The sequence below is a fragment of the Loxodonta africana genome, chromosome 9, assembly GCF_030014295.1.
Source record: "Loxodonta africana isolate mLoxAfr1 chromosome 9, mLoxAfr1.hap2, whole genome shotgun sequence".
Classification (NCBI taxonomy): Eukaryota; Metazoa; Chordata; class Mammalia; order Proboscidea; family Elephantidae; genus Loxodonta; species Loxodonta africana.
The window spans coordinates 17,423,772-17,484,719 of record NC_087350.1 but is presented as its reverse complement, the minus strand read 5'-3'; the positions used below and the strand labels follow the sequence as shown (position 1 = coordinate 17,484,719).

The window sequence follows — 60,948 nt, the reverse complement described above, 5'->3', positions numbered from 1 at the left end:
GTAGCAACAAGTGCAATTCTGGAGTCATACCTTCAGGTTCTAAATACCTTAGAAAATGTTGCTGAAGACCAGACACAAAAAGGAGATACTCAAAGAGAAGCCAAAAACATCACCAACAAAATGCAAACACCAGAGTATGTATTTATGTTGGTTATATGTTGATGGACTACCAACTGAGATGTTTCAACAAAAGGATGTAGTGCTGGAAGTGCTCACTTGACTAAGCCAAGAAATCTGGAAGACAGCTACCTGGCCAAGTGACTGGAAGAGATCCATATTTGTACCCATTCCAAAGAAAGGCGATCCAAGAGAATGCAGAAATTACTGAACAATATCATTAATATCACACACAAGTAAAATTTTGCTGAAGATCATTCAAAAACAGCTGCAGCAGTACATCGACAGGGAACTGCCAGAAATTCAAGCCGGATTCAGAAGGGGAGTGGCCAGTGTTTTGTTCTGTTGTACATTGGATCACTATGAGTCAGGACTGTCTTGAAGACACCTAACAACAACATATGGAATAACATATTGCAACATTTTCATGAGATGAGTGAAGCTCTCCAAGAATCACAAGTGAATTTAAAGACATGCACAGATCTCTACCAGTCATTAACAGGGTATTTACAGAATTTAAGAGAAGATTTTGAAAACACAACAAAACAAATACTGCCAAATACTGATTATCAAGCAGTTCACCATTGCAGAAGCATTAGAAAGAAACAAGTAAATAATGAAGTGCTCCAGGAGTGTCATTGAGTGCCAGAAATCAATTTTCCATGACCACATACTACGTCAAGTGTGTACTTGAGTCTTGCATGAAAAGAAAGGGAAAGTCTATGAAGTTCTTTTGCGTAAATTTTCTTTCTTAAACAATGTGGATATACCTGGTGAAGAATGCATGCAGGCATCCAAGAAATCAGTGCAGGCTTATCCCGATGATTTAAATACAAACCTTTATGGAAAAGTGTGACAATTTCATTCTTACATGAGAACTAACTTTACAGATTCGGGAATGAGAAATTTTACTCATGTAGGCATGTATGATTTCATAATAGAAGAGAAAATACAACTCGTATTTCCCAATGTTGAAATTGCCTTACATGTATTCCTGACTTTAATCATCACAAACTGCATAACAGAACACTCATTTTCGTCCCTAAAGAGACTCAAAAACCTTCAGTGTACAATGATTCAGGAAAGACTCAATTCATTATCCTGTTTATGTATGGAAGTAGATATTGTTTGGCAGCTTAAGTTTGATGAAATCACTGAAGAATTTGTAAGAGCAAAGAATGGAAAGAAATGTTTTTAATTGTAATGTGTTAGAGATGAAAGATCTATCCAAAAATAAAATATAGTAATTTGTTGTAATATTTCTTTTCTGATCATTAAATTTTCTTTTATGACATCTTTTCATTTGTTGATTTATAATTATAGCATTTATTACAAAACAAGCATTAAAATTGAAGTATTGGCCATTTAAGGCAAAATTGGTGAAAGTCAATTTTTTGTTGTGGGAGATCAACAGAATTTTACATTGAATGTTGAAACAACTAAGTTCACTGACTCATTCTCTTTGTTGTAGCATATGTAGAATAGTCTTTTTATAGAAAATGTGGTATATAGTAAGAATCTTAGTAATCCACTTCCACTAGAACCTTTATAATCCAGTTCATCTCATTCTGCTAAAACAGCATTCACCCCTTTTGTGTTCATTCGCTAATATATAGCCACACTTAGAATCTGCATCACAGATAGCAAAGACACACACACACGTATTTATGAATATATATGTATATACGTTTATGTGTGTATATATATATACATTTTACAATTAAAAAGCAAACAAAATCAACCCATTGCCATTGAGTCGATTTCAACTCATAGCAACCCTACATATGTATTTATACAATACATATATATAATTCCAGAACACTTCATTTTGCTCATGAGGAACCTGTACAGAACAAGAGGCAGTCGTTCAAACAGACCAAGGGAATACTTAAGGATTTAAAATCAGGAAATCTGTGCGTCAGGGTTGTATCATTTCACCATACTTATTCAATCTGTATACTGAGCAAATAATCCAAGAAGCTGGACTATATGAAAGGGAATGTGGCACCAGGATTGCAGAAAGACTCATTAACAATCTGTGATATGCAGATGACACAACTGTGCTTGCTGAAAGTGAAGACTTGAAGCACTTACAGATTAAGATCAAAGAACACAGCCTTCAGTACGGAATACACCTCAAAGTAAAGAAAATGAAAATCCTCACAACTAGACCAATATGCAACATCATGGTAAACAAAGAAAAGGCTGAAGTTGTAAAGATTTCATTTTACTTGGATCCACAATCAACGCCCACAGGAGCAGCAGTCAAGAAATCAAACCATGAAAAGCTTTGGGCAAATCTGCAAAAGACCTTTTTAAAGTGTTAAAAAGCAAAGATATCACTTTAAGGACTAAGGTGCACCTGACCCAAGCCACAGTGTTTCCAATCACCTTATGTGCATGTGAAAGCTGGATAATAAATAAGGAAGACTGAAGAGGGATTGAAGCCTTTGAATTACGATGTTGGCAAAGAGTATTGAATATATGATGGATGCCAGAAGAACAAACAAATCTGTCTTGGAAGAAGTACAGCCAGAATCCTCCTTAGAAATAAGGTTGATGAGGCTACATGTCACATTCTTTGGACATGTTATCAGGAGGGATCAGTCCCTGGAGAAGGACATCATGCTTGGTAAAGTACAGGGTCAGCCAAAAAGAGGAAGACCCTCAAGGAGGTGGATTGACACAGTGGCTGCAACAATGGGCTCAAGAATAACAGAGATTGTGAGAATGGCTTAGAACAGGGTGTGTTTTGTTCTGTTGAACATAGTGTCGATATGAGTCAGAAGTGACTTTACAGCACCTAACAACAACATATATATACATGTGTATACATATATATACGTCACATATCCTGTTCAAATGCATGAATAAACAGAGGAGGGGAAGTAGATAGTGTTTAGGGCCCTCACTTGACTTAATCTGGTCCTGCTCCACTCTCATACCTGGGTACCTGGAACACAATTCTTGTAATGTGGCAGCGGTGCAGCATTTACGTGGAGGAGGAAACAATCTCCCTAGTCTTTCAACCAAATGGCTAAATTCTCACCACGACTGAGAGCTGGGAATCAAAAACAGTTGCTTCATTTTACAAAAACAAAAAAACCAAACCCATTGCTGTAGAGTTGATCCCAACTCATAATGACCCTGTAGAACAGAGTAGGGTTTCCAAGGAGTGGCTGGTGGGTTTGAATTGCCAACATTTTTGTTAGCAACCAAGCTCTTAACCACTCTGCCACAAGGGCTCCATACAAAGCAAAGTCACATCTAAAATTGCATTGAAGTGTGAACACATTTGCTACAATTAAAACATACGTAGTATAAATGTTGTCAGGCAATCCGTCGCCAGCACGGCACAGTGAAGAGGGCATTGGATGCTATGCCCCAAGTTTTGGATGATCAGGTCTTGCTGTGCAGACCTACTGAGTGGTATGGTCTTGGGCAAGTCTCTGAATGTCTCCAAGCCTCACTCATGAAGTGAGGGTGTTAACAAGGCATCCTCCCTCACTGGGCTGCTGTCAACAGTAAATGTGATAATGTGTCTGAGGACGCTGTGGAAGCGCAATCCAGATGTTCTCATTTGCAAATTCATTCCTTTTAGAGCTATGTGAATTGGGGGATGAGATGTTGAAAAATTCCTTGACACATAGAGCCCTGACTCACGTGATGCCAATTCACAGATGTCAGTCCCACCCAAGTTGGAGGCCTGCCTGACTGCCCTCTTCTCAGGCTGCTGCTCCTGGATTAGGCTTCCCCGGCCCCTCTCTTCCCTTTCTCCTCACATCTCACCTCGAGCCCATCCCCGGCCACAGTAGCACAGAACCATACTTCAGGCACAAGGTGATTAAACAGACCTTTGTAGTTGATCTAGGCTTAAACACCAAGCATATTTAAGTTTTTGTGCTAAAATGTATCGCAATTTCCAAAGAATGGACAAACAAATACACTTCTGAAGATCAGCATATGTGGACATTGAGGACTGCCTGGGCAATATTTTTCCATGTATAGACCTGGCATGAAATTTTTGTCTATTAGATAAGGAATATTCACACCTAAATGAAATGCCCTGGCTAAGGTTTAAAGCTTTTTTTTTAAGGTTTAAGGTTTTAAAGTTTTTAAGGTTTAAAGCTAGGAAGATCAAGTAGCAACATCATGAATGTGGTTCTACTTCTATTGCCAAAGCTTAATCAAGCTAGGAGCAGAAGGGAGCTTCTGCAATGTGATAAAATGTGTCCACAAAAAAACCTACACATCCCACTTTGGTGAGTGATGTCTGAGTCTTAAACGCTAGAAAGCGGCCATCTAAGATGCATCAATTGGTCTCAACCCACCTGGAGCAAAGGAGAATGAAGAACACCAAAGACACAAGTAATTATGAGCCCAAGAGACAGAAACGGCCACATGAATCAGAGACTACATCAGCCTGAGTCCAGAAGAACTAGATGGTGCCCGACTACAACCGATGTCTGACCTGACAGGGAACACAACAGAGAACCTCTGAGGGAGCAGGAGAGCAGTGGGATGCAGGTATTAAATTCTCATAAAAAGACCACGCTTAATAGTCGGACTGAGACTAGAATGATCCTGAAGGTTACGGCCCTCAGACCTTCTGTTAGCCCAGTACTGGAACCATTCCCAAAGCCAACTCTTCAGACAGGGATTGGACTGGACTATAAGATAGAAAATGATACTGGTGAAGAGTGAGCTTCTTGGATCAAGTAGACACATAAGACCATGTGGGCAGCTCCCTTCTGGAGGGGAGATGAGAAGGCAGAGGGGGCAGAAGCTGGCTGAATGGACACGGGGAATACAAGGTGGAGAGAAGGAGTGTGCTGTCTCATTAGGGGGAGAGCAACTAGGAGTACATAGCAAGGTGCATACAAATTTTTGTATGAGAGACTGACTTGATTTGTAAACTTTCAGTTGAAGCACAATTAAGAAAAAAAAAAACCCTACAGATGAATATTACTGGTGAGATACTGGGCATATCCCCCTAGGTTGAGAATAAGACAAAGATGCCCATTTGCACCACTCTGTTAACAGTGTTCTTGCTAGAAAACGCCATCATGTTTAGCAGAGGGCCAACAGAAATGCGGGAGCCCCTCCACAACCTTGACGAAGGACTCCAACGATCAACACTCACGAAGGTGGCCCAGGACAGGCGACCTTGCCTTCTGTTACACGTATGGTTGCCACGAGTCGGAGCTGATTTGACGGGCTGCTACGAGTCAGGATGGACTCGATGGCAATAGGATTAACCACAACATTCAACGTTGTGTTGGCTGTTCCAGACAGTACAAAAAAAATCAAGAAAAAGAGTTATAAAAATTAGACATTTTATAAAATTTTAATCTGACTTCCAGGGTGTCAGAGTAGAACTGTGTTCCGTAGGTTTTTCAATGGCTGATTTTTGGAAGCAGATCACCAGGCCTTTCTTCTGAGGCACCTCTGGGTGGACTTGAACCACCAATCTTTTGGTTAGCGGCTGAGCGCATTAGCCCTTTGTACCACCCAAAGACTCCAGCACTCAATGATCATACACAGAAAAGCACGACAATTTACCTCTTCGCTTAATACTCAGCACACTGAGAGAAATTTAATTCCCAACAAAATGCCATACTTTGCAGCCTGAGGGCTTCTTGGAATAATTTCAACAGTAAATTTGTTAAAAGATCTCTTCAAAATGCATTGTTGTGAATACTCTTAAGAGTAAGTAAAATGATTTCACTTTTAAGTGCTGGAAATAAGTAAGTACCTGATAATGGACTAATTAAATTCCCTTCCAAAAATCCTTAGCCTTTCTCTTACAAACCCTGGTGGTTTTTTTTAAGGGCACCAATTTTCCCTGAATAGTAAAAAACTTAAAGGTGGGAATAAATACCTGAACAGACAGAGCTGTTCTGTGTCTCTGAGGAGATTGTTATTCCCCACACAGCTGTGGTCTTGAAGACTTTTATACGTACGGTGTGTCATCACGTTAAGCCACTGTGCTGAAAACACACACCCGAAGGGAAAAATGAACAGGTACAGATGGTAAAATGTACGACTCGGTGGAAACTTTATTTAATAAAGTAATAAAACTTAAAAAAAAATTATTGAGGTAAAATAGATAACAAAAAATTTCCCCATTTAACCATTTTCAAGAACACAATTTGGTGACATGAATTACGTTCACCGTGACATGCAATCATCAGCACTATCCATTTAAAAATGTTTTTTCATCATCCCATGCAGAAACTCAGCACCCTTCAAGCAATTAACTCTTCATTTCCTCCTCTCCCAGCCCCTGGTAATCACTAATAAACTTTTGTCTCTATACTTTTGCCTATTCTAGATATTTCATACCAGTGGGATCATACAATATTTGTCTTTCGTGTCTGAATAATTTAACTCGGTACATTTTCAAGGTTCATCCGTATTCTGGCTGTATCAGGGCTTCATTTCTCTTTATGGCTCAGTAGTATTCTATTGTGTGTATGTATGTAGCACAGTTTGTTTACCCATTCATCTGTTGTTGGATACTTGTTTGGGAACTACGTTCAAGGTGACAAAGTTCAAGTTCAACCGTAAATAATGCCATTACTTTAAATGAATATGAAAACAGAAGGTTTTTATGTCAGGAATTTATGTCAGGAGACATAACTTTATAGTTAAGGATTGGAGTGGAAATCAATGCTAAAATGTCATTGTGATGATGGTGATGATGATACAAAAAATAACAAACAATTGTAAAATACTTTTTTCTCCCTGGACAGTCTGAAGCCCTTTCATGATCAGGTGAAAGGAGAGACGACTGGCAATGTGAGTGCACTGAGGTAAGATGAAGGAACCCTGGGTATATATGTATATATGGAAACCTTTGGAGCTGTGGGTATGTACTGTTGTGTAGATAGAACTTGGAGTTTTGATAGTTGACAGGAAAAGAAATGGGTTGTGGCCAAGGAGAGAGCAGGTGAGGATCATGGGGAAAGTGAAAAGGCACAGAGGTGATGAAAGGCAGATCTGTAGACTCAAAAAAAGGGAACCCTGAGATAGGGAATATGGGCCAATGGGACATTTTTGGACACTAGAACCTTTGCCCCAGTGGGACCCAGGGTGGACACAGTGGTAGTGAGTGGTGAGGGACAGGTGTTAGAGTCTTCAGTTCCTGACCCCATGATGGCCACCTCTCTCCCTTTTATCACCTCTTGGGCTGAGAGCCCCTGGGGGTCATCTGAGCACGTACTGATCCTTCGTTGGGAGCCTCACGCACTGTGTTCCTCAGTCTGATCCAGGAGATTAGTGTGTTCTTCACCATGTTCTCCATAAAGAAGGCGGGGACAGGCAGGATTTAGAGGAAACCTGGGGGACCTAGCCGACATGAGGCTATGGTTGGAGGCAGAGGGCATCCTAGCTTTTTCTTTTTTTTCCCCCCAAGGTTAAGAGAAACTTGGTAGAAAATCAGGACCAGGCTCCAGCTTCTAGACTATGTCTGCATCAGGATGCTCGCTACAGTGGAGCCAGAGCCTGAGAGGTGGCTTACAGGCCCAGGACAGGCATTAGGGTTTTGCATGTTACCTGGCAATCTTGATCACCGTGTGGTACTTCCTTTCGACTTTTGATCAGCCAAACACTTATGGAACAACCACGGAGTATGTAGTCAAGAGTGAGCAGTTCAATCGTATGTTGCTGTTGCTAGAGGCTATCCAGTCAACTCTGACTTCTGGTGGCCTTAGGTACAACACAACAAAACATTGTGCAGTCTTGTGTCATTATCAGTTTGTCTGCATGCTAGAGTCCATCAAGTAGCCCTGGTGGTGCAGTGGTTAAAGTGCTTGGCTGCTAACTGAAAAGTTGGTGGGTTGAACCCACTAACCACTCTGGGAGAAAAATGTGATATTCTGCTTCCGTAAAAATTACAGTCTTAGAAACCCCATGAGGAAGTTCTATTCTGTTCTATAGGGTTGCTATGAGTTGGACTTGACTCAATGGCAAAGAGTTTGGTTTTGGTGTCCTCATTGGCCCTCTACTTCACCAAACATGATGTCCTCCTCTAATGATTGATCCACCTGGTGATGTGTCCAAAGCAAGAGAGTCAGACAATGTTCTGTTGTGATCCACAGGGTTTTCACCGGCTGATTTTTGGAAGTAGATCACCAGGCCTTTCTTCCTAGCCCATCTTAGTCTGGAGGCTCCACTGAAACCTGTCCACCACGGGGACCCTGCTGGTATTTGAAATACTGGTATAGCTTCCAGCATCACAGCAACATGCAAGTCACCACAATACGACAAACTGATGTATTGATGGGCAGTAGTCAATCATATGAAAGGACTTTACAACAACAGACCACATTTCTTTCTGATTTCCACAGCTTCACCTAGGGTGTAAAATGACCAGAAGCTCATGACGCTTTAAGGGTGCCGTTATAATAGAAGTTGCCTCCGAAAATGCAGCGAATGTCACAGTCGAGTAAAATGTAATGGAAAGAGCAAGAGTTTTAACATCAAAACCAGGTGCCAAATCTGCTCCATCCCCAGAGGGACCTTGGGCAAGCAGCTTGACCTCTTAGTGCTTTTCTCTTGTCTATAAAATAAGGGTGATGTTTTTGTTGATACCGATGTTGATACCTCCTAGCTCATGGTGTTATGAGTAACACATAAAGTGTGAAAGGTCGAGCAAATGTCAGCTGTTCTTGCTCTTACTGAGGGTTAACATCCTTGGTCACATGAAATTCCAGCTCCAGCCTGTCTGGCCGGTAGCAGGGCATCCTGGAGTTGGGCATGACTGCGTTCTACATGAATGAGGTGGCTGCAGACAACCTCAGGCTTCAGGGAAACTCATCTTCAGATCCCAACAGTCAGCCCCAAAGGGATGGTGGAGGGCTTCTCTGCAGACATGATGGGGCAGGGGCAGTCTGAGTGTCTCAAAGGCTTATGCAAAATAAGCCCTACTTTACATTAATCCAAAAAAACCCATTGTGGTCGAGCCGATTCCAACTCATAGCAACCCTATTGGACAGAGTAAAACTGCCCCATTGGATTTCCAAGGAGAGGTTGGTGGGTTCGAACTGCTGACCTTTTTGGTTAGCAGCCAATCAAAGTGCTTCAGTAGTCTGAGTCTAGAATCAATAGTTTTGAAAACTTGATGAATAGGATCAAAGAAGAAACTACTATTTTAAAATTACCAGGTGGTTTCCTCTTTTTTGAGAGATGCCATTCGAATTAGTAGTTGTGGGAAAATTGCTCTTGTTTGAGAAAAGAGAAAACAAACAAAAAAAAACCCCAGTATTGTTTTTGGTTTTCCAAAGATAAAACCAAGATCCTACTCTGGAATGGAATTCAAAACAATGCTCAACCACATTGTATCTTATAATAGTGTGAAAAGTGGTCTCACTGTGGGTAGAATGGCATTTCTTCACTCACTGATTTACTTGTTCACTTACCTAGTGTGTACTGAGCTCCCACTATGCACCTGCCACTCTTCTAGCCCTAGGGCGCTGCCCTCATGCGGCTCACAGTCTAGTGATGGCGGCAGGCACCAACCAACCAATCACATTCCTGGGGCTATGTGCTGTGAAGTCAAGGGAGTGTGGGATGGGCAACTAGGCCTGGTCTTGGAGGGCTTCCCTGAATAAGTGTTTTTTTAGCTGAGATCTGAAAGATGAGTCAGAGTTTATAGTCAAAGGGGGGGGTGGGGCTGTGAAGGTGACATTGCAGGCAGAGGTAACGACAGGTACAAGTATCTTGAGGGAAGAGATAACCTGGACTATTCATGGACTGAAAAGAAAGCTATCAGGGCTGGTTTGCCAAGATTTGGGGTTGGTTGGGGGAGGTGTATGGCTCAGGGTGAGGCTGGAGTCCCAGGCAGTGCTAGACCACTCAGAGCCTAGATATTGGTCTTTGCCCTAAGACCAGTGGGAGATTATTGAAGGACTTTAATCAAGGGGTTGCCATAAGTCTAATCAACTTGAAGGCAATGGGTTTGTTTGTTTTTTAATCAGAGGGGAGGCCCTAGGTGGTACAAATGGTTAATGTGCTCAGCTGCTAACCAAAAGATTGGTGGTTGAAGCCCACCCAGAGGTGTCTTGGAAGAAAGGCCTGATGAGCCACTTGTGAAAAATGAACCATTGAAAATCCTGTGGAACACATTCTACTCCGAAACCCACGGGGTTGCTATGAGTCAGAGTCAACTTGATGGCAACTGGCTTTTTGGTTTAATCAGAGCATTGACATATTCGTGTTTTAAAAAATCACTTTGTTATCAGAGTGGGTGGAAGGGATGGTGGATGGGGGCTGACCAGTTAGGAAGGTGTCATATTTCCTCAGAAGAGACATGGCTGCCGCTTGGACGAGGGTGTTGGAGTTGGGATAGAAAGACATGGACAGATTTGAGAAAATTATAAGGCCGTATGGCTGAATTTGTTAATGGGTCCCTCGGGGGGTGAGGGAAAGGACACATCAAGAAACATCTCCTTGTTCCTGGGTGGATAGTAGTGCCATTAGTTTACATTACCTGCGACAGGTGGCATAGAGAGAAGAGGTTTGGAGAGTGGATCATGATTCTTGGTTTGGACATGGTGAGTCTATGGGCCTTTGTGAGGTTTGCAGCTGCCATTTTGGGGGGACTCTGAAATGGGGGGCATAGGCTCAGGGATCACTGAGGCCCACACTAATTTCTGGCTGTGTCTCTGATGATATAACCTGGCTTACCAAACCAAACAAAACCAAACCCACTGCCATGGAGTCGATTCCAACTCATAGCGACCCTATAGGACAGAGTTGAACTGCCCCATAGAGTTTCCAAGGAGTGTCTGGCAGATTCAAACTGCCAACCTCTTGGTTAGCAGCCATAGCACTTAACCACTATGCCACCACAGCACAGTGTTATTATACTCTGAAGTATGCCTATCACAGGACTTGTGTAACTCAGGACCACACCCAAAGAAAAACAGGTAGAGCAGCCAGTCTGCTTCATGCAGCTGACAGAAACAATTTCTCCTTCTCCTTCCAAATGGCTGTTCCCAAAGAAGCCAGGCTGGCTTTGTGACAGGACGCTGACAGAACAGTCTATGGTGTGGGTCATGGATAAAGCCGGGTGGAGACGCCCTCTCTCTGTGTGTCCTAATCCACCCCTTTAGACCGAGGGCGAGCAGTCCTCAGAGTGCTCCCGAAATGTCAGTATGAAAGGCAGGTATTGGGCACTGAGTGATTGACTCTAAATGTTACATCCAGTCACAGGCTTGAGTCCCTGCAACAGCTGCCTTTTCATTTAATGATGTCGGAAAATGAAAAGCATATGCATTTGGGATCTACTCAAGGCAGAAGTGCAGCTGCATTTCTGAGCTTCCCCCCTCCCTGCTCCTAGCTCCTGTGTAATCCCCAGGACCACCCCAGCCCCATTCTGAAGTAACCTCATTCTTTTTTCATGTCCCACTGATGAAATATTTGTAAAGACTTCGACTGAACAATCAAATGTCAAGAAAACAACAGTTTAAAAGGCTCTAGTTTTAGGACATGCCATCCAGGCCACAAAGCATTTAATGAATGCCTGCAATTAGTCACACAAGCCTGGAGAAGTAAAACCTGGCTGGACTGAGTGAGGACTTTTTAATTATGCCCATGGACTGAGTCCTTTCACAGTGTACAAAGGTGTACAGGCAAAATTCTGGGCAAGTTCAGAAATTTAACTTTCTGGAGGTGGCTGGTCAGAATCAATTTGAATGCGGATAGGATTATGAAATAAACGATTGGCATCAATGATTCACCCTCAGGTTTGATGATAAATATGTTACAAAAAATGTGATAATGTGCAAAAGGCAACCAGGATGACCTTGATGTGACCCCAAGGAAACACAATGTGATGTAAATTAGGCTACATATCCACAACCTCTCTGTCAGATCGTTGTACTGTGGTGGCTTGCGTGTTGCTAGGATGTTGGAAGCTCTGCCACCAGTATTTCAAATACTAGCAAGATCACCCACGGTAGACAGGTTTTAGCAGAGCTTCCAGACTAAAACAGACTAGGAAGAAAGGCCTGGCAATCTACTTCCAAAAATTAGCAAATGAAAACCTATGGAGCACAACAGAACATTATTCCACTAGCTTGCTTTAAACACATCATCAGAAGGGATCAAAAGCTAGAGGAGGAATTGCATTTAATCCCTATGCTTTTGTGTCTTGGTCACAGTCCCAGCAGGTAACACTTGAAGGCTAGATTTGTAGGTGTCTGTTCCTTTGTTCATCACTCTTCCAACCATTGCTCCACACAGGATCAGTACACATTACCTATTGACTACTAATAATTAAATAATTACTTAAAAAAATACTGTTAATTTAATTCTGGAAAAACTTTTGGAAGAGAGACATTGCTATCAGGTCACACTTGGTAAAAAAAGTTCACTCCAGTGGAGTTCTTTTCTTTCTTTCTTTCTTTTTTTAATCAAATCAAGTTCTAGCACCCAAACTCAACCACCGGCGTGGGTCTCAGAGACTGTAAGACTTGACCAGGAGAAAGATCAAACATGAGCATTAAAGTGTGACCTTCTGGGTCCCTGCAGGTCCACTCAGCATCACATTTAGAGCTGGGCAAATTCAGAAATTTAGCTTTCTGGAGGTGACTGGTCAGAATCAATTTATAAGTGGATAAGATTATGAAATAAATCATTTGCGGCAATGATTCCCTCAGGTTTGATGGTAAATATGTTACTCAGGAGAGTTTGTTGATTTTAAAATTTGTTAAAGAAGTTCAGGGTCCGGGCTCTGTGCTGCATTCAGGAGTACTTAGCTGTTCTGCACAGGGCTGATACGTCAGCTAATAGGTACGTATTAACCGTATTAACGATGCATTAATGATGTCAGATGTATCATGTTTCAGCTTTGTGTGCAAAGGTGGATAAGACACAGGAGTGTGGAAAACAGAGGGATGGAAAAGGAATACCAAAATTAAAACTCTTGGTGGGTGTACTGTAACTACTGTTTACACATGAAGAACCTCGATGGGGCACTAAAGCCAGTGCGTAGGCCTGAAGTTGGCATGACCTTGGCTCCAACTGACTCCCTGTCTTAGTTTCTTAGGGCCGTGGTAACACAAATACCACAAGTGAGTGGCTTTACAGAGCAGAAGTTAATTTTCTCACAGCTCTGGAGGCTAGAAGTCCAAATCAGGGTCTAAGCTTTCTCGATTCCTTCCTCGTCGGTAGTTCCAGGCATTCCTTGGGTGTTTGTCATTCCTTGGCTTGTAGATGATCCTTACATGGCATCTGTCTTCCCCTGTGTTGGCATATCTCTGTGTCTAATCTTCTCTTTCTGTAGTTCAGAAGTGGTTAGGTTTATTATCCACCCTTCCCTTGTGTGATTGCAAATGATTGATTGATTGGTTACATTAGATCGTATTATGGAAGGTAATCTGCTCTTAAAAAAAAAAAAAATCCTTTGTTGTCGAGTCGGTTTTGATTCATAGCGATCCTATAGGAAAGGCTAGAACTGCCCCACAGGGTTTCTAAGGAGCAGCTGGTGGATTCAAACTGCCAATCTTTTTGTTAGCAGCTGCGCTCTTAACCACTGTGCCACCAGGGCTCCAAAAAAGTGGGACACCAGCAACTTGAAAAGTGGAATTGAACCACTCTGTTGCTAGACAGTCTGCACCCCAGACCACTGAGGATCAGCTGGGCAATCTGCTGTACCTGGGGCCAACTGATTTAGTTTTATGATTAAATCATAAACAGCATACGGCCAAGACTTCAATACATGTCTTTGGAGGGTACAATTCATTCCATAACACTCCCTGATCCATTGACTAAACCACCCTGCCACTATCACCTCCTGTCGACCTGCCTCCTGCCATGGCAGCAAACACAGACCATGATTGGCTCGCTGCCAAATGGGCAACTTGAGGTGCAAAAACTAATACCAATAGAAGGCAGGGGAGCTTGCATTCTAGTCAAGAAGACAAGAGTCCTTAGTAGATAACATTTATTAAAGACTTTTAGATTTTGGGTGCAATTCAAGCACTTTGCATAGGTAATCCTCCAGCAGCCTTATAAGGTTGGCACTTTAAATATGAAGGAACTGAAGCTCAGCCTAAGTTAGGAAAGTGCTGCACAAGACTCTCCCTGCAGCCCCCGAACCCAAGCTCCTCTCCTTGCACTCAGCAGCCCAAAGGCATTTGGAAAGTGGAGGTGATTATTAGCTTGTTAATAATTCTGAGAAGTTCATCAGTAATTCTTTATATTTCTTCAGTCCAGAGTTTATCACACTTAGTTGACAATAAAACCCCCCTCCTTTCAAATGGGTGTTACAGATTAAATTGTGTCTCTACCTCCCCCATATGTGTTGAAGTCCTAACCCCTGTATCTGTAAATATGATTCTATTTGGAAACAGGTGTTTTCTTAATGAGGTCATGCCGGAGCAGGGTGGGTCCTAATCCTAATCACTTCTGAATGGTGTCATATAAAAACAGCAGAACAGACACAGACACACAGAGGGAAGACCAAGGAATGCCAAGGAACTCCTGGGGCTACCGACAAGGCAGGGCCCTTCCCTAGAGCCAGTGTCCTGATTTGGACTTCTTGCCTCCAAAACTGTGAGACAATAAATTCCTGTTCTTTAAAGCCACCCACCTGTGGTAGTTTTTGTTACAGCAGCACTAGGTAACTAGGACAATGGGATTGTTTTTTATTTCTCAGAACGCAGCGGCAGTGAACCAGGGCCTCTCTGGGCATCTCTGTGCAGGCCTGTGAGGAGCTTCCCTTCTCAGCTCTGTGAGGCATCACTGACGTGACTGTCACCAAACATGCGTGCCTCTCAGCCAGGCTCCAGGCAAGTGGCCTGCCCTGGATCAGCCTCTGTGGTCGGAACAGGAGGGAGGGGCAGGTTCACAAGGCCCTGGGGTCAGGGCCTGTATATTGGGGTGGCCAGTCCTGGAGAAAGACTCCACCTGCTCTTACTCATAAATCTTTTAAGTAAAGAGGCAGAAAGACAACTACAGTGATTTAAGAAAAAAATAAAAAGGGGGTGGTAAAAATTTCAGCTCAAGTAACTAGACAATCCAGGGGATAAAGCTGGCTCCAGGTCTGTCTGGGTCCAGTGATATTCTCTCTTTCTTTCTTTCCATCTTGGGGCTTTGTCTTCCTGTGTGTTGGCTTCATTCTCAGGCAGATTTCTCCCGCTGCTGACCAACAGCACTCCAGGCTCCATCGGCCTTCTTGTTGGTAGACCCAGAGAAAAGAGCTTCTGTTCCCTTCAGTTCCAGCCAGGTCCTGGCCCTGGCCCTGACTGAATTGGGTCATGGAACCATCTCCAAGCCAGCCTCTGGCACAAAGAGAACGTGGCACTTCGTGGCTGGCCAGGCTAAGGTCATGTGCTGAAGGGTGGGCCTGGCTCTGCGCCTTGCTGGCACTTTAGTGGCAGTCACTTCTGGATGTGTTTGGGTGAGATGGCCCACTCTTGTAAGTAATCCTCTGATTTGCCCTGTGGTGTTTGGGTGCTTCTCATATTGTCTGTATGCCTCAGACAGTAAATCTTTCCTAACCAGGATCTGTCTCCCTTCTCTCTTCCCCTCGCCTCTGTTCTGTACCTTGTACTGAAGCCTCTGAGCACCATCGTGTCTCCTTGGCTGCATCTCAGCTTCTGCGTAAGACAAACCGCCCAAGGTTATTGCACAGGCCTGCAAATCAAGAGCTCTCCTCTGTTTTACCATTCAATTGCTTTGTGAACAGGGACACTTTCTGCTTTAATTTCTTCTCTGACACTGAATTGCTTTTAGCTGTCAGGAAGCAAAAAAAAGGACCATTCTTTCTATTCATTGTTGAACATAAATAAAGCTATGGTTTAAATCCAGTAAAGCTTTTTTGAACAGCTGTGCTCGTCTCTAAGTTGGTACAATTCTGGATTTTGCCATTTTTAAGTCTATGTCTCTCAGGAGGTTATTAAAGGAAAAGTGATACCACTTTTGAAATAAAAAGCTGGAGGCTTAAAGTGCTTATCTTGAGTTTTAGCATTAAGGCACATTTGCCATATTTTGGCCTAATATTTTATAACTTTGACCACACTCTTATTTGTACTTTCATTCACCTTGAAGAGAGTGAAAGATCACGTAAGGGGTATATTTTCCAAATCAAGCCGTTGGGATCATCACAGTTTAAACAAAGACAATCCCTAACATCTGTAGAGTGCATTCTCCGCACTGCTGCCAGGGCTGTTCTACCATGTTACTAAGACAAGTGCTTATCAAGTTACTCTCCTGTTTAAAAACCTTTGATGATTTTCCATTGCCTGTGTGATAAATTTCAAACTCCTTAGCACAGTATTTTAAGGCCCTTCAGCATTTAACCCCAACCTCCCTTTCCTTTTTCCTCCCTCCACTCCCCACGACGACAGCACAGAAGCCGTTTCCTGCCTCCTTGTTTACTCGTTCTCCCTGGTGGTGCAAACAGCTTAACGCTCAGCTGCCAACCAAAAGGTTGGAGGTTTGCGTCCACCCTCAGACACCTCAGAAGAAAGGCCTGGCAATCTACTTCCAAAAATTCAGCCATTGGAAGACCTAGGGAGTGCAGTTATACTCTGACACCCATGGAGTCGCCATGAGTTGGAATTGACTGGACAGCAACTGGTTCCTTTTATACAAGTTGATTTCTCTGTCTGGGATGCTGTTTGGCCCCTCCTTCAAGGCTGGATGTCATCTTCTCTGTGAGACCTCCATGCCTTTCTGTGGCTAGAGTGCCCGCCCGTAGTACCACACATGCCCTTTTTAACAACCTTGCCACGCTGACTTGATTTTCTTCTCTGCTGGACTCTGAGTCCTCTGGGGAAGTGGTTCCCAAGAATCTGTGGGAACCAAGATATACTGATTCCTGAGCCCCACCCCATACCAAAAGACTTAGAACCTCTGGGCATGGGGCTCAGGAATCTGTATGTTTATAAAAGCTTTCCAGGTGATTTTGACTCAAAAGTGGGCTTGGGAACCACTGCCCCAGGACAATTCTGGTGTCTTCCACAAACCCCAGCCCAGCGATGGCAAGAAGGAAGCAGAGGAAGGGTTAGGGTGCACCAAAGGCTTGCTTTGTGCCAGGCATGGCACTTTCACAGGCTCACTTAGCCTCAGTCACCTTGAGGGACAGGTAATGTCGTGCCCATTACTACAGACAGGGAAATCAAAACTCAGCGAGTTAAAGCACCTTGTCCAAGGCCCACTGCTGGTAAGTAATGGAGCTGTTATCAGAACTAGCTCTGCTTTCTCTTGAAGGTCATGTTCTTTTTACTTAAAAAAAAAAAATTTAAGAACGTGTTAAATGATTGCTAGTTAAATTAAATTATCATCTATGTTTTTAGAATCTTCATGCCTTGCTCTACTAAATCAACCTGTAAGACCTATCAATGCTTAGATCTCATCACCATTCTCGGTCGTTAGACCTCTGTACAATGGGCAGTGTGGTTCAGTGGGAGAATCGTCACCTCCCATGTGGGAGACCCAGGGTTAATTCCTGGTCAACGTACCTCATGCACAGCCACGCCCATCTGTCAGTGGAGGCTTACGTGTTGACATGATGCTGAACGGAGGAGTCCCTGGGTGGTGCACACCGTTAAGCACTCAACTGGTAGCTATCCAGAGGTGCCTCGAAAGACAGGCCTGGTGACCTGCTTCCGAAAGATCACAGCCTTGAAAACCCTATGGGGTGGTTCTACTCAGCACACATGGAGTGGCCATGAGTCGGAATTGACTAGATGGCAGCTAACAATAGTGACAATGATGCCGAACAGGTTTCATACTAGAAAGAAAGGCCTGGCAATCTACTTCAGAAAATCAGCCAGTGAAAATCTATGGATCACAATGATCTGATAAGCAACCAATCATGGGGGTGGAGCAGGACTAGGCAGTGTTTTGTTCCATTTTCCTGGGGTGCCCCTTAGTTGGGGGCCTACTTGATGACAACTAACAACAACAACAACACAACTCCTAGCTGGTCTCCGGGGATCTTCCACCATCTCTCCTCTAACTCGCTTTCCTAACCGCAGCCAAGTGATTTATTCAAACACGGGAGTCTTCCAAAGAAGATTTATGGTAACTTTGGCCACATATAAACTTTTAATTTTGATAAAAATAAATATGTATTTTTTCCTTGATATCTTCAAGATTTTTGGACTTTATAATCAATGTTTAATGAGATCTTCCTTGCCCTCTGAGTAGAAATGGCACCTAACCACAACATCATCATTGCCCTCTAAATTTACAATGTGTAGAGTTTATCCACACTAGCATGAAAAGGCAAACCTTAGAAAAATGGGAAATAGGTATGAGCAAGCAATTCACAGATGAAGAAATCCAAATAATGAACAAAAAAATGTGAAGAAAGCCCCAGTCACTAGTGCTTAAAAAACAAAAGGATGTCATTCTACATAATACGAGACTAGAAAAAACTAAAAACAGTTAGGACAGTTACTGCTGGCAGCAATGTGGGGAGACGTGTACTCTCATAAACTGCTGGTACACATAGAAATTTCTCCAGCCTCCTTGGAAAGCATCCTAGTAAGATCTTAAAAACAAAACAAAACAAACGCCCAAACTGCAAACACTGTTTGTTCTAATTTCCCATTCCTGGGAACCCATTTGCTGGTACAAAACCATAAGGATAAAAGACGAGAGTATTTACTGTTGCATTGTTTGAGTGGCAAAACCCTGGGCATCACCCAACTGTCTATCTCTGACAGAATGGTGGACTTCATTACGGAATATCCACACCATGACATAGCATGACACCATTCAAAATGTGAATTGGAGCTACATTGACCTGGAAGCATTTGTATTTGGTACAGTTGAGTAAGGAAAGCAAGATGTAGAAAAGTGTAATATGATCTTATTTTGATAAATTTTAACACACACACTCATTCACACAAGGTCCTTTAGACATAGAATGCGTGTGTGTGTAAATACACGGTTAGGTGAACGTGGAGAAAAACACGGAGGGAGTCACATTAGGTTCACATGGGTTACTGGGTGCAAGCCAATGCAAGGAAGAAAAGGGAGAAGGTAAATAAAACTGTAATAAAATCCTATCAGCATGCATGGTATGATCCAGTTTCTGCATTTCCATAAAATTACATATGCATGTGTACATAGGCGTGTGGAGACCTGGTGGTGTGGCGGTTAAGAGCTCAGCTCCTAACCAAAAAGTCTGTAGTTCGAACTCAACAGCCACTCCTTGGAAATCCTACAGGGCAGTTCTACTTCTGCCCTATTGGGTTGCTACGAATTGGAATTGACTCGACGGCAATGGGTTTGGTTTGGGTTTTTTTTGTGTGTGTATGCACAAAATTTGACAAAAATTAAAAATGGAAATTGAGTCAGTTCATTCTTCTATTTAAACCTGTCAAAGGCTTTCTGTGGATAATTCCAGATTCTTTGGCCTGGACTTCAAAGCCCCTGCTCTGCTGTCCACCCTCCTATAGATTAGCTCCACTCCTCACTCTCTTTGCTGCAGACACACGTTTCCTGGTTCTTCATTGCGCTGTGCGCCCCTCCTTCCACGTATCCCTCTCCGCTCAGCCCGCCTGTTCCCTTTGGGTTCTTCACGCATGCTGTTCCCTCTGCCCAAGTGCTCCCCCTTCCTGTTTTCCTGGACAACTCTTTACTTATATTTATAGGTCTCAGCTTAAATGTCAATTCTAAAGGGCCATTCCCTGACCCTTAAACATGGTTCGGTACCCTCGATATTTATTTCCATGGTTCTCTGTCCTTGCTGAAATTCTATTTTATTTATTAACCTCCTTTGCTGCTAATCAAAAGGTTGGTGGTTCAAACCTACCCAGCAGCTCTGCAAGAGAAAGACCTGGTGATATACTCCTGTAAAAGTTAACCCAAAAAACCAAACCCAATGTTGTCAAGTCTATTCTGGCTCATAGCGACTCTGAAGGACAGAGTGGAACTGCCCCGTAGGGTTTCCAAGGCTGTAAATCTTTACAGAAGCCGACTGACAGAGCTTTCTCCCATAGAGCGGCTGGTGCGTTCAAACCACTGACCTTTCAGTTAGCAGCCAAGTGCTTTACCGTAAAGATTAAAAAAAAAAAACCAGAAACCCAAAACCAAACCCATTGCTGCCGAGTCTATTCCAACTCATAGCTACCCCATAGGACAGAGTAGAACTGCCCCATAGGGTTTCCAAGGAGCAGCTGGTGGATTCAAACTGCTGACCCTTTGGCTAGCTGAGCTCTTAACTACTGTGCCTCCAAAACCCTATGGGACAGTTCTACTCTGTAATATGGGGTTGCTATGGGCCAGAAACAATTCAGTGGCACCCAACAACAACCACCACCAAATTTTGAGGTTGTTGGTGGTTCAGTGGTAGAATATTCACCTTCCATGTGAGAGACCCGGGTTCGATTCTTGGCCAATGAGCCTCATGCACAGCCACCACCTGTCTGTCAGTGGAGGCTTGCGTGCTGCTGCGATGCTGAAAGGGTTTCAGTGGAGCTTCCAGACTAAGGTGGGCCAGGAAGAAAGGCCTGATGATCTACTTCCAAAAAGCAGCCAGTGAAAACCTCACCAATCACGAGGGTTTGACCACAGGAGGGCGCAGAACCGGGCAGCGTTTCGTTCACTTGTCTGTGGGGTCACCATGAGTTGGGGACCAGCAAGATGGCAGCTAACAACAATTAACTTTGCTCAGATTTTCCCAGCAGTAGTTGGTTGTTTATTTGTTACATCCAGATTGAATAAGATCCCATAGCAGGGGCCTGAATCTCCTGAATCCCATACCTCTAGGGACTGTGGGAACACTTCTTCGACCCTTATACCACCCCACGAAAGCTTAGCCCTGATGGGCCCTTCAGTTTTGCAGGGGAAGCAGAAGGAAGCGCTTCATGTCACCATATGGCATCTCTGTGGGCTGGGATGCCCTCCGCACCACTCTCCCACTTTCCCCCTGTGTCTGTCTGGTGACTTCTGTACCCTAGGTGTCCAGGGCTCCCCACTCTGCTCCTGTCCCCCAATGAGGTACTGCTTCTCTAGGCAGAGGGGCCCTAGGTGCTGTGGTTGATAGACGCGTGCTGCTCTGTAATCGGCCTCTGGGCCCGAGAGAAGGGTAAAGTGAGGATGGCTTGAAATCCCAGGAAGTGTCTGGGGGTTAGAAATGCCACCTGCTAAACCACCAGGGACTAACCAAGACAGGTGTGTGGTGCGGAGAGTTAGCACAGGACGCACAGCAGTGAGGGTCCACAGGAGAGCAGGCACAGCCACCAAGTTTATTAAGCATTATCTTTCTTTCACTGCATGGTTCTAATTAATGCATTCATGAAAAAAATCAACCAAACTCATATGAAAAGAAAAAGAAAATCAGCTCGGTTAAATTCCAAACGATGTTGTCAATACGCTCTCCTTTGTTATGATAAGAGCGTTATTTCTGCAAGTAGTTGCATTTCTGTGTTCACGAAAATGAGGGAAAGGAAGAAAAAATCTTACGACTGTTTTTCCAGAAGACCTGGTGAAGCCAGGTTCCCATCAAGATCATTGCTTTTGGCAAGCTTCGATAAAACATTTAGGTTTAAAAATGAGAGGAAAACGTGGAAATGAATTATGCTACATGGATCTTTGAAACAGGGGAGTGCTAATTCCAGGAGCTTTTTATATGAAATAACCGGAGCTTCATATCCCGTCTGCAGTCATCCCGTCCTCTGTGCAGAAAGGATTGAGCTGGATCACAACTCCCATTAGCACTGCGAGGAGAGGCTTCACATGTAAATCCCCTCACAAACGGGAGAGCAAATAGAGGGTGTTCTGCTTAGTATGTCAAAATAACTTGGGTGTTATCTTTTTCTCCTAGAAAAGCGCCCTTGGTGGCTTGTTATCTTTTTAGTGGATGACACGGGAAGCTCTCAGTTGACTATGTTTTCCTGTTTTTCCTTGTCATCAGGGTTGTCCAGCATCTTCAGCCTTTTCTCCAGCCTCTGCTTCCATTCTTCTCTGAGCCTGAGAAGGGGACACAATAGACACAGTTAAGTGCACTTGTTTCCACAACTACTGATCCAATGAAGTGCTATTGTTTTTTTTTCTCTAATGTTTTCTTTTTTTTTAAGGAAACAGATGGATTTTACAACTTAATAAAGAAAAAAAAAAATCAATAAACAAACGGACAAAAGCTATGAATAGGCAGTTGTCTCCAAAACTTAAACCTCAGATTGGTTTGTAGATCCAATATAATCTCCATCAAAATCCTGGCAGGACCTCTCTGTAGATATGGACAAGCGGATTCTAAATTTTATAAGAAAAGGCAAAAGAACTAGATTTTCCAAAACAATTTGAAAAAGAACAAACTTGGAGGACTCACACTATCTGGTTTCAAGACATATAAAACCAGTTGCTGGTTAGTTGATCCCAACTCATGGTGACTCCGTGTGTGTCAGAGGAGAACTGCGCTCATAAAGTTTTCTTTTTTTTCTTGCTTATTTATTTATTTTTTGGCTTGTTACTCTTTTATTGTACGTATTAGAAAACAAGTTCAAAGAGATTAAATGACTCGTGCATTTGATAACAGATAAATTTATCTAAATATTGTAATCCCCGAAATTAATACCTTTTGGCTTGAGGTTTCTTTTAAATTAATGACATTAATTTCTGATTAAATTAATTAGGTTTTTCTTCCTTGGATCCATAGCATGTTTCTTTTTAAAAAAAATTTACTGCACTTTGGGTGAGAGTTTACTGCGCAAATTAGTTTCTCATTCGAAAATTTATACACAAATTGTTTTGTGACATTGGTTGCAATCCCTGCAATGTGTCAGCACTCTCCCCCTTTCCCTTTACATCTCGGGTTCCCCGTGTCATTTGTCCAGGTTTCCTGTCCCTTCCTGCCCTCTCATCTTTGGTTTTGGGCAGGTGTTGCCCATTTGGTCTCGTATACTTGATTGACCTAAGAAGCATGTTCCCCATGCAAAAAAAAACCAAACCCACTGCCGTCGAGTCATTCTGACTCAAGGGCAGAGTAGAACTGCCCCATAGGGTTTCCAGGGAGTGCCTGGCGGATTCACACTGCTGACCCTTTGGTTAGCAGCCATAGCACTTAACCACTACGCCACCAGGGTTTCCAATGTTCCCCGCGAGTGTTACTATTTGTTTCATAGGCCTGTGGGTACTGGGTTTTATTCCTTAGCTAAAAAGTGGACTTTGGGAGCAGCATCAATTTTGAGTTAGCAGGGTGACTGGGGGCCATAGTTTCAGGGATTCTTCTTGTCTCTGTCAGACCAGTAAATGTGGTGTTTTTTTTTTTTTTTTTTAAATTTGAATTCTGTTCTACATTTTTCTCCTGCTCTGTCCAGAACTCTTTATTTTGATCTCTGTCAGAGCAGTTGGTGGTGAGAACTTGGCACCATCTAGTTCTTCTGGGCTCAGGCTGGTGGAGGCTGTGATTCACATGGTCCATTAGTCTTCTGGACTGATATTTTCCTTGTGTCTTTGGCTTTCATCATTGTCCCTTGCTGCAAATGTGATGGGACCAATAGATGTATTTTAGACGGCCGCTCACAAGTTTTTAAGACCCCAGAAGTTACTCACCAAAGTAGGATGTAGAATATTTTCTTTATGAACTATGTTATGCCAACTGACCTAGATGTCCCCTGAGACCATGATCCCCAGCCCTCATCCCAGTAACTCGGTCCCTCAAAGTGTTTGTATGTGTCTAAGAAGCTTCTATGGCTTTCCTTGGTCAAGTTGTGCTGAGGTCTCCTATATTATGTGCCGTTTTTCCTTTCACCAAAGTTAACACTTGTTCATAAGGTTTTCAATGACTGATTTTTTGGAAGTAGATCACCAGGCCTTTCTTCTGAGGTGCCTCTCAGTGGACTTGAACTGCCAAAATTTTGGTGAGCAGGTGGGCATGTTAACTGTTTCTACCACCCAGGGACTATCAAAGCTATCATGTTTAAGATGGTGTAGCATCAGGGAAGGAATAGACAAATCAATCAGTGGAACAGCATATAGAGTCTAGAAACCAACCCACACAAATATGGTCAATTGATTTTTGACAAATAGGCAAAGGCAGTTCAATGGAGGAAGGATTTTTTTTTTTTTTAAACAAATGGTGCTGCAACAACACTTGGACACTCATATTTAAAAAAAAAAAAAAAGACCTTGATCAGTTGTTGTCATTAGTTGCCATCTAGTTGATTCTGACTCATGATGACCCCATGCGTGCATAGTAGAACTGCTTCATAGGGCTTTCAAGGGTGTGGCCTTTGGGAAGGTGATTGCTCCACCTCTCTTCTGAGGCATCTCTAGGTGGGTTCAAACTGCCAACATTTCAGCTAGTAGTTGAGCCCTTAACCATTTTTGCCACCCAGGGACTCCCGTCTTGATCCAGACCCAAACCTTACACAAAATTAGCTCAAAATGGATCATAGACCAAAATGTAAGACTATAAAATATCTAGAAAAAGCACAAAAGTAATATCTTCATGACCTTGGGAAAGGAAAAGAATTCTTATATACAACACCAAAAGCACAATTCATAACAGGAAAAAATTGATAATTTAGATTTCATCAAAATTAAAAGCTTGCAACACCTATGCTCACCCAAAGACTTCACCAAAAGAGTAAAAAGATTACCTACAGACTGGGAAAAAGTTTTTAGTTATGACATTTCTGATCAGTGCCTGATCTCTAAAATCTACATGATGCTGTAAAAACTCAACTGCAAAAAGACAAATAACCCAATTAAAAAATGGGCAAAAGTTATGAATAGACACCTCACTAAAGAAGACATTCAGGTAGCTAACAGATATATGAGGAAATGTTCACGATCATTCTTAGCCCTTAGAGAAATGCAGATCAAAAGTACAATGAGATTTCATCTCACTGCAATAAGGCTGGCATTAATCCAAAAAACACAACATAATAAATGTTGGAGAGGCTGTGGAGAGATTGGAACACTTCTACACTGCTGGTGGGGATGTCAAATGGTACAACCACTTTGGAAATCTATCTGGCGCTTCCTTAAAAAAGCTAGAAATAGAACTATCATACGATCCAGCAATCCCGCTCCTTGGAATATATCCTAGAGAAATAAGAGCCTTTACGTGAACAGATATATGCACACCCATGTTTTTTACAGCACTGTTTACAATAGCAAAAACATGGAAGCAACCAACGTGCCCATCAACGGAGGAATGGATAAATAAATTACGGTATATTCACACAATGGAATACTACAGAACAATAAAGAACAGTGAAGAATCCGTGAAACATTTCATAACATGGAGGAACTTGGAAGGCGTTATGCTGAGTGAAGTTAGTCAGCTGCAAAAAGACAAATATTGCATAAGACCACTATTATAAGAACTTGAGAAATAGTTTAAACTGAGAAGAAAACATTCTTTTGTGGTTACAAGAGGGGTGAGGGAGGGAGGGTGGGAGGGGGCATTCATTAATTAGATAGTAGATAAGAACTACTTTGGGTGAAGGGAAAGACAGCACACAATACAGGGGAGGTCAGCACAATTGGACTAAACCAAAAGCAACAAAGTTTTCTGAATAAACTGAATGCTTTGAAGGCCAGTGTAGCAGGGGCAGGGGTCTGGGGACCATGGTTTCAGGGGACATCTAAGTCAATTGGCATAATAAAATCTATTAAGAAAACATTCTGCACCCCACTTTGAAGAGTAGCATCTGGGGTCTTAAATGCTAGCAAGCAGCCATCTAAGATGCATCAATTGGTCTCAATATACCTGGATCAAAGGAGAATGAAGAACACCAAGGACACAAGGCGATTACGAGCACAAGAGACAGAAAGGGCCACATGAACCAGCGACTAGATCATCCTGAGACCAGAAGAACTAGACGGCGCCCGGCTACAACCGATGACTTTCCTGACAGAGAACACAACAGAGAACCCCTGAGGGAGCAGGACAGCAGTGGGATGCAGACCCCAAATTCTCATAAGACCAGACTTAATCGTCTGACTGAGACTAGAAGGACCCCAGTGGCCATGGACCCCAGATCTTCTGTTGGTCCAGGACAGGAATCATTCCCGAAGCCAACTCTTCAGACATGGGTTGGACTGGATAATGGGTTGGAGAGGGATGCTGGTGAGGAGTGAGCTTCTTGGATCAGGTGGACACTTGAGACTATGTTGGCATCTCCTGCCTGGAGGGGAGATGAGAGGGTGGAGGGGGTTACAAGCTGGCGAAATGGACACAAAAAGAGAGAGTGGATGGAGATTGCGGGCTGTCTCATTAGGGGGAGAGTAATTGGGAGTGTGTAGCAAGGTGTATATGGGTTTTTGTGTGAGAGACTGACTTGATTTGTAAACTTTCAGTTAAAGCACAGTAAAAATTATATTAAAAAAGAATAAAGGCAAAATTACAGACATTTTTAGAAAAGCAAAAGCTGAGAAAGTTTACTAACAACTTTAAATTAAACAACTTTAAACTCATTAAATGACAATTTAAAGAATGTACATCAGAGGCGGGGCCAAGATGGCTGACTAGGTAGACGCTACCTTGGATCCCTCTTGCAACAAAGACTCGGAAAAACAAGTGAATCAATCACATACATAACAATCTAGAACCCTGAATAACAAACACAGACTTAAAGAGTTGACCTGAATGACAGAGACGGAGAACGAACAAATACGGGGAAGCAGCGACTGTTTTCCGAGCCTGGAGCCAGCGTGCCAGTCAGGTAACCTTGGCGCCGGGCTTAGGATTGGGCCCAGGGGAGCTGAACACAAAATCTTGTGACGGCGCAAACAAGGGGCGCAGCCCTACCCCCTGAACTGACCCCCAAAGGGGGCCCAGCCGGTCCGCGCGGATGGCGCAGCCACGGGGCTGCCGGGAGGAAAAGTTGCCGGGAGGCAGTGACTGGTTTTGGAGCCGGGAGTGCAGCGTCCCAGCAGGGGAACCTTGACGCTGGGCTTTGGACTGGCAGCAGAGGATCTGACCACAGCTTTAGCGGGCCAGACCATCGGGGTCAATCGCCACACAGCCAGCACACATAGGCGACACGCCCCTCGGGAATCTCAGATAAAATAGTCATCCCAAGCAAGATAAGCAACCTTGGCTATATTCCGAGGTGCTACTCTCCTGTTTTTCTGAGCCCCCCTCCCCTTCCCAGGGGGCTTCATTAACATTGGAATTTCCTGAGCCAGAGGGAGAACGGCTCTGGCTCCATGGCGGCTTTGCTTTTCCCTTTTTTTTTTTTGGTCTTTTCCTAACCCTTTCTTCCGGCCTGAGAGAAACAACCACAAAAAACCCAGAGACCAAAAATCCTTCCCTAATTGGACTAAAAACACAGAACCAGCTCCAGCCAAGCATATATGATCCAAATCTCGGGCTTTCATCCTTACAGGGAACAAGGTGGCGGTTATAATCCAAAGGCAGCTCTAATAGGGATCTGACTACATTTTTTTTTTTAGCAGATATTCTGGAAAAACAAGTTTCCCAGGTCTGATATCTCTGCTTATTCAACAGAGCCCTAACTGACCCACAACAGGGAACTGAGGGCTGAAGCTTCCCCCAGACCACCTAGCCTCTTGCCTTAGGGGTCTAAGGAGGGTGACATCTACCAATCAGTAGAGGTACTTGCATTGGGGGCCTAAGGTACAGCTGCAGTGCCCTCCCACCAAGGTGGTATAGGAATAGAGACACACCTACTTAACTGACACTTGGGGGAAGCCTGTCAGCATCCTGCCCCCTCCCCGGAGGGTGAACCCCAGCTGCTAATAGAATCTGGTGCACACAACTATCACCACTACTTCTCGAGGTGGATAGGTGTTAGGGTGCAGCACACACTTGATGACCCCAAATCAGATTCTACTAAAGAATAGTGAATAGACTCAGGCATATATATCTGGCAACAGCCCAAACCAGCTGGTAATAGGTCATAAGTAAGTCAAGGGCTACAACAAACAAGACAGCACAATCTAGTAGCCCATCCACGTATATTGAAAGAAAACACACCAAGATAAGACTCAGTGAGCAATTATAGAATAAACCACTTTTTTATATCTTTGTGATGGCTCGGAGACAGCAGTCGATATCAAACCACATAAAGAAGCAGACCATGAGAGCTTCTATAATCCCCCAAACAAAAGAATCAAAATCTTTCCCAAATGAAGATACAATCCTGGAATTATCAGATACAGAATATAAAAAACTAATTTACAGAATGCTTCAAGACATCAGGGATGACCTCAGAAATGAAATAAGGCAGTATGCAGAAAAAGCCAAGGAACACACTGATTAAACAGTTGAAGAACTCAAAAAGATTATTCAAGAACATAGTGGAAAAATTAATAAGTTGCAAGAATCCATAGAGAGACAGCATTCAGAAATCCAAAAGATTAACAATAAAATTACGGAATTAGACAACGCAATAGGAAGTCAGAAGAGCAGACTCGAGCAATTAGAATGCAGACTGGGAAATCTGGAGGACCAGGGAATTAACACCAACATAGCTGAAAAAAAATCAGATAAAAGAATTAAAAAAAAATGAAGAAACCCTAAGAATTATGTGGGACTCTATCAAGAAGGATAACTTGCGTGTGATTGGAGTCCTAGAACAGGGAGGGAGGACAGAAAACACAGAGAAAATAGTTGAAGATCTGCTGACAGAAAACTTCCCTGACGTCATGAAAGACGAAATGATATCTACCCAAGATGCTCATCGAACCCCATTTAAGATTTATCCAAAAAGAAAAACACCAAGACATATTATCATCAAACTTGCCAAAACCAAAGATAAACAGAAAATTTTAAAAGCAGCCAGGGAGAAAAGAAAGGTCTCCTTCAAGGGAGAATCAATAAGAATAAGTTCAGACTACTCAGCAGAAACCATGCAGGCGAGAAGGCAATGGGATGACATATACAGAGCACTGAAGGAGAAAAACTGCCAACCAAGGATCATATATCCAGCAAAACTCTCTCTGAAATATGAAGGCGAAATTAAAATATTTACAGATAAACACAAGCTTAGAGAATTTGCAAAAACCAAACCAAAGCTACAAGAAATACTAAAGGAAATCGGTCAGAAAACCAATAATATCAGATACCAGCACAACACAAGGTCACAGAACAGAACATCCTGATATCAACTCAAATAGGGAAATCACAAAAACAAATTAAGATTAATTTAAAAAAAATGCTCATAACAGGGAATCATTGAAGTCAATACGTAAAAGATCACAATAATCAAAAAGAGGGACTAAATACAGGTGGCATAGAACTGCCATATGGAGAGTGATACAAGGCGATATAGGAAAATACAAGTTAGGTTTTTACTTAGAAAAATAGGGGTAAATATTAAGGTAACCACAAAGAGGTATAACAACTCCATAACTCAAAATAAAAGCCAAGAAAAACGTAACGACTCAACAAACATAAAGTCAAATACTATGAAAATGAGGATCTCACAATTTACAAAGAAAAAGTCTCAGCACAAAAAAGTAAGTGGAAAAATGAAATTGTCAACAACACACATAAAAAGGCATCAAAATGACAACACTAAACACTTATTTATCTATAATTATGCTGAATGTAAGTGGACTAAATGCACCAATAAAGAGACAGAGAGTCTCGGACTGGATAAAGAAACACGATCCGTCTATATGCTGCCTACAAGAGACACACCTTAGACTTAGAGACACAAACAAACTAAAACTCAAAGGATGGAAAAAAAATATATCAAGCAAACAATCAGCAAAAAAGAAGAGGAGTAGCAATATTAATTTCTGACAAAATAGACTTTAAACTTAAATCCACCACAAAGGATAAAGAAGGACACTACATAATGATAAAAGGGACACTTGATCAGGAAGACATAACCATATTCAATATTTATGCACCCAATGACAGGGCTGCAAGATACATAAATCAAATTTTAACAGAACTGAAAAGTGAGATAGACACCTCCACAATTATAGTAGGAGACTTCAACACACCAATTTCGGAGAAGGACAGGACATCCAGTAAGAAGCTCAATAGAGACACGGAAGACCTAATTACAACAATCAACCAACCTGACCTCATTGACTTATAAAGAACACTCCACCCAACTGCTGCAAAGTATACTTTTTTTTCTAGCGCACATGGAACATTCTCTAGAATAGACCACATATTAGGTCATAAAACAAACCTTTGCAGAGTCCAAAACATCGAAATATTACAAAGCAACTTCTCAGACCACAAGGCAATAAAACTAGAAATCAATAACAGAAAAACTAGGGAAAAGAAATCAAATACTTGGAAACTGAACAATACCCTCCTGAAAAAAGACTGGGTTACAGAAGACATCAAGGAGGGAATAAAGCAATTCATAGAATGCAACGATAATGAAAAGACTTCCTATGAAAACCTCTGGGACACAGCAAAAGCAGAGGCCAATTTATACTGATAAATGCACACATACAAAAAGAAGAAAGAGCCAAAATCAGAGAACTGTCCCTACAACTTGAACAAATAGAAAGTGAGCAACAAAAGAATCCATCAGGCACCAGAAGAAAACAAATACTAAAAATTAGAGCTGAACTAAATGAATTAGAGAACAGAAAAACAATTGAAAGAATTAACAAAGCCAAAAGCTGGTTCTTTGAAAAAACTAACAAAATTGATACACCATTGGCTAGACTGACTAAAGAAATACAGGAAAGGAAACGAATAACCCAAATAAGAAATGAGAAGGGCCACATCACAAGAGACCCAACTGAAATTAAAAGAATCATATCAGATTATTACGAAAAATTGTACTCTAACAAATTTGCAAACCTAGAAGAAATGGATGAATTCCTGGAAAAACACTACCTACCTAAACTAACACATTCAGAAGTAGAACAACTAAATAGACCCATAACAAAAAAAGAGATTGAAACAGTAATCAAAAAACTCCCAACAAAAAAAAAAAAAACCCTGGCCCGGACAGCGTCACTGCAGAGTTCTACCAAACTTTCAGAGAAGAGCTAACACCACTACTACTAAAGGTATTTCAAAGCATAGAAAATGATGAAATACTACCCAACTCATTCTATGAAGCCACCATCTCCCTGATACCAAAACCAGGGAAAGACATCACAAAAAAAGAAAATTACAGACCTATATCCCTCATGAACATAGATGCAAAAATCCTCAACAAAATTCTAGCCAATGGAATTCAACAACATATCAAAAAAATAATTCACCACGACTAAGTGGGATTTATACCAGGTATGCAAGGCTGGTTTAATATTAGACAAACCAGTAATGTAATCCACCATATAAATAAAACAAAAGACAAAAACCACATGATCTTATCAATTGATGCAGAAAAGGCATTTGACAAAGTCCAACACCCATTTATGATAAAAACTCTCACCAAAATAGGAATTGAAGGAAAATTCCTCAACATAATAAAGGGCATCTATGCAAAGCCAACAGCCAACATCACTCTAAATGGAGAGAACCTGAAAGCATTTCCCTTGAGAACAGGAACCAGACAAGGATACCCTTTACCACCGCTCTTATTCAATTGTGCTAGAAGTCCTAGCCGGGGCAATTAGGCTAGACAAAGAAATAAAGGGCATCCGGATTGGCAAAGAGGAAGTAAAATTATCTCTATTTGCAGATGACATGATCTTATACACAGAAAACCCCAAGGAATCCTCCAGAAAACTACTGAAACTAATAGAAGAGTTTGGCAGAGTCCCAGGTTATAAGATAAACATACAAAAATCACTTGGATTCCTCTACGTCAACCAAAAGAACATCGATGAGGAAATCACCAAATCAATACCATTCACGGTAGCCCCCAAGAAGATAAAATCCTTAGGAATAAATCTTACCAAGGATGTAAAAGACCTATACAAAGAAAACTACAAAGCTCTACTACAAGAAATTAAAAAGGACATACTTAAGTGGAAAAACATACCTTGCTCATGGGTAGGAAGACTTAACATAGTAAAAATGTCTATTCTACCAAGAGCCATCTACACATACAATGCACTGCCGATCCAAATTCCAATGTCATTTTTTAAGATGATAGAGAAACTAATCACCAACTTCATATGGAAGGGAAAGAAGCCTCGGATAAGCAAAGCATTACTGAAAAAGAACAAGAAAGTGGGAGGCCTCACTCTACCTGATTTCAGAACCTATTATACAGCCACAGTAGTCAAAACAGCCTGGTATTGGTACAACAACAGGCACATAGACCAGTGGAACAGAATTGAGAAGCCAGATATAAATCCATCCACATACGAGCAGCTGATATTTGACAAAGGCCCAGTGTCAGTTAATTGGGGAAAAGATAGTCTTTTTAACAAATGGTGCTGGCATAACTGGATATCCATTTGCAAAAAAATGAAACAGGACCCATACCTCACACCATGCACAAAACCTAACTCCAAGTGGATCAAAGACCTAAACATAAAGACTAAAACGATAAAGATCATGGAAGAAAAAATACGGACAACCTTAGGAGCCCTAATACAAGGCATAAACAGAATACAAAACATTACCAAAAATGATGAAGAGAAACCAGATAACTGGGAGCTCCTAAAAATCAAACACCTATGCTCATCTAAAGACTTCACCAAAAGAGTAAAAAGACCACCTACAGACTGGGAAAGAATTTTCAGCTATGACATCTCCGACCAGCGCCTGATCTCTAAAATCTACATGATTCTGTCAAAACTCAACCACAAAAAGACAAACAACCCAATGAAGAAGTGGGCAAAGGATATGAACACACACTGCACTAAAGATGATATTCAGGCAGCTAACAGATACATGAGAAAATGCTCTCGATCATTAGCCATTAGAGAAATGCAAATTAAAACTACGATGAGATTCCATCTCACTCCAACAAAACTAAAAACAAGGCTGGCATTAATCCAAAAAACACAAAATAATAAATGTTGGAGGGGCTGCAGGGAGATTGGAACTCTTATACACTGCTGGTGGGAATGTAAAATGGTACAACCACTTTGGAAATCTATCTGGCGTTATCTTAAACAGTTAGAAATAGAACTACCATACAACCCAGAAATCCCACTCCTCGGAACATACACTAGAGAAATAAGAGCCTTCACACAAACAGATATATGCACACCCATGTTTATTTCAGCACTGTTTACAATAGCAAAAAGCTGGAAGCAACCAAGGTGTCCATCAACGGATGAATGGTTAAATAAATTGTGGTATATTCACACAATGGAATACTACACATCGATAAAGAACAGTGACGAATCTGTGAAACATTTCATAACATGGAGGAACCTGGAAGGCATTATGCTGAGCAAAATTAGTCAGAGGCAAAAGGACAAATATTGTATAAGACCACTATTATAAGATCTTAAGAAACCGAGAAGAACACATACTTTTGTGTTTATGAGGGGGGGTGGGAGGGAGGGTGGGAGAGGGTTATTTACTGATTAGTTAGTAGATAAGAACTACTTTAGGTGAAGGGAAGGACAATACTCAATATACGGAAGGTCAGCTCAACTGGCCTGGACCAAAAGCAAAGAAGTTTCCGGGAGAAACTGAATGCTTCAAAGGTCAGCGGAGCAAGGGCGGGGGTTTGGGGACCATGGTTTCAGGGGACTTCTAAGTCAATTGGCAAAATAATTCTATTATGAAAACATTCTGCATCCCACTTTGAAATGTGGTATCTGGGGTCTTAAATGCTAACAAGCGGCCATCTAAGATGCAGCAATTGGTCTCAACCCACCTGGAGCAAAGGAGAATGAAGAATACCAAGGTCACACGACAACTAAGAGCCCAAGAGACAGAAAGGGCCACGTGAACCAGAGACCTACATTATCCTGAGACCAGAAGAACTAGATGATGGCCGGCCACAATTGATGACTCCCCTGACAGGGAGCACAACAGAGAACCCCTGAGGGAGCAGAAGATCAGTGGGATGCAGACCCCAAATTCTCATAAAAAGACCATACTTAATGGTCTGACTGAGACTAGAGGAATCCCGGCGGTCATGGTCCACAAACCTTCTGTCGGCACAGGACAGGAACCATCCCCGAAGACAACTCATCAGACATGAAAGGGACTGGACAGTGGGTAGGTGAGAGATGCTGAAGAAGAGTGAGCTAATTATATCAGGTGGTCACTTGAGACTGTGTTGGCATCTCCTGTCTGGAGGGAGGATGGGAGGATAGAGCGAGTTGGAAGCTGGCAAAATTGTCACGAAAGGAGAGACTGGAAGGGCTGACTCATTAGGGGGAGAGCAAGTGGGAGTACGGAGTAAGGTGTATATAAACTTATATGTGACAGTGTGACTTGATTGGTAAATGTTCACCTGAAGCTCAATAAAAGTTAATAAAAAAAAAAAAAGAATGTACATCAGGTGGAATAGATAAAAGGTCCAATATGTAAGAAGAAGAAATTATAAGTGAGGATTTCAATAAATCTGTGGCTAAAACAAACAAAAAAAAAAAAAAGGAAAAATTAAAAGCTTGCTCTGTGGAAGACTCTGTTAAGAGAATAAAAGACAAGCCACATAGGAGCCCTAATACAAGATATAAACAGAATACAAAACATTACCAAAAATGATGTAGAGAAACCCGATAACTGGGAGCTCCTAAAAATCAAACACTTATGCTCATCTAAAGACTTCACCAAAAGAGTAAAAAGACCACCTACAGACTGGGAAAGAATTTTCAGCTATGACATCTCCGACCAGCTCCTGATCTCTAAAATCTACATGATTCTGTCAAAACTCAACCACAAAAAGACAAACAACCCAATCAAGAAGTGGGCAAAGGATATGAACACACACTGCACTAAAGATGATATTCAGGCAGCCAACAGATACATGAGAAAATGCTCTCGATCATTAGCCATTAGAGAAATGCAAATTAAAACTACGATGAGATTCCATCTCACACCAGCAAGGCTGGCATTAATCCAAAAAACACAAAATAATAAATGTTGGAGAGGCTGCGGAGAGATTGGAACTCTCATACACTGCTGGTGGGAATGTAAAATGGTACAACCACTTTGGAAATCTATCTGGCGTTATCTTAAACAGTTAGAAATAGAACTACCATACAACCCAGAAATCCCACTCCTAGGAATATACCCTAGAGATACAAGAGCCTTCATACAAACAGATATATGCACACCCATGTTTATTGCAGCTCTGTTTACAATAGCAAAAAGTTGGAAGCAACCAAGGTGTCCATCAACGGATGAGTGGGTAAATAAATTGTGGTATATTCACACAATGGAATACTACGCATCGATAAAGAACAGTGACGAATCTCTGAAACATTTCATAACATGGAGGAACCTGGAAGGCATTATGCTGAGCGAAATTAGTCAGAGGCAAAAGGACAAATATTGTATAAGACCACTATTATAAGATCTTGAGAAATAGTAAACCTGAGAAGAACACATACTTTTGTGGTTACGAGGGGGGGAGGGAGGGAGGGTGGGAGAGGGTTTTTTTTATTGATTAATCAGTAGATAAGAACTGCTTTAGGTGAAGGGAAAGACAACACTCAATACATGGAAGGTCAGCTCAATTGGACTGGACCAAAAGCAAAGAAGTTTCCGGGATAAAATGAATGCTTCAAAGCTCAGCGGAGCAAGCGCGGGGGTCTGGGGAACATGGTTTGCGGGGACTTCTAAGTCAATTGGCAAAATAATTCTATTATGAAATCATTCTGCATCCCACTTTGAAATGTGGCGTCTGGGGTCTTAAATGCTAACAAGCAGCCATCTAAGATGCAGCAATTGGTCTCAACCCACCTGGAGCAAAGGAAAATGAAGAACACCAAGCCCACATGACAACTAAGAGCCCAAGAGACAGAAAGGCCCACATGAACCAGAGACCTACATCATCCTGAGACCAGAAGAACTAGTTGGTGCCCGGCCACAATCGATGACTGCCCTGACAGGGAGCTCAGCAGAGGACCCCTGAGGGAGCAGGAGATCAGTGGGATGCAGACCCCAAATTCTCATAAGAAGACCAAACTTAATGGTCTGACTGAGACTGGAGGAATCCCGGCGGCCATGCTCCCCAGACCTTCAGTTGACACAGGACAGGAACCATCCCCGAAGACAACTCATCAGACATGAAAGGGACTGGTCAGTGGGTGGGAGAGAGACGCTGATGAAGAGTGAGCTAATTATATCAGGTGGACACTTGAGATTGTGTTGGCAACTCTTGTCTGGAGGGGGGATGGGAGGATAGAGAGAGAGGGAAGCCGGCAAAATTGTCAAGAAAGGAGAGACTGAAAGGGCTGACTCAAGATGGGGAGAGGAAGTGGGAGTAGGGAGTGAGATGTATGTAAACTTATATGTGACAGACTGATTGGATTTGTAAACGTTCACTTGAAGCTTAATAAAAGTTATTATAAAAAAAAAAAAAAAAAAAGACAAGCCACAAATGGGGAGAAAATACATGACCCAGTAATCTTAATCCTGGGAATTTACCCAGGAGAAATAAAAACTTCTGTTCACGCAAAAATCTGTATGAGAACATTTACAGTAGTTTTATTCATAATTACCAAAAACTGAAAATAACCTAAATGTAATTCAAATGGGGAATGGATAACCAAACTGGTACACACATGCAAAGGAATGCTACTTACCAATAAAAAGGAATGAATTATTGATACACACGATAAGAATGAATCTCAAAAGCACTTTTCTAAGTCAAAAAAGTCAGGCTCAAAAGACTACATACTATATAATTAATTCATTTACTTGGCATTCAGGAAAAGGCAAAAGTATATTAAAAAAAAAAAAAAACCCGCTGCGGTCGAGTCGATTCCGACTCATAGCGACCCTATAGGACAGAGTGGAACTGCCCCATAGAGTTTCCAAGGAGAGCCTGGTGGATTCAAACTGCTGAGTATTTGGTTAGCAGCCATAGCACCTAACCACTACGCCACCAGGGTTACCATGGGGATGGGGAAAGATCAGTAGTCGCCAGGCATTGGGAGTTGGGAAGGAGTTGAGCACAAGGGGGCAGTATGAGGGAATTTTTTCAGAGGGAAGGAACTGTTATATATCTTGATTGTGCTAATGATAACATGACTCTAAGCATTTATCAAAACTCACAGAACTGTAGACAAAAAGAAATCCATGGTGCTTATAGATCAATTAAGAAAAAGAAAATCTATAGGCAAATGGGTAAAGGCTATAAATATGCAGCTCCAGAAGAAAAATTCCACATGGTTTCCATACATATGAAAAGATATCAACCTAAATTGCAATTAGTTAAATTCAGTTTAAAACAATGAAGTTACAACCTCACTGATTAGATTTACAACGATTAAGAGCTTGACAATACCCAGTGTTAGCGTTAGTGTGGAAATAGGCATTCCCATGCTCAGGGTGGAAGTCTGACCAGTAGGGACCCTGGTGGTGAAGTGGTTAAAGAATTTGGCTGCTAACCAAAAGGTTGGCAGTTTGAATCCGCCAGCTGCTCCTTGGAAACCCTGTGGGGCAGTTCTACTCTGTCCTATAGGGTTGCTATGAGTTGGAATTGACTTCATGGCAATGGCTTTTTGTTTGTTTGTTTAGTACATAAATTTATTTTCTCCAGTTCTGGAGTCTAAAAGTCCAGACCTTTGGAACACAGGGAGGCAAAATGTACCAAAAATTTAAAAACTCTTATCTCTTTTTTTTTAATCAATTTTTGTTGTGCTTTAAGTGAAAGTTTACAAATCAAGTCAGTCTCTCATACAAAAATTTATATACACCTTGCTATACACTCCTAGTTGCTCTTCCTCTAATGAGACAGCACACTCCTTCTCTCCACCCTGTATTCCCTGTGTCCACTCAGCCAGCTTCTGACCCCCGCTGCCCTCTCATCTCCCCTCCACACAGGAGCTGCCCACATAGTCATGCACCTACTTGATCGGAGAGGCTCACTCTTCACCAGTATCATTTTCTATCCCATAGTCCAGTCTAATCCCTGTCTGAAGAGTTCACTTTGGGAATGGATCCTGTCTTGGGCTAAAAGACAGTCTGGGGACCATGACCTCTGGGATCCTTCTAGTCTCAGTCAGACCATTAAGTCTGGTCTTTTTACAAGAATTTGAGGTCTGCATCTCACTGCTCTCCTGCTCCCTCAGGGGTTCTGTGTTGCGCTCCCTGTCAGGGCAGTCATTGGTTGTAGCTGGGCACCATCTAGTTCTTCTGGTCTCAGGCTAATGTAGTCTCTGGTTTATGTGGCCCTTGCTGTCTCTTGGGCTCATAATTACCTTGTATCTTTGGTGTTCTTCATTCTCCTTTGCTTCAGGTGGGTTGAGACGAACTGATGCATCTTAGATGGCTGCTTGCTAGCATTTAAGACAACGGATGCCACTCTCCAAAGTGGGATGCAGAATGTTTTCTTAGTAGATTTTATTATGGCAATTGACCTAGAGTTCCCTGAAACCATGGTCCCCAGACCCCCACCCCTGCCTTTGAAGCATTGTTTATTCAGGAAACTTCTTTGCTTTTGGTTTAGTCCAGTTGTGCTGACCTCTCCTGTATTGTGTGTTGTCTTTCCCTTCACCTAAAGTAGTTCTTATCTACTATCTAATTAGTGAAAACCCCTCTCTTTCCCTCCCTCCCTCCCCAATCTAGTAACCATCAAAGAATATTTTCTTTTCTGTTTAAACTATTTCTCAAGTTCTTATAATAGTGGTCTCATACAATATTTGTCCTTTTGCAACTGACTAATTTCACTCAGCATACTGCCTTCCAGATTCCTCCATGTTATGAAATGTTTCACGGATTCTTCATCATTCTTTATTGTTGTGTAGTATTCCATTGTGTGAATATACCATCATTTATTTATCCATTCATCCATTGATGGGCACCTTGGTTGCTTCCATCTTTTTGCTATTGTAAACAGTGCTGCAATGAACATGGGTGTGCATATATCCATTCGTGTAAAGGCTCTTATTTCTCTGGTATATATTCCAAAGAGTGAGATTGCTGGATCATACGGTAGTTCTATTTCTAGTTTTTTTTAAGGAAGTGCCAAATTGATTTCCAAAGTGGTTGTACCATTTCACATTAAAAACTCTTATCTCTTGATCTGACAATTTAATTTCTAGGAATTTACTTATTCATGTGCAAGTATGCTTATTACAACATAGTAAAGTCAGAAAATGAAAAACAATCTAAATGTCCTTCAGATGTGATTGGTTAAATACATCTGCGCATCGTTACAATGGAATACAATAAAGAAGAACAGAACGTGCTGATACAGAAAAACCTCCAAGATCTACGAAGTACAAGGTGCAGAATAGTGAAGATAGCAGACACCCATTTTACATAAAAATGCAAGATGCATATTCATTTGCTTATCCAAACTGAAGACATTATTGATGTCAGTTATCTCTGGAAAGCAGGTCTAGGAGGCCAGATGGGAGAGAAACTCATTTCTCATTATATACCCTTTCGTGAGGTTTGAATTTTTTTTTAATTGTTAAACAAATAAAGTGAATAAATACTTACTATAGGAAGCCAGAATATATAAGCAGGAATAAAGAAAAATGGAATTATACTTTAATTTTTCACTTTTATAAATAACCCTAAAATGGGTATGATAACACTTAATACTCTCCATATCCCAGTCTGTTTTCCTCAGAGAGATTCCCAGAGGTGAAACGACAACTTAGTGAGTATAAATACTTTGAAGGTTCTTGGCACCTTTTACCAAATTGCTTCAGGAAAATTTCTTTACTTAAAACTCTGCTCACTTATGGGCCCAAGAATGAATGAATGGAAAGAATCTGGAGTGCAGGCCTGGTGTCTGGTGGTGGTTATGGTTTAAACACACTAGCAACCAAAGATGGAAAGTTGCAATATTGAGAGAGGAATGAGGGATATGGGAGAGCATTGCTGAGATATTGGTTATCATCATCATTCTACCTCAACTGTAAGTAAAGGGAATGACAGAAAAATGTACTTTCCCTATTTGAAAAAACCCATTGCCGTCGTCGCGTTGATTCCGGCTCAGTAACACCAGGGCTCCTCCTATTTGAAAGGGGAGGTAAAACACAGAACGACTGCTCTCTCCTTAGTGGTAACTGCCTCACGCCTGGACACAGCTCCTTCCACACTGCCCTGCACCAGGCATCAGAGAACACTTTACTTAACAAATGATGATTTATTGAGCTTATATAACTTTCTATTTTGATATCTGCCTATTATTAAGTTACATAATTTTATTTCTTCATTACAGTTATTATGTATTCATTCTGTGTTTTAATTTGTAATCAACCTCTCCAACCTGGAGAGTACCCAGGTTCATGAGCTCTCCTTGTTAAGCATCTCTGAAAGGCTCTGTAACTAAATCTGTCTTCAAGGACATGACTTTTGTCACTTGGGATCTTTTAAGGCTCCCTAATAAGGCTCACCGTCGCCTGAGGGTTTCATTGACCTTGATGGGCTTCGTAGCATAATGTAGATTCATTCACGTCTTAGTTTCCTAATGCTGCCGTAACACAAGTATCACAAGTGGGTCGCTTTACAGAACATAAATTCATTTTCTCAACGTTCTGGAGGCTAAAAGTCCAAATCAGGGTCATGGCTGTGTTGCTTCCTTCATTGTAGTTAGTCCTGGGAGTTCCTTGCTTGGTTCCTTGGCTTGTAGACAATCCTCGTGTGGCATCTGTCCTCTGGATGTGGGTGTCTCTGTGTCTAATCTGTTCTTTTTATAACTCAGAGGTGATTGGATTTAGAACCCACCCTAATCAGATATGATCTAACTAACATAATGAAGAAGAGCTAATTTCCAAACAGGATTACATCCACAGGTATAGGGATTAGGATTCCAATATATATTCTTTTTTGGGAGGAAGGGGGGTGGGAGGACACAATTTAATCCATAACATTCATTAACCCCGAGGACTTTAGCTTTAACTTGATGTGGTAGTCATGAAAATGTACTGCTCAGATATTTTGCATGGGGACCATAATTGATGGTTGGCTGCAGCTACTTTGTTTCTGTATCTGCTCCAAGCATTGGTACCAAGGCCAAACATCTTGAGGGCTGCTCCCAGTCAATGACTGAGCATGGCAGCAGTACTGATACAGGCCCATTCCTACAAGATACAGAACTTCTTTAACAGTGACTTTAGCTGAGGGCCTCCTCATCAGTCTGCCAAAAGCTTTGTTAGGTCTGCCATGTGGTCTACCCAGTCTTACTTCCTTCCCTTTCTTCTTCATAGAGGTCAGATCTGCCTCACAATCTGGTGACTCTGTACCTTCTCTAACTAACTGACTAACTAACTAACCCATTGCCACCGAGTCGATTCTGACTCATAGTGACCCTATAGGACAAAATATGACTGCTCCAATAGGGTTTCCAAGGAGCAGCTGGTAGACTCATACTGTCAGTCTTTTTGGTTAGCAGCCTGAGCTCTTAACCACTGTGCCACCACGGCACCGTGCCTCCTCTGGCTCCTTCCCAATGGTGTCCCAGAACTGGTTCACACCAGTTTGTGAGGGTAAATTATTCTTTTTTCATGCTGGTTATTAAATACAGACATTATTAAAAAGTAAATGAGATATAAATTTGCCATCAAATTATATTAGAAACAAAGATAATAAATATTCAAAACTCATCACTTCCTAATTATTTTACCACACTTTACAACAATCTCCTCTCTCTAGGTTATTTAGCTCTACTAGATAGATCTGCGTGGTGAAAGGACTATAGGATGGAGTGCTATGGCCAGCATCTCAGCTCCTTTCCGTTGATGTCCATTGGTAGTATTTGCATCATGGAAACTGGCAAACACTATAAGTCATGGTTTGATATTTGTCTGGATTTGATACTTGTTTGATTCATTGTCTGGAAAAAGGATTAGCAAACTATGGCCCTCAGGCCAAACCTGGCCAGTAGCCTGTTTTTGTAAGTGATGTTTTATTGTAATACAGTCCCACTCATTTGTATGCATATTGTCTATGGCTGCCATCTTAGTTTCTGAGTGCTGCTATAACAGAAGTACCACAAGTGGGCTGCTTTAATGCACAGAAAGAGGCTAGAAATCCTAATTCAGGGTGCTGGCTCTAGGGGAAGGCTTTCTGTCTCTGTTGGGTCTGGGGGAAAGTCCTTCTCTCTTTTCAGCTTCTGTTTCTGAGTTCCTGGGTAATCTCCACATGGCATCTATCTTCCCCTATTTGTGCTTGCTTGCTTCTGTGCCTAATCTGCTCTTTTTATGTCACAAAAGCAATTGGATTAAGACATATCCTACACTTATATGGTCTTATTAACATAACAAAAAATCCTATTCGCAAATGGGATTACATCTATAAGTACAGAGATTAGGATTCCAACATATTTTGGGGGGACATAATTCAATTTACAACAGCTGTTTTCACACTGCAATGATAGAGTCGAGTAGTGACACAGACCACATGACCCGTAAAACCAAAAACCAAACCCACTGCCGCCAAGTCGATTCTGACTTATAGTGATCCTGTAGGACATAGTAGAGCTGCCCCATAGGGTTTTCAAGGCTGTAAATCTTTATGGAAGCAGACTGCCACATCTTTCTCCTGCAGAACGTTGGTGGATTTGAATCGCTGACATTTTGGTTAGCAGCTGAGCAGTTTAAGCACTGTGCAACCAGGGCTCCTCATATGACCCATAAAGCCAAAAATATTTACTATTTGGTCCTTTACAGAAAATGTTTGCTGACCTCTGGTCTAGACTTGCAGGAGAAAGACGTGGCAGTCTCCGTCCATAAAGATGATAGCCTTGGAAATCCTATGGGGCAGTTCTACTCTACCCTATGGGGTTGCTGTGAGTTGGAATCAATTTGATGGCAAGGGGTTTTGGTCTAGACTTAAGAAAGTGATGAGAAGCTGTTAATTATGCAGATTAAAGTGTGTCATCTGTTATGCTTGTAGCTATTGCAATGTAAATAGGAAAAAAAGGGAATATTCTTTTATTAATACAAAATTATTATCATCAGATGTGAGTGACTTCTTTGCTGAATTGTTAGTAATCAACCCTTGATTCATTACCTGATTTAGTCAAATCATGGCTGAATTGCAACCACAGGTTGGCTATGAATGCAAGAGTAAAAACTGACAAAAGCATACTGTGAGACTCAGTTGGCCGAATGGAAATTACAATAAAGAGAATTGTGTATTTTCTTAGCAGTAAAGTGTGTGCTACCCACCCATTATATAAGTAAAATTTATAAGAAACAGATGTATCTGTACGTGCACACATTGCCCCCTCAGAGAGCCAGGTGTTAAGCTTTAATCAGCACACTTCCTTCTCATTTTTCTCTCCCAGGTGTTTCCCTCAATAAATCTCTAGCACATCTCACCTTCCCTTCTGCTTCTTGGAGGATCCGAGTAACGCACTCGGTATGATGTATTTATTCTAGGAACAGAATTTAGAAATCTGGGGCTCATGACACATCTATTCACTTAATTTTTATAGCAGCTCAGTCCTGGTGGTACAGTGGTTAAATGCTTGGCTGCTAAGTGAAAGGCCGGTGGTTCAAATCCACTGAGCAGCTCCTTGGAAGAAAACACATGGTGATCTGCTCTCCTAAAGATGAAAGTCTAGGAAATCCTATGGGGCAGTTCTACTCTGTCCTGTAGGGTCGCTGTGATCAGAATTGACTCAATGGTACACAACAACGGTACAACTATTTATTGCCAAATGGGAATGGACTCAGGTCTCCACCACCCAAATGCTCTTAAAAACCTGTTTCATGAATATTTAGACAGTTTGCTGCCCCTTTCTAGTTAATCTCTTTCATCAGTGTGTTGCTTCCATTTATCTTTGGGTTCTCAGTAAACTAGTGAATACAAATGCATGTGTGGACTTTCTTTTAGTAGGGAAGGTCAAGATGAAGAAAATTATGCATAAAAATCAGTGTATAGAATCAGATACAGCACAGGAGCAATACCATTGGCATTCAAGCTCAAAGAGAATTTTTTTTCTCTTAAGCTTAGAAATATTGGCCTCACTTTTCAAATGGAGACCAAATAGCTTTTGATATTTATTGTTGTAGATTTACCTGATCAATGGAGGAGCTGTAGTTAATACCCTGGAACGTGAAGTCTCCTTGATGAGTACGGGGTTTAACTAGAAGGCAGGGTGGTGGTTGTGAGATTCTTAAGCGAGAATCATAATGTCCTTACTGGGAACCAATGAAAATCAATTGGGCCCATAGTTATGTTTTTTCTACCTTGTGCTAGGCACTAAATATGTGTGTCAGTTTGAGTCCCCCAAGAGGCAAATTTGGGGGAAACACCTGTGAAAAATAAAGGATGAGAGAAATGAAGTAGTCAGGCACAGCCTTCAGACTTCAATGCTGGTCTGTGAAAGAAGAGAGGGCAGGTAGCATAATCAGGAAGGAAGAGCCCCATACCATAGCAGAGTTTTGAGAAAGCTTTGGCTGGGCTGATAGGGAGTCCCTGAACAAAAATTGCCCACCAGATGACCCCTGTCATGCAAGAATTGCCCAGAACTAATAACCCTGCCATTCTCAGTCACTGGCTGGGACCAGCCTAGGGCAATTGTGGCCTTGACACAAACACAATGGTGGTCCCAGAAGGGTAGGAGCTAGGGTTACCAGACAACTATGCTTCCTACAGCAAGTTCTCTTGAAGAGGATCCAATCAGGGCACTTCCGTGGCCACCAATATATGTAAAAAAGAGTAAATAAATAAATAAAAGTAACCCTGCCTTCCCATTGGTCTCAGGGGCCATTTAGCTCAATTGGCATAACATAGTTTATAAAGAAAATGTTTTACATCCTACTTTGGTAGGGTTTTTGTTTTTGGTAAGTAGCGTCTGAGGTCTTAAAGCTTGTGAGCAGCCATCTAAGATACTCCACTGGTCCCACCCCATCTGGGGAAAGGGAGAATGAAGAAAGTCAAAGACACAAGGGAAAGATTTGTCCAAAGAACTAATGGACCACAACTACCACAGCCTCCACCAGACTGAGTCCAGCACAACTAGATGGTGCTGAGCTACCACCACCGACTGGTCTGACAGGGATCACAATAGAGGGTCCCGGACAGAGCTGGAGAAAAATGTAGAAAGAGATTCTAACTCATAAAAAAAGATCAGACTTACTGTTCTGACAGAGACTGAAGAAACCCGGGAGTATGGCCCCCAGACACCCTTTTAACTCAGTACTAAAGTCACTCCCAAGGTTCACCCTTCAGCCAAAGATTAGACAGGCCCATAAAACAAAACGAGACTAAATGGGCACACCATCCCAGTAGCAAGGATGAGAAGGCAGGAAGGGACAGGAAACCTGGTAATAGGGAACCCAAGGTTGAGAAAGGGAGAGTGGTGACAAGTCGTAGGGTTGGCAAACGATGTCACAAAATAGTACGTGTATTGTTTAATGAGAAACTAATTTGCTCTGTAAACCTTCATCTAAAGTACAATTAAAAAAAAAAGAAAAAAAATCTTGTCCTCAAGGAATTTGTAGTTTACTGAAGTCTTGATCTCTCACTTAGGATCTCAGTACTTCTGTCTTAATCTCTGTGATTTTTAAATTAAAATTTTTTTTATTGTGGTAAATATATATGTAACAAAACATGTGTCATTTCAACATACTTCTGGGCTTTGGTTTTACTATGAAAAGGACAGATAATGATTTTGCCACTCCTGCTGTGATACTGTAGGGAACATGCCTTTACAGCTGTTTTTCCACAGTGGGGACAAGGTGCCTGATCCTGACTTCCTGTGACCTGCAGCTCACCAGCTAGGTCTCTGGTCATGGGGCAGAGCTCAGTCAGATGATACAGGCTGACAAGACTTAGCTCCAGCATACTGATCTGACCAGCTGAGTTTCCCAGCCACATCCCCTTAGCCTCTCCGTACGAATGAAAAATCCAACTAATGTTTTTCTTACTGGCTATTCTTTCTGGATTCAATCCCGTGTTACAGAAAGTTTAAAGTAATGATTTCATCTGGCTAGCAGATTAAGAGTTGGGTATCTTGTGACTTGTAGCCAAAAGCATCCTGACTGAGAGCTGATAAGCAGGGATCAGAGCAGAGGGAGCCGAGTCCTGGTAAGCCCCTCTCCCTACCAAGTTCATCAGATTTAATACCAACCTGGCACCCAGTTCTGTCGTATTCTGAAGAGCTATTTTGAAGACCACAATCCTTGTATGAAAACATTTTTTATTGTCTGTGTAAGCACTGCACAGTGTCTCAGTTATAGTTACAGAGCAGTCCCTTAGATGTCCATATGATTTATGGTCCAAACTGAGATACATTTGGAAATAAAAGGGTATGCACTCAATAATTACACTGGGAGGATAGGTGTACATGCAGACTGTCCCAGGCAAGCCAGGGTGTATGGTCATCCTACTTACACTGTACTTGATTTTTCTTAAATTATCACCATCGTTTATCTACAAACAGTCTCCAACTTCTCCAGGAGACCAGCCCCGTCCATGCTGTGTGGCCAGACTTTTAAGCCAGACTCAGAGAGGACTAGGGGGTTTCCAGTTCTGGAGCCACCCACTTAGCCTTGTGATCTCACCTCCAGGGCCTCTGCCAGAATTATCAGTTACCAGGATAAACGGATTCACTCCAGCTCTGGCCTCATTTGTCTCTGTCAATGAACCCACAGGTGTGGGCTAATGAGCATGTCCTGGTCAAACACCTGCTTCCCCCCCACCCAGCTTTGGCACAAGTTTTTGCAGGGTTAGCCCAGCACGGGGAGAGGGACTCAAGGCATTATTGGTTGTGTTCTTCTATCATTAAAGGGGTTGGTGGAAAGCTTGGAGGGTTTTGTCTTCTATTGTTCACCTAGAGCATTTTTTTTTATTTGCATGGTGGCTTGGATTTACCTTTTATAAATGGAAGGTAGAATAAAAACGGATGTAGGAGTTATGTGTGTGTGCGTGCACTACAGTATAGTGGAGTTTGGGGAGTCGTCACCCACGGGGACCCAGTGATTTATGATTCATTCATTGGGCTGCAATGAATGCTATAGGATCACTATTCTGTCAGGTCAGAGTTTCAAACCGTTTGATCCGATTAGCAGGGATTTAAACGAATGTTCTGATATTCTGGTTTTGATTGGGAAAATCTAGATTCTCTCCCTCTCACACTTTTTTTTTTGTGCAGCCTGGCTCATCTGGGATGTTAAGAGTGTGTGTTTAGCAAAAGCAAAAGCAGAAACACTACATTTTCATTCATCATTTACCAAATTCAGAAGGCTTACAGTCAATAAGGGCAAGAGCCCTGGTGAGTGGGGCTCAAGAATGGATGAGACATTTCACCAAAGAGGATATTCAAAATAACCAACAGTCACATGAAAAGGTGCTCACTGTCACTAGCCATTAAAAAAAAAAAAAATTAGGGAGCTGCAAATCGAAACCACAGTAAGATACCACCTCACCCCTACTAGAATGACAATGATCAAAACAAAAAAAAAAAAACCAGAAAGCAACAGGTGTTGGTGAGGTTGTGGAGAAACTGGAACCCCCAGCCACTGCTGCTGTGAATGTAAAATGGGGTAGTCACTGTGGAAAGCAGTTTGGCAGTTCCTCAAAAAGTTGACCATAGAGCTACCACATGACCCTGCAGCCCCAATCCTAGGTATACACCCAGAAGAAATGGAAGCAGAAATGCAAATAGAAACCTGTACACCCATGTTCACTGTGGCACTTGTCACAACAGCCAAAAGGTAGAAACAACTAAAATGGATCAACAAAAGGTGGTATATACACACAATGAAACACTACTCAGCCCTAAAGTGAAATGAAGCCCTACAACATGGATGAACATAGAAAACACTATGCTGAGTGAAACAAGCCAGTCACAAAAGGGCAAATATTGTTTGATATCACTTACATGAAATAATCAAATATATATTAAAAAAGAAAAGAAACCAAAAATTATTAGTGGTTACCAGGGGTGGGAGGGAGGAAAGGGAAGTTTTTTGCTTAGGGGCATACAGCTTGTGTTAATGGTGGTGGAATAATTTGGAAAAGGATGGTGATGAAGGTTGTACAACATCAGAATGTAATCAATGCCACTGAGTTGTACACGAGGAAATTGTTGAAGGTTTTGTTGTATCTATTTTTACCACAATAATAAAAATAAAAGAACAGATGAGAGGACCACAGAAAGCTGCTAACACCTTACAACCTTCCTCTGCTCTGAGCAATGCAGAGACAATACTCTGCTCCTTATAAATGCACCTGGAAAAAGATAATGATGAAATGCTTCATGACATGCATATTTTGAAGCTTTATTCTTTTGGTCATAGAAGGAAGAGAGAAGCACCCCGAACTTTAGAAGGGGAGTCACCCCTGAGGCACACACAGGAGCCTGGAGAATTATCACATTTGTTCTATGGACAATTTGTAATTGGTCGTCTTTGTTTACAACTTTTTTCCTAATTACAAAATGGCACAGTATCATTGTAGAAAGTTTGGAAACAATAGGATAGCGCGCACACACATGCAAATCTGCCATCCTACCAGCCCAAAACAGTTCCTCTTAGTATCTTAGTGTCACCACCTGTCAGTTTGTTGTAATGTGGTGGCTCGTGTGTGGCTATGATGCTGGAAGCTATGCCACTGGTATTTCAAATACCAGCAGGGTTACGCATGGTGGACAAATTTCAGTGGAACTTCTGGACTAAGACAGACTAGGAAGAAAGGCCTAACAATCTACTTTTGGAAATTACCCAGTGAAAGCCATAACAGAATATTGCCCGATATAGTGTTGGAAGATGAGCCCTAGGATAGAATGCACTCAAAATACACAGTGGCTGTGACAACGGACTTGAGCAGTCAACGATGGTAAAGATGACATGGGACTGGGCAATGTTTCATTCTGTTGTACATGGGGTCACCGTGAGCAGGAGCTGACTCATGGCAACTAACAACAACACCTTAGTGTGTTTTCTTTTAATCTTTTTCTTATACATATAGATAGACTGTGTATATACGTTAACATTTTGACAAAAATCAGGTCATTTTGCAGATTTTGCTTTTAATCCAGCACCCCAGGGCTTCTGGAAGGGAAGATACAGTAGAGTGCTCATGATGGGAGCTGGTTTCCAGTGGGCATAGAGGCCAGGACTGGGGAAGGAGGATGGCAGGCGCCACATAACTGGCTATCGCCTTAGCTCTCCTTGGCTCCACTGGGACTCTCCAGGACTGGATGCTCTCATATGTGACTCTTCTGGCAAGTAGAAAAGCCTTTATCTGCCCACCAGGCAACCAGGAAGGTAGCTGAAGTGGTGGCGGAGCTGTTCTCTGGGTATGGAGAGGCTATTTCCCCTCTGGGGCTGAAGACAGGGTTTTAGAAGTTAACGCTGAGTTCAACGCATGTGAATCGGGCATAGTTTCAGCTCTGCCTGCACTGAGCAGACACCAGATCATGAAGTCACAGTGTCTGCTGTCCTCAGTACACACCTGGCGCGCCACTTCACTCTCTGCTGCAAGTGGCCATCTCAGCAAATAGACAGCCAGGCTGGGCTGCTCCCATTTTAGGGACAGAGAACCCAAACAGGCCCTGAAGTGTTGAGCTGATCTGTCTGCACTAAGGTACTGCATGCAAGAGGACGGTTGCTGGCCCTTTCATCCAAAGCCACATGGACACTTTTGGTGACACATGTCTTCTCACACAAGTAAAATGTTTCCCTCTCAGCAGGCTCTTTTAGCTAGTGAGAGAAAGACCATATTACCCTTCCCCCAAACCAAATCCAAACCCACTGCCATCAAGTCAATTCCGACTCATAGAGACTCATAGCTACCCTGTAGGACAGAGCAGAACTGCCCAACAGGGTTTCTAAAGCTGTAATCTTTATGGAAGCAGACTACCACATCTTTCTCCTGAAGAGCAGCTGGTGGGTTCGAACCACTGAGCTTTTGGTTAGCAGCCACATGCTTTAAGCACTGTGCCACTAGGGCTCTTTACCCAGCCCTCAAGAATCCTAAAATGTATCATTCCAGACATGGAACCTTTCTTTTTTTAAATTCGTTTTTCACACAAATGTCTGTTGTCCTAACTCTGAAATTCAGTTAACTTCATGTGCTAGGGACTGTAACAGAGAAGGAGCGAGGGAGAAAATTTTCCTCATCAAGATATGAATAACACAACCTTATTTTTGTTTACGTAAAAAAAGGTTTACCCATATATATAGGTCAGTGGTTCTCAAATGGCGACAACTTTGCCCTCCAGGGGACATTCGGCAACATCTGGAAATATTTTTGGCTGTCACAATGGGGGATGGGAGTTACTGGTATCCAACAATTAGAGCCCAGGGATGCTGCTAAACATCCTATAATGCATGAGAAAGCCCCTCAACAAAGTATTATCCTTCCCCAAAATGTCAGTAGTGCTGGCATTGAGAAATCATGGTATTGAAGGTGACAAGAATGAAGGCATAGTGAAAAGAATTCAGTCCCCCTGGCTTCACATCTGGTGCAAATGGTTAACAAGCTCAGCTGCTAACTGGACGGTTGGCAGTTTGAGTCTACCTGAGGGCACCTTTGAAGAAAGGTCTGGTGATCTACTTCCAAAAATCAGCTATTAGAAACCCCGTGGAGCACAGTTCTACTCTGACACACATGGGGTCACCATGAGTCGAAGTTGACTTGACAGCAACTGGAAAAACCTACTTTAAAAAAAAAAATAGTAGAAGAACAAGCTACATACTTTCTCAGGGCACTTCTTCCCTGACGATTTTCCTCCAGCTCTCGGTAACAAGTCTGTTTGCTAATTTCTTTCTCCCAGAAGCTTTTGAGCTCATGACAAGTTTCACAGCAGAAGACCTCTCGGCGGGTGTATTGATTGTTCATCCCCTGAAAGATAAAAGGAAAAACAAATCCCAGACCCTCAGATAAGACTGCCATAATTTTGGAGTGATAGCAAAATGAGTTTGAATCCAGACACTGCCATTTATAATTTGCCTACTTCCCATACACACATCCCACTCCAGTTCTAAAGAGCAGAGCCTGCCTGGAACACAGGTGACAGTTATCCCCCACTCCTGTCTTCCAAGTCAGATTTCTTACTTATTTTCTTTTTTCCACTAAGGATTCAGCGCATAGCATTCAAGTAAATTCCTAGTCACTTGCCACTGAAAAAGAAGTCCTTAACACACGTCTATTTTATCAGGTTGTACACTTGCATTCACAGCACTAGATTATGGGATGTGTGCCCCTGTATAGCAACTAGGCTTCCTAAGGTTTAGTTCAAACTCCAACCCACTGCCGTCGAGTCAATTCCGACTCATAGCTACCCTATAGGACAGAGTAGAACTGCCCCTTGGAGTTTCCAAGGAGAGCCTGGTGGATTTGGACTGCTGGCCTTTTGGTTAGCAGCTGTAGCTCTTAATCATTATGCCACCAGGGTTTCCGTTCAAACTCCAGGTGTGCCTAAAAAAGGAGAGTTGTCATGGAGTTGATTCCGACTCACAGTGACCCCATGTGTGTCAGAGTAGAACTGTGCTTCATAGGGTTTTCAGTATTTTTTTCCTGGAAGTAGATCACCAGGCCTTTTTCTGAGGTGCTTCTGGTTGGACTCAAACCTTCAATGTTTTAGTTAGCAGCAAGAGTGTTAACTGTTTGCGTGACCCAGGGACGCCCAAAGGGTATCTAAGGGCTTTCATTTCCTGATGCGACCTTTGCCTATGCCAATGGGAAATAAGACACCTGTAATGGTACTTGCTTTGCAGCAGGAGAAAGATGTTAATATAGAACTTGCAATCATCTGCATGACTTATCCACAAATTTCTTTGTAACAAAATGCTTCTAAAAATTTTGAGTTTATATTAAGTACATGGCATTGAAAGAAAAGATAATTTGGTTCAATAAGTGTTCGATGGTTTTGTTTTGTTTTCTTTCCTCAAAAACTAGAGGAACTTTTTATCCAGAAGAGCCTCATTAAGAAGGAAAGAAGCCTGTGCAGCAACGTAGGCTGCTCGTGTCCTGATGCCAGGTCACATCCACGCCATCTGGGAAGTACGGTGCATGTTTGAATACAGAAGGAGGATTTACTCTAGTAGACGCTGCAGTTGCATAATTATGAGCTGGGTTATGAGAAGTAGCTGAAAGAAGGGTGGCTTCCACACACCCAGGGAGTAAATTAAATCAGGGTGCACGTGAAAGAAACCAAGCAGTGGATGCATGTGGGTGCCCTTCCTGTTCCCTCCGGGGCCGAAAAGCACTTCTGGGCGCTTTGTGTTTGTGGAGGAGCTTGAGTGCAGTGGAGTGGCTGTGACCTTCGGGGGACTTAGGATGGGTCATGAACTCAGATATCCCAAGGGCCAGGCAGGTGTCAAAAAGAAGCAAAGCTCCTGGACCTGCACTACAGGGAGAGATGGACACCATGGTCATCTGAAGACCACATGCTCTGCTCATACGCATTGCATTCAGAAAGATGTCAAACACCGTGCCACCGAACGAGAAGATGACTTTTTGGCTGCATGTATCCTCTTAAAGGATGCATGCCTATGTTATTCCTTCTTTTGGAGTCCCTGGCTGGCACAAACAGTTAACATGCTCAACTGCTAACAGAAAAGTTGGAGGTTTGTGTTTACCCACAGGCACCTTGGAAGAAAGGCCTAGTTATCTACTTCTGAAAATCAGCCACTATGGAGCACAGTTCTACTCTGACACATGTGAGTTTGCCATGCATCGGTGTCGACTTGACGGCAACTGATTTACTGGTTTTCTTCCATTACTTTTCTCAAAACCCCCTCCCAAGGCTCCCTGTGAAGGGCACCCTGAGCTATTTTGCTTTCTCTCTGACTTCCTCCTTCCTTCCTTCCAAGTCTCAGAGCAGCCTCCTTTCCTGCCTCTGCACTCAAGCAATCAAATACCACCCTAGCTGGCCAGATTCACTCTTGCTGTTATCAGCTAGAATCGAGTTCTTCACCATGCCTCACCTCACCGTTGTGGACACCTCACACGTGGATCATCTGTCCTGCCTGCCAAATGCAGCTTGGGTTCCGCCTCGCTCACCAGGTCCTGAGGCTGTGCAAGAGGAGCCAGGATGGCAAGGGAGCAGAGAAGGGGCTCAGCCCAAGTGCAGAGAAGACCTGCCATCACTTCAAAGATTTGTGGCTTTGGCCAAATAAGCCCTTTTCTTGCTCTGAGCCTCAGTTTCACTATTTGTGAAGTGGGGACTAAATGTGATGACAGAGAAAAATGCCTAATGCACTACTATTCGTTCACCAGATGTTTATCTACTGAAGTACTAAATGCTTGTCCTCAGAGAGCTCACAGTCTATTTTGGGGACCCGAGGTTGGCAATTCGAATCCACCAGCTTCTCCTTGGAAACTCTGTGGAGCAGCTCTACTCTGTCCTATAGGGCTGCTATGAGTTGGAATTGACTTGATGACAATGGGTTTGGTTTGGTTTTTGGTTTCAGTAATCAGGAGTCTGGGGTGGCACAAACAGTTAAGTGCTCAGCTACCAGCTCAAACTTTAGTGATTTGAATCCACCCAGAGGTGCCTTAGAAGAAAGACCTGGCAATCCACTCCCAAAAGATGACAGTCATTGAAAACCCTATGAAGCACAGTTCAACTCTGACACACATGGGGTCACTTTGAGTTGGAACTGACTCATCTGCAACTCTTTTTTTTTTTTTTAGTAACCAATCAAAACTGTCAACTGCAACTGAATCACCACCATAATACAGTCTCACTATCTTTAGTTTACACGATATTAAATGCTTTGCTTTTTATTGACTCAACCCATATTTGAGGATAATTTATCTCTGTTGCTGGGTTGTCAGAATTAGAAAGCCTTCTTTCACAGGGTTAAGATGCTTCCCATGTTGTACAACATCCCACCCTAGACCATGTACAGAGAAAGCTTTTAGCAAAAGCTCCTGGTGATGAGTTTCACCCTTATATCATTTGCTGTTGTTGTTAGGTGCCGTCAAGTCAGTTCCAACCATAGCGACACTATGTACAACAGAATGAAACACTGCCTGGTCCTGCACCATCCTCACAATTGTTGCTATGCTTGAGCCCATTGTTGCAGCCAGTGTGCCAATCCATCTCATTGATGGTCTTCTTCTTTCTCTCTGACCCTCTACTTTACTAAGCATGATGTCCTTCTCCAGGGACTGATGCCTCTCGATAACATGTCCAAAGTATGTGAGACGTAGTCTTGCCATCCTTGCTTCTAGGGACCATTCTGGTTGTACTTCTTCCAAGACAGATCTGTTCGTTCTTTTAGCAGTCCACGGCATATTCAAAATTCTTTGCCAACACCATAATTCAAAGACGTCAATTCTTCTTAAGTCTTCTTTATTCATTGTCCAGTTTTGGCATGCATACGAGGCAACTGAAAACACCATGGCTTGGGCCTTAGTCTTCAAGGTGACATCTGTGTTTTTCAACACTTTAAAGAGGTATTTCACAGCAGATTTGCCTAATGCAATGCATCTTTTGATTTCTTGACTTCTGCTTCGGTGAGTGTTGATTGCGGATCCAAGTAAAATGAAATCCTTGACAACTTCAATCTTTTCTCCATTTATCATGAAGTTGCTCATTGGTCCAGTTGTGAGGATTTTTGTTTTCTTTAAATTGAGGTGTATTTGATCTTTATCAGTAAGTGCTTCAAGTCCTTTTCACTTTCAGCAAGCAAGGTTGTGTCATCTGCATAATATAGGTTGTTAACTCATCTTCCTCCAATCTTGATGCCCTGTTCGTCTTCATAGAGACCACCCTCTTGGGTTATTTGCTCAGCATATAATGGTGAAAGCATACAACCCTGACGCACACATTTCCTGACTTACATCATTTAGGATGTTATCTTTGGGGGCAGCCCCTATAAGCGCAGTCATTGGGTGATGTCCAACACGTTTAAGAAATGATTATTGTACTAAAGTCGACAGTTGCCACTCTGCTAAAGATTGGACTCATCTCCCTGTTATTTCACAGCCTAACTGCTTGTTTTGTTAGAAACAGCTGGGAAACGTGAACTTCGGCATTTAGGACTACGACAACTTGTAAGAACTTCTATAAGAGGGAATGCATTTTGCTTTTAGATGGGCAATGTCATCCCTTTCCCCCCTTTTTACTTGTTTCGCATTTTTTGGTCCCATTTCCTGTGCTCACTGTGAGCACTGCTGTTGTAGTTGGTATCACCATCTTTGTACCCTCAAGAAACAGATTTGATAGCAATCTTAGAAAAGCATTTTCAGCAAAATACCAAAATAAGGCAGGAAACAGAAAATTAAAGGTGTCCAGTCCTCCTTGGGGTATTGATGGAAAATGTAAGCACTGATAGTGTCTCTCTCTGCACCTACACCTGATCCAAGCAGAAAATCATCAACTGTGTGCTGTATTTATACAGTGCTGCCCCCAGAGGGGCTCAAATGACAGTGAAAGGCTTTACTTTCTCAAGTTGTTATCTTAGTGGGGTCAGGAAGTAAGGAAAGCCACTGTGATCTCCTGTTGGATGGATTAGTGGTGCTTTTATAGTCACAGAAATAGGAAATATAAGGAATGTGCATATACATAAATCTATCAGGTACCTGAGCCCTCCTGAATCACTTTTAAAGACTGACATGACCAAGCTCCTACTCTTTACATGAGGAGCTTTTCAAAGTCAGGTGTTTCCTTTCTGTTGATGTTTTTATAAATCCAACTCAGATCTTCCCATTCATCCCTTCTAAGTTTCAACTTGCTACTTTCATCTCCTACCGCCTGCCTGTCAGTTTCTTGTACCATGGTGGCTTGTGTGTTGCTATAATGCTGGAAGCTACGTCACCGGTATTTTAAATGCCAGCAGGATCACCCATAGTGGATAGGTTTCAGCACGGCTTCCAGACTAAAGACAGACTAGGAAGAAAGGCCTGTCAATCTACTTGCAAACAGCAAAAAAAAAAAAAAAAAACACTGCCATTGAGCCTATTCCGACTCACAGCGACACTATAGGACAGAGTAGAACTGCCTCATAGAGTTTCCAAGGAGTGCCTGGTGGATTCAAACTGCCAACCTTTTGGTTAGCAGCCGTAGCTCTTAACCACTACGCCACCAGGGTTTCCTTCCAAACATTAGCCAATGAAAACTTTATGGATCACAACACAACACTGCCTAACTCTCTTGCTTTGGATAGGTCATCAGGAGGAATCAATTGCTAAAGGAGGACATCATTCTTGGTGAACTAGTGGGCCGGTGAGGGCGTGGGGACTCTCAGTGAGATGGATAGGCACAATAAGTGCAATGGTGGACTCAAACATGCTGGCATTTTGCTCTGTTGTACACATGGTCACCATGAGTTGGAGTCAACTCGATAGCAGCTAACCACGACAACAACTTTCATCTCTTGGTGTATACAGTTTGGGGGGTACATGGGTTTGTGCAAGAGAGGAAGCACAGTCTACACAAGATCTTCATCACTTCTGACACCAATTGCAAGTTCAAAGGGTTCTCAAAGTCACCCTCAGTTTTAATAATTCACTAGAAGGGCTCACAGAACTCACTGAAAGCTATTACACTCAGGGCTATAGTTTATTACAGGCAAAAGATACAGCTAAAAGCAGCCAAGGGGAGAAGTGCACAGGGTAGAGTCCTGGAGAAGTACCAGACGTGGAGCTTCCATTGTCCTCTCCCTGTGGAGTTACAGACATGTTACTTTTACTGGTATTGATGAGTGACAATACACACAGAGTCTTGCCAACCAGGGAAGTTCACCCAAGTGTTGGTGCTCAGTTTTTATCGGGGCTCAATCACCGACTGCCCACTTGGCTGACCTCTAGTCTCCAGGAGCTACAGAGGCAGACCTGATACCACGTTGCCCAAAGCCCCCATCCTAAATCACATTGTTACTATCTAGCTGGATGAGGTCTTCCAGGCAAAGATGCTCCTATCAAGCATGACATTTCAGGGGTCTACAGATCACCTCCCAATAGTCTCGGGCAAAGGCCTAATGTCTCTTTAATAAACAAAAAACCAAAACAAACCAGTGGCAGTTGAGACAGTTCTGACTCATGGTAGCCACATATGTGTCAGAGCAGAACTGTGCTCACAGGGTTTTCAATGGCTGATTTTTCTGAAGTGGATCACCAGGCCTTTCTCCCAAAGCACCCCTAGGTAGACTCAAACCTGCACCCATTTCGGCTGCAAGTTAACTGCACCACTCAGGGACTCCAGACCTTTCTTTAAACCACAACCAAACCCACTGCCGTCAAGTTGATTCCGACTCATAGCGACCCCATAGGACACAGTAGAACTGCCCCAGAGGGATTCTAAGGAGCAGCTGATGGATCCAAACTGGCGACCTTTTGATTGGCAGCCAAGCTCTTAACCACTGTGCCACCAGGGCTCCAGACCTCTCTTTGGATAAGATTAATTCTTGACTACCGAGTGTGTGTGCTTTTTAATGTCCTTTTAGTTCTTCTAATCCTAAGATTCTCCAAGAATTTCATTTTCTTGACAACCAGAGAGCTGTGTTGTCCCCTCCCTCCCAGTGACTCAAAAATCAGGACCAGCAAATTTAAACATCTATAATGACCACAAGGTCACATAAATGAATTGTTCTGGTGGTTTTCATAATAAACACTTAGAAATAGTTTCTGCTTCCTCCCTTTAAAATACCTGGTTCACTGCATTTATCTTTCTGTTCCCCTAATTTTGACTAAAAAAACATGGGTATGGAGAAATATTTCTCTTCTTTAAGATCAGCAAAAGGGTGAAATTCATTGGCACTGGCAACTGATATTCAGCCATTGGTAGGCAACAGGGAGTGGAAGTGAGTCTAGAGATGGAGCAGGTCTTTATTACTTAAAAAACAAAAAACAAACCTGCTTGCCATCCAATTGATTCTGACTCATGGCGACCCCATGTGCTTCAGAGTAGAACTGTGCTCTATAGGGTTGTCAATGGCTGTGAGCTTTTGGAATTAGATTTCCAGGTCTTTCTTCTGAGGTACCTCTAGGTGGATTCAAACCGCCAACCTTTAGATTAGCAGCTGAGCACTTTACAGTTTGTGCCACCCAGGGACTCTGCCCCACCAAAGGGCCAAAAAAAACTGCTGCCAGTCCTTCACCTACTGGCTGATGGGCTGCTTTTTTGTGATCTCTGGCTTATTTTATTGCTATTTATTAAGTAATTAGTAAATAACCTTTACTCTTCAAAGTGTTTTACATCTCGCACTCAATTCTCACAGCAACCCTATTCTTATCCGCATTTTTCGGAGGACGCTCAAGGAGGCAAGCCATTGCCCAAAGTAACATTGTTGATGGTGGCAGAGCTGGGATTCAAACCCTGTCCAATTCCAAAGCCTGCCGTCATCACTATTACACTATTTACGCTGCCTGCCCACCAGGAAGGAATGGCAGCTTATGGGAAGAGCTGGGTAAAGCATGCATCATGGTGAAATTTATTTTATCGAGGCACCACTAGATTAACTAGATTAAAATTTTTTTCAAGATTGTTGTTGGTGTTAGCTGCTTGTGGTAAGTATTTAACACCTGCCACAATAAGTGCTTAGTAAGATCCTGGGTTGTCAAATCCATAATGTTGGTCACACATCAGGGGCCACAAGCTCCTAAGCTTTCGGGGTCCAGGTGTGTGTAGAGGGGTCTGCGGTGACTTCCAGAGTGCACGGCTCATTTAAGGGAGTCACTGCCACTCAGCTCCAACTAACTGTTGTTGCCAGTTGGGCATGGTCCCAGTATTGCCAGATATTCTGATTTTTCAAGAGAAGCAGAAAACTCCAATTTCTAAAAATGTGTAATTGCCTTATTTTTAAATACTGATAATGAATTAAAACATTCTAACGCATTGTGCTGACCATCAAAACTTGTCTGGTCACCAGATTTGGCCTTTGGGTCACTAGCTTTTGAGCACTGACTTACATGGGAATATGGGTAAAACCTCTGGGTTCCCCATTGTCCTCAGAGCCAGGCCTTAGATTCCAGGAGAAGTGTGCTCTGGCCCACGCAGAGTTAAAGTAAAACATCAAAAAGCAAAAGCAAGTAGACTTTAGGCCCGTCACCTCCCAGTGGCACTACTAACCACTGCAGTTTTTGCCTTGGTTATGTCTAGGCTATTCAATTTGATGACTGGTCACCTAACTGGGGCTGGAAGGGAAGTGGGGGACTCTTAAGAGTCCCATCCTGCCATGCACAGAGAAGCCCTGGTTCTGCCCAGCTCCCAACTCATGAGAGCTTGTGCCTGGCTGAGTTAGGACCAGGAGCCAGGCCTCCATTTTCTGTAGCTCTGATCCTTGTCCCTCAACTAGACTCTAAACTCCTGTGGGGCAAGGGCCTGACTTAAAACGGTGCTTTTGACACACAGAATTAAACCAGCTGCTGTCAAACTGTGCTCCATACAGTTTTCTGATTTTTCCAAAGTTGACGGCCAAGCTTTTCTTCTGAGGCACTTCTGAGTGGACTCGAACCTCCAGCTTTTCAGTTAGTAGCCAAGTTCTTAACCATTTGCACCACCCAGGGACTCTTCACACAGTGAGTCGTACATAGACTCGTTTGCCTAATGGAAAAAACACCTATGGTTTCCTCATGCCTACACCATTACCTGATCAATCAAAATTCTCCTAAGAATTTGAGCTGAAAGTGATAACTTCTTTAGCAAATTTTATATTCTCTGCCTATTAAAACTTTTTAAATGAAAAAATCCCAAACCCATTGCCATCAAGTCAATTTCAACTCATAGTGACCCTATAGGACAGGGTAGAACTGCCCCTTAGAGTTTCCAAGAAGCACCTGGTGGATTCGAACTGCCAACCTTTTGGTTAGCACCCGTAGCTCTTAATCACTACGCCACCAGGGTTTAAATACAGAATTTGGAAAAAATATTGTTCTTCTCCTTATCTGCCCACGCCTCACCCTGAAGTTCCAGCCCAGTAGCTACTTGACTATCACAAATCAATGTTACTTTTCTTCTGAAGAGAAAAATGGGTGATGTGTCCCTTTTAAAAGAGTAGGTTCTAGCCAGGGCCTGATTTCCCCAAAGAGTTAGGTTTCCAGAAAGATCAAAAACTCCTTAACCATCTCTAATTGTCCTGTTGAGTGAGAATAAAATCACGTGGTGGTTGTCACACATTCCTGTCCCACTGAGTGTGTTTTCTAAACTAGCTTGATTATTCTGATCAGTGAAGCGTAATTCCTCAGAAACCCAAGAGGAGGGAAAGAGGCTGTTAAACCCATTGTTGTTAAGTCGATTCCCCAACTCATACTGACCCTATAAGACAGCGTAGAATTGCCTCACAGGGTTTCCAAGGAGCGACTGGTGGATTCAAACTGCCAACCTTGTGGTTAGCAGCCTGAGCTCTTAACACCATGCCACCATGGAAAGAGGCAGCTGTGTCTAAACATGACAAGTTCAGGAGGATTGCTACAGTGGGAGGAGGAAACAGCGGGCACTGTGGTCCAGGAGAGCAAACACACTTAGCACACTTGGACTGGTGTTGAAGGAAGTAAGACACTTTAGAGCAAAAAAGTATAGAAACTTACAGTAGCATCTCCTCTTTTTTCTCTCCCTGAGTATTTTAGGACAGTTTTTTTCCCTCTGTTTGTTTTTGTTATCATGGCCCATATATTTGCGAGGTGCATATCAAAATTACTGCATGCCATAATTTATACACTCTTTCTTGTCGGAAAACTCCCAATTTGTTCTAAAGGTAACATAAGATCTACAGTATTAGCAAAGACGGTCCATTAAGACTACATTTTTAAAAATGTAAATACAGTGCATGCACGTGGTAAAATATTTCAGAAAGTCCTGAAGGATATAAAACTAGAAGCCTTACTTCTCCTTGTCGCCACCAGCTACACTTCCTACAGATATTCACAGTTGATGTCCTATTTACACATTGATTTTAATGAAAGCACACGTATGCGTATGTGTGTGTGTGTGTGATGTTTTCTTTTATGCAGGCAGGGCCTTACTTCATATGCTGTTCTACATTTTGCTTTTTCACTTAAAGACACGT

At 42.3% G+C, this 60,948-nt stretch overlaps 1 protein-coding gene across 1 annotated transcript; it reads right to left on the bottom strand.

Annotated features, from left to right (window-relative positions):
• Nucleotides 1-21,622: 21,622 nt before the first annotated feature.
• FAM240B (family with sequence similarity 240 member B) lies at nucleotides 21,623-50,979 on the bottom strand. Its single transcript, XM_064291109.1, has 2 exons — nucleotides 50,688-50,979; nucleotides 21,623-22,056 (listed from the first exon to the last, which is right to left on the bottom strand). Exons 1-2 carry the CDS (start codon nucleotides 50,882-50,884, stop codon nucleotides 21,963-21,965), a joined length of 291 nt encoding a protein of 96 aa, XP_064147179.1. The 5' UTR covers nucleotides 50,885-50,979; the 3' UTR covers nucleotides 21,623-21,962.
• Between the last annotated feature and the right edge of the window lie 9,969 nt (nucleotides 50,980-60,948).

Excerpts from the sequence above, each read along its gene's own strand:
- FAM240B (XM_064291109.1), bottom strand. The coding sequence starts at position 50,884 with ATGGCAGTCTTATCTGAGGGTCTGGGATTTGTTTTTCCTTTTATCTTT. Across the intron at positions 22,057-50,687 it reads GGAAGAAGTGCCCTGAGAAA|GCTCAGAGAAGAATGGAAGC; the intron begins GTATGTAGCTTG and ends TCCCCTTCTCAG.